At 42.9% G+C, this 72,089-nt stretch overlaps 1 protein-coding gene and 2 pseudogenes across 1 annotated transcript; 2 read left to right on the top strand and 1 right to left on the bottom strand.

Moving 5' to 3' along the window:
- Nucleotides 1–18,257: 18,257 nt before the first annotated feature.
- Nucleotides 18,258–18,976, bottom strand: LOC134757437 (COX assembly mitochondrial protein 2 homolog; annotated as a pseudogene).
- Nucleotides 18,977–19,983: 1,007 nt separating this feature from the next.
- LOC129527445 (E3 ubiquitin-protein ligase HERC2-like) lies at nt 19,984–32,006 on the top strand. Its single transcript, XM_055364683.1, has 7 exons — nt 19,984–21,078; nt 25,667–25,988; nt 26,138–26,267; nt 26,714–26,823; nt 27,338–27,509; nt 28,541–28,715; nt 31,897–32,006. The coding sequence occupies exons 3-6, from the start codon at nt 26,250–26,252 to the stop codon at nt 28,655–28,657; spliced, it is 417 nt and encodes a 138-aa protein (XP_055220658.1). The 5' UTR covers nt 19,984–21,078; nt 25,667–25,988; nt 26,138–26,249; the 3' UTR covers nt 28,658–28,715; nt 31,897–32,006.
- On the top strand, nt 30,768–67,555 carry LOC129527353 (putative HERC2-like protein 3; annotated as a pseudogene).
- Nucleotides 67,556–72,089: the final 4,534 nt, after the last annotated feature.

Genomic DNA, 72,089 nt, shown 5'->3' with positions numbered 1-72,089 from the left:
GTCACCTGGGAGTACTCCAAGGATGACCAAAAGAAATATTTTAGTTAGAAGACAATTTATAAGAAAAGTTTAGAGGCTTCCTAGAGAGGTCATAGCATACACAATTTTATTTCACCCTTTAGGACAAGCCCTATATGTATGTTCTGTGCACATCCCCTCCCGCACCCTCCTCAAAAAAAAAAAAAAAAAAAAAAGGTGAGATCTGATGTAAATAGATAACTGGATTATAGCTTGGTCCTTAAGGAATAGCTCAGAAACTTCAATATTCCTTCACCCCCTCTGCAAATCCTTCTGAATTGAGAATGGGAACCTTGGCAACAGAGGAGAGTCATGCACCTCCCTTTTCCATCTGTGACTCTGACATCTTCCTCCGGGTCAGCCATTATGCAAACTCTCACTTAATTTCTGGCAGTTTCCTGCATTCCAGACCTGTTTGTGAAGTAGGCAATATTTGTCCCTTTGAAAATCACCTGTGATAAATGTGGTATAGCCCATGGCCAGTGAAGATTTTCCTATGGGGAGACATATTCCTAAGTGTTAACATTAACGTTTCCAGATGTTTGAGTCAGACTCAATTGCCCTTTAATATTATAGATTGAAAACAACATTTGGTTGATCTTAGTATATCTGATTGAGGAAATATGAGACCCTTTTTAATTTAGATTTGCTCACCTAGCAAACTTACTTTGAAATTTCTTGGTCATATTATGTTTGCTTACGGCAAAGTTATCAGCAAAAAAGTCACAGTTATGCAGCAATTTATCTTTAAACACTAAATGACATCTATCATTTTTCAAAGAAAATAATGTCAGCAGTTAAAATCCTAACTGCTTGAGCACTGTTAGTTGACAATTATATTGCCCCATTGCTTAGAAATTAATTGACCTACTTTCAATAAGAAACATAAAAAGTAATATCACAGCAATTTTCTGGATTTATTTTATTGCAAAACCGATAAATGTTACAGTGTTGTTAAAAGTAATAGATTTAAAAAACATTTTATTTTCTTAAACCTAACAATTCAAATAACATAAAATAATATTACATTTCTATTAAGCATTCATTTTTATAGAGACCAAAACTTCTTTACAAAATGTCTTCATGTATAATATAAATTAGATTTTTAGATGTGAGAAAAGCAATAATCATAATCATTGCCTAAATCCACAAAATAAGTAGATATTCTATAATATGTATTTCAGTAATCACAATGTAGTGGATTCAGGCAGAGATGAGAGACACTCTGATTTTAGTAGAAAAAGACTGTGCTAAATTACCTCTTTGCTTTTTTTCACTCTGTTCCTAGGATACCAATATAATAAATAGTACCTTTAGAACTGTGATACACTGAGAAAAGTTCTAATTTAAATCTCAATAGATGATTACACAGGTAGTGTTTACACACACACACACACACACACACACACACACAATGACAGGAGTTTTTAAAGATATTAGTATCTTGGAATTTTTGTATTCTGAAAACTGTCCAAGCTTTTATCATTAAATCACTTGTTATGAAACACACTTTAGAAACACCTTTCCTATTTTTAATAGCCTATGATAGTCATACAGAATGAGTTAATCATAATTGATTGGTCAATTGCTAATTGCGAATTCTTTGACCATAGCACGTCAGCTGATTCTATGAACTTCTACAGACTCTTTCCCTTGGTTGGGGAATTGCCACAACACTCTAACTCCTTTCCCCACAACTCCATTACATGACATTGTCACCTCCCTAGGCTTATGATACTAATATTCCAGAGAGACGAACAGTTCTTGATTTTGAATAGCAATGCAGTACTGACCAAAACAGATTTAGTTTTGGTTCAGAAGGAAGCGCTGGATATGCCCTCAACAACTTTCCATGGTCATCTAATTCAGCAATTAGTTTGTCTGAGTAAATTCAATGGAAGGCTGCTTTCTCGAATGGGTAGTGTAATGCACTGACTTCCCTATTAGACATTTCATTTAAAAACATCAATTGTCTGCGTAAAACAACCATTTCCGTCAGTGTACATTCAACTGGAAAGGAAAGCTTGAGGACTTTTTTTTGAAAGTAGTGGGATTGGGGTTGGCCATTGGTAATTTCTTTTTGATTAAAGCGTATGTAATTGTTTTGTGTTGGATACAAATTTATTTATGCGGATGCCTCTGATCTTATATGTTATCATTTCCCATTAAGACCTGAGCTGTTTATCTGCTGGGTTTTCTGGTCATAAAATGTTGAAAGGACGTTAAAATGTAGAACTTTTATATTTTTTATTTAGGTGACTAGGATAAATTCTGGTAATTTATAGGTTAAAACTTAAATGTATTTCTGCTTAAAATATTTTGAAATATGGTTTATTTCACAAATGAGGTTCCAAACTATAACCAGCTCTCACTAAATTCATATTTATGTGTTTATGTATTTATTTATCTATTTTTGAGACAGAATCTCGCTCTGTCGCCCAGGCTGGAGTGCAGTGGCGTGATCTCGGCTCACTGCAAGCTCCGCCTCCCGTGTTCACGCCATTCTCCTGCCGCAACCTCCCGAGTAGCTGGGACTACGGGCGCCGGCCACCACGCCCAGCTAATTTTTTGTATTTTTAGTAGTTACGGGGTCTCACCGTGTTAGCCAGGATGGTCTCAATCTCCCAACCTCGTGATCCGCCCTCCTCGGCCTCCCAAAGTGCTGGGATTACAGGCTTGAGCCACGGCACCCGGCCAAAAGATCATTTTTAAATTATGCATCTGGGAATATATTATCAAACCAGGCCTGAAACTTATTAAAAAGATGGTAAAATCTAATTTAACTTCATTTAATACTCCTTTCCTCTTAGTCTTATCAAAGCAAATGAGCTTGGCTTTTAATTATGAAAATATAATTTTAATTTATAAGACATATAACAAAGCAAGATAGCTGCTAAATTCACTTTATCCTAGTAACTTCCTATTGTATACATTCATTTTTAATGTAATAAGAAATCCTTCCAAAATTTTTAAAAGAATCGCATTACCCAAGAAGAGGCTCAACATTTCTAGAAAATAAATATGTTCTTAAGACACTTAACAATTCTTGAAATGAAGACCTAATTCTTCAGGGTTTTAAAATATTTGATGTGCACTCTTTACATATATAGTTTAAATTTAATAATTACGCTTCTCAAAAAATAAGTGAAACATACCACAAACATATCAAAGCAAGTTATTCATACTTCTCATTTAAGTAACTGTATTGTCATAGCAAAATTATTTTGTATCATCAAAAAGCACAAAAGCCTTATTAGAATACTAATTTCAACATCTGTTTCACAGATTTGCTCATAATAGATTTTTTTCATGCTTCTGCATTAATTCATTGAAGGACAATGTTTTACCGATTCTTGAAAAACTATCATTATCTGCCCCACAGTGCTGGCTCATGCCTGTAATCCTAACACTTTGGGTGGCCAAGGCTGCCGTTTTGCTTGAGCCCAGGAGTTCAAGACCAGCCTGGGCAACATGGTGAAAACTCATCTCTACTAAAAAAAAAAAAAAAAGTAAAAAGTTAGCCGGGCAAGGTGGCGGGCACCTGTAGTCCTAGCAACTCAGGAGGCTGAGGTAGGAGGATCACCTGGGCCTGGGAGGTTAAGGTTTTGGTGAGCCATGATTATGCCACTGCATTCCAGCGTGGGTGACACAGTGAGACCTTGTATCAAAAATAATAATAATAATAATACAAAATAGAAAATAAAAATATCATTATCTGACATTTTAAAAAGTATATTTCCTAACCTATAAATATACTTTGTAGATTAACAAGAGAAAAATTTCAAGATATTGTAAATTTAAAACAAATCTTTATAATATCATTGTAATGTCTTTGACCAGTATCAATCTATCGTGAGACAAAAAATATTAAACATTCATTTATTCAATAAATGAATGAAAATCAAAATTACCTTGATCACTATATTTAAAATTTAAATGAAGCAGGAAAGTAAATCTTCCTAATTATCATATACTTAGCTGTTTAAAATCACTCTAATGACAAGTAATATGCTTTCAATCTTGAATTACACTTTTAAAATGCCTGTATTGTTTCATTCACTCATGCTTCCATTAGTTCAGTGAACAAATATTGATTACTTACCCACTATGTGCCAGGTATTATGATAGATTCAGGGAGTACAAAAATGATTAAATGAGGGGATCAGTTGGAGTGACTGTTTTCTAGAAACAATGCCTATTTCAGTTATGAACTAATCTGTTCTGAAGAAAATGGTGAGGGAAAGCTAAAAATAATATTTTCACTTCATTCAACAAATCTTATTGAGGTCTTATTATGAATCAGGGGCTCTCCTAGGTACGGGCATACAAAATTGATTAAGACCATGCTTGCTTGCAGAAAACAAACAGAAAAGCATCTCTATAATAAAAAGGAAAAAGAGGAATCCCCTTTGTAGGTTTCATAGTTTATACTGATATTTCTGATGTCGTCTCAGAGAATTAGTCACAATTATAGGAACTCAGAAGGCATTCCGTGGAGATGAACTAGAGACTAAACTAGCAGAGATTACTTAGTGAAATATTGTGATACCATTTAGTTCAATTAGAAAATAGTTATAATTCATTTTAGAAGATATTATGGCTTACACATAGTAGATGTGATGACTGAATAACAGGATTGTTGAACGATGGCACCTTGGTAGCCATTAGCCATTGCCACCATGATTCTGCATTAAAAAATCTATGCAAAACGGCCGGGCATGGTGGCTCACGCCTGTAATCCCAGCACTTTGGGAGGCTGAGACGGGCGGATCACGAGGTTGGGAGATTGAGACCATCCTGGCTAACACGGTGAGACCCCGTAACTACTAAAAATACAAAAAATTAGCTGGGCGTGCTGGCACGCGCCTGTAGTCCCAGCTACTCGGGAGGCTGAGGCAGGAGAATCGCTTGAACCTGGCAGGCTGAGCTTGCAGTAAGCTGAGATCGCGCAACTGCACTCCGGCCTGGGCGACAGAGTGAGACTCCGTCTCAAAAAAAAAAAAAAAGAAAAACTTTGGAGTATATTAATAAACATTGTGTTTTTTTTAAAAAAATTTAAATCTTTAATTTCCGTTTTCACGATTTTTCTTCTTGCTTCCAAAAGGAAAGGAGTGCGTAGCTCTGTTGCCTGTACATCGTCCACGGCCCCTGGGTCGGGGCGGGGTCCCCCGGGCCGCCCGGGGGTCCACATGCAGTCCCTGGGGGGCCGGCGCGGGGTGAGGTCCGGGGGCCGCCTTATTGCTGAGGTCCGGCCGGTTGGGGCCCCGGCGGCCGCTAGGCGCTCTGGCTGCGCAGCTCATGGGAGATGAAGCCGCGCAGGCGCTCCAGGTACTGGCTGTAGAGCTGGATGTCTTTGTGCCCGGCGCCCTCCACCCACAGCGGCTCTAGGGCGTTGGGGCAGCGCTGGTAGAGCGCCAGCCCGTGCGAGAAGTCCATCACCTCGTCTTTCGTGTCCTGGATGATGAGCACGGGCGGCGTGATCTTGGACACCTTCTGGATTCTGCGGGAGAGGCGTGGGGCGGGTGAGACCTCGCCTGGCCCGGGCCCCGCCCCGCTCCGCCCCCGCCCCCGCCCCAGCCTGCTCACTTGGGGAAGGCGTCGAAGCAGTAGGTCTTGGTGTCGGGAAGGCGACGCTCGGGTCCAAGGTGAGCGGCGAGTGCAGCACCACCGTGGCGGACTCGTAGCGCGAGGCCAGGTCCACGGTGGGCACCGTGCCGATGCTCTGCCAATACAGGATGATGCCGTCCGGGCTGATGCGGTACCTTTCGGCACCTGAGCAGAGTCAGCCTAGGCCTCCAAGGCGCGCGCACCCCTCCTGCCAGCGGGCGTCCCCGGGCCCAGCTCCGGATGCGACTCTCCAGTCTCCCCGCTCAGCCAAGTCAGTTGGTCAGGCCCAGGCTCCACACCAGTCTCAAGGGCCACCCCCAGCCCCCCAACACCGCAGCGGTGGGCGGAGCCAGAGGCCTGGTCCTGTTCCCTGCCACTATGGTTCACTGGCGTTTCCTAGCCAGGATCTGCTGGATCCTGGCTAGGGAGTCCCCCTCGGGCTAGGGTAGGGGAAGCCCTGGCACCTCTCCTCCTCTTGGTCACCCCTAGGCGCACACTGGGAACTGTGTGCCCTCCCACATCCTGAATGCTTCACGCCTTCCTGCCCAGGTTAGAAAGCCGTTCCTGGTGCACTGGCCGGGACAGGGTACACTCTTCCTCCCTGCAGCCCTTGCCTACCCCCTTGGCCATGAGGAATTCAGGCAGCTGTGTCCCCAGATGTCTCCACCCAATTTTGGACTCTCAGCTTCCCATGCCCAATGAGGTGCCAGCCTAACCCAGGTCAACATCGAGGATGGTGGCTGCGGGGGCAGCATCTCCTCCCACCAGCGCCTTCCCTTGGGAGTGGACAAGTCCTCTGCCACCTCAGCACCACCAGCTCCCACCCAGGGCGACCCCCACTCCCAGGTCACTGGTGTGTGGCCCCTGGCCCAGCTGATCCAGCACCAGTCCCAAGGCCTCCTCATGCCCAGTCCCAACCACGCGGGACCCACCTGCCACCCTGTCGATGCCGAGACCCCAGAACTCTCCTCCCACAAGCTCCAGGCTCTGATGCCAGGCAGATGCCCTCCTGCGAGGCAGGAGCATGGGCAGGTGTGCGTCCCGTCTGGCTGGCATTCGGACTCCACCAGCAGGGCTGTCACCCTCCCTGGCCTGGAATCCCAGCCTCCTGGCAGCACTCCACAGCTCACTGCTCACCCATGCCCCAAAGGATGCTGCCTGGCTTGTGCCTGTGGCTGCAGCTCTGCCTCAGCCTCCCTAGCCTGCTCCCTGGCAGCCAAGGCCAGTAGTGTGCTGAGCCAGCCCAGCCCTGTCACCTGCTCCAGGCAGGAGCCCCCAGCTGCCACCTAGATGTCACCACTCAGACAATCAAACAAGACACATCCTCCATAGAGGCCCTGAGCGCGATCTGGCCTCCCCCTCACGGCTCTGGGCCGAGGATCCTGCAGGACAAAGCGACAGCAGGACAGATGGTGGAGTAGACAGAGCTCAGAGCTGGCCATGGGGGGTGTGACTCTGCCAGTGCCCGGGGCAGTCGAGACAGGAGGGGGCCCAGGAAGCTGCATGAAGTGGTGCTTGGTTTCGGCGCCCCACACTGCCGGGAGGCCCCCAGAGCCAGGGTGGTGCCAGGGGACCCAGCTCCCACGCCCACAGCAGGGACTGCCTGGGATATCGCCAAGGCAACGAGGACCCCACCTCCCCAGGGCCTCTGACTTCTCAGAGCTGTGCCTGGCCCCTGCAGGAGCGGGTCAGACCACTGGGCTGGGCAGGGCAGGGCCAGGACCAGACAGCCCCAGCGGGTGGCGAGCAGGAAAGGCCTCCAGAGGCCCACGCGGGTCTTCTGGTCCAGAGCAGCACTGGCCCGGGCGGTGCTCAAACACCAGTGAAGGGCCCAGGCAAGCGCAGGGCTGGGGACCTGGATGATTAAGAGGGCTGGATCTGGAATCGAAGCTGGCTGAGACCTCAGGTGTGTGCTGGGGGTCTGCACCTGACCCTGCAGGCCCTGCCCCGGGATGGCTGAGCTCCTCAGCCACGGGGCCTCATGGGCCAGGCCTTGGGACCTAGATGCAGAGCCTCGCCTCACCTGGCACCAAGTGCGGCCTCGGCCCGTGGGCTCCCAGCCACACATGCACAGACCCCCTGACACCACCCACCCCCTCCCGCCGGGTGGCGTCCATGCCCCTGTGACAAGCTCAGCCCGTTCCTGTCCTCAGGCCAGGGGATCCCAGGGAGCCTGGCTCCACAGGCCAGGGTGTGGGGGGACCTCCTGGCCACACCTCAGCCATGTGGAGGTGGCACCCGCACGCCTGAGCTCACCTGTCCGGCTCTCTGGCAGCATGCGTCCACTGTGGCTCCCCTCCTGCAGGGCCGCCCACCTTCCTCCCAGGGAAGCCCGCCCCTCCCCCCGGCCCCTGGCCCCCGGCCTGGTCCCCTCTCGGGTGTGCCCAGGCTGAGCTGCCCCCGGGGTTGCCCTCACCTGGTGCACAGGGCCTGCCAGGCGGTGTTGATGTCGGCGTAGAGGTTTGTCTCGGAGGGCCTGCCCGAGCTGGCACCGTAGCCGGAGTAGTGGTAGGAGAAAATGTTGCAGTGGAGGCGGGAACACAGGCCAATGTAGAAGCTGCTCATCTGGCCCAGGTCCACCGCGTTGCCTTCCTTGTTCATGCACCTCTGGTCAGACGCAGTTCAGCTGATCTAGGCTGGGCTTGGCTAGCATTGGCTTGAAGCTGCAGCTGGTGTCCAGATCTGTTCTACGTATTTGTGATTCTCCTCAGCCCTCCCGGGTACTTGAAGCATGTTATTGTTATGGCAAAAGTCAGGAGTGCAACCTGCCTGTGCAAAAACATGCCAGGCTTCTGTTGCCTGAAATCCTCTAAGATACCCCTTTGGCTTAAGCAAAATCACACAGCAAGGATCAAAGTCAAGGAGTGGGGAATTATATCTGTCCCTTAGAGATGGAGATAGGAGAGAGTGTGAACAAATGCAGGAAAATGATCTCATCTACCAGAGTGTCCTTAAATATTTTAACATAATAAATTCAGTATTGTTTTTGTTTGATTGAATGAAGCTTTGCATGGACACAGTACAGTACAAAAGTACTATTTGAACTCTTTCTCCACATTCATAAAATTGCTAGTTTCTACCATGATTATATTTTTATGATCCATTTTTGTGTACAGATCTGAAAACTTTATACTAGAATTTATTAGCTGAGGAAAGGAACATCCACTGACATCATCATATACAAATATTTCTCAACATTTTAATGCTTGTGGTATTGTTAATGTTTCTGTGGAAAAAAAACACAAGTGATTTCTAAGTCAGTTATTGATTTATTCTAATGAATTATAAAAATCAGACTAAATTACTAATAGAGAAATTACATTTGAAATACTAGTCTGAGCTACAGATGAGATGGATTTTTGTGCTCATCATTTGTACTCTAGCTATGTTTGTTGAGATTGGGTTATTAAAACATAATTATAACATTATCAGCAGAAAAGCCTGTTGTGCTATAATTAAATCATCTAAACAATCATTTCTGTGGTCTTAATATCCTGGATTTCTCAATTCATTGTAGTACATAAGATTTCTCTTTAAATACTACTTACTGTCAGTAGCTTGCTTTTCTGTGAATGCTAGAAAATTTAGAATTCTGCATTAACATTTAACAAAATATATGCTATCCTAATATTGATGTATTATATTTATCTATACAACATGCAACAAGAGAGAAATACTGGATGAATCAGAATATTTGCAGCCTATGGCAATTATCTGTAGCAACATTTTTTTTTGTCTTCAGAAAAATATAGATGATTTTGGAAATGGATTAGTTCTAGTTTCAATCTAGGAAGAACTACTTATGGAAGTTTTGTGTACAGGATACTGATGTTTTCAAATATAATGCATTATTATTTTAGTTTAGTTTCTTTTACCACATACTTAGAAATTGTTCAAGTGAACAGGCTATTAAAACTAATGATATAGATAAATGGTATAGATAGGCATTGTAAACATCCCACTTTTCCCAAGCCATGGATTTTAACACTGGATTAAGGAGATGAAAATGGAGCCATTGGGAATGTGAATTCTTTGCTAATAATTATTTTTCTTCCTTTAAAAAGATTCTTCAAAAGGCAAGAATATGGAAGTATTTCAGGAGATACTCTTGAGGTATCTAAAATACATACTCTTCCTATCAAAATCAGTAAATAGATTGATGTAAGTAAGATAAAGTCAGGGCAACTGATTTTGCATGTGAGTGTACACACAGACACATATCCATGTATTCTCCATCTGTTCTCAGTTACTGAATTATTAGACCCAACTGACCACTTGACTGTGTTTAACCTGATAAACAGACTCTTAACAAGAACAATATTTAAAAAACTGGATTGTTCCTCCTACTTCTCAGCATGCATCAGCCACTCTCTTTCCCCATCCTATCTCCTGCCAAATGGTCTCTAAATATCTGTTCCACTTGGAGACACTATTGGATGTTGTTGTAAATGACTTTAATGAATATTCACTCTACCTGCTTTCATATTAATTCAGTTTTCATAGGATGGTCTCTATGGGATCAAGCAAAAGGACTTAGTGGAATATCTCTATCTGACTCCATAAAGTAAAGAATGTGGTGAGTTTAACAGAGTGCCCCTTCCTTTACTAAATGTGAATGATGTTTCAGTATAGGAGGCCAGAGTGAAAAGTCCTAACGTATGTTTGTTTGGGCAGCCAACAATTGGTCACATTGTACATTTCATGTTACAAAGGAGCCTCATGGTAGTATAAATGAGGGTCGGGAAAAGACACTTAACTGCTCAGGGCTTTAAAATGGAGCCAGAGCAAGAATTGTAGAAGTTGACAATATCAGGAAGGAAACCTCTGTAAGCAGGCACGCAGGGGACTCCAGAAATCTCTTCTTTGCCCCTACAACTCTGGACTTTCAGAAATGCACACCCCATTCTCCTGTATTAATACAAAATTCATGTTCACAACAACATCAAAAATCAATTTTAAAATAGTAAACCTAAGGTAGACGGAAAGACATTATAGCCTCAGCATGCCTGAGATCTGAGGAGCAAATCAGAAAGATGTTGAGTGTGAAGAGAAAGGGACATCGTGATAACCAATCATTTAAAATTTTTACTCCAGAGAAATGGCAATATTTCACAGATTGTTTCTCATCACCAATCTCACAAGTATAAGTATTTTTTGAAAATTTTCCTTTCAATTTTTTTCCTTGACAGTGAAGTCCAGAATAGGTTTGTTTAGATCTTGCTCTTTTCAGCCTCAATACTCCATAAGCACCTTGGCTTTTTTGATTATGACTGGATGGCATGTACTATTATTTTAATATTAAAGATTTAGTAAATAATTTTAAGTGTTATCCTTAAATAACTGTGGGCTTTATTCATTTACTGTACATATTTTGAAAACATTCATAAGAACTTAAGGATTTTAATTCAAATGGTCTCTAAAGTAGAAAATGCACTCACAGATTATGCGTATGTCTTTTAAGAAACAGAAACGTGCCATTTGTTTTTAAATTGAGTAGACTTTGTATCCTTTAGAATTTGGGCATTGTTTTCTTGCTATATTGTAGAGAACCTATCAACCATATCTTAATTTTCTTCTTGTGGTTTTCAAAATTAACATTGGCATCGGTCCACTAATTCCTTGTTTTCTATTTTTGGATGAGTGTGCATAATTACCTCCATCTTAATTTTCAACATAAATGTTTAGCAGAATCTTTCATGTTTCATCGCCATGTAAGCAGATGCGATTTTTATTCTTTTTCCTTTTCATTGAACAGTTACTTCATTTGAAATTTTTCACTTGATTTAACTTTTTTTTTTGGTGGTAGATACATCTGTTGCCACCTGTGTCTGGTTGGCATTTTAATGTGTTGCCTCGAAGCTGTAACCACAATAGTGGCACATTTTCCTGCTGTTCCTTTATTCTTTGTTTCATGTGTATCTATTTTCAAGAAATTGCACTGGTATACTATCATAGTTTTTTTTGTCTCTCAGATCTTCTATTGTAATTATTTATATTTATGCATTTGGAAATATTTCATGATTGTTACATAAAACAGCAGAGCTCTTTTAGAAAGTTTTCATGGTTTCCCAAATGTACATTCATATAGATTATTTAGTAGTTATTACATAATGATCTTTGGAGCAATAAATGCTGTTATATAAGAACAATTCCCAAATGTAATTTGAAAGTTATAAGGTAGGCTTTGACGGCCTAGAATTAATGTACCTTTATAATTCTAATGTGCATGCAAATTTAAGAAGACCACGGATTGAGGACTGGGTGCATAATTTTCAGGGCCCAGTAAAAAGTGAAAATGTAGAACCCTTTGATAAAAAATAACAAAGAATTTCAAGATGACCATAATAGGCCATGCACAAGGCCTTTCTAAATGGGTAGAGTGATCATGAAGCCATGGGCATTGTTTTGCTTTGTTTAATCTTACTGTTTGGTTGTAAAGCAGATCTTTAAATCAAGAGAAAAAAGAACACCAAAGAACATCTCAATCAAAATGTTTTAAACATTATAGAAGATTAGATCCATATAAATGAAAGGGATAAAGAAAAAGCACATATCCAACCTCAAATATAAAGCATGGAATTCTTATATGAACTCCATTATTGCACTTGATATTTCAGCTCTATTTTCATTTTTGAACAACTCTAGATATATCTATATATTTTAGTCTAAAATTTAATTTTTATAAATTCTAAGTTCTTCCCCAAATTCTACCTTAGATAAACAATTCAGAGATACCTGTGTTTCCTATTCTATTAGGTGGAACCATATGAAATTGTCAGTGTTCAGCCTTTTCTGTCCTACAGTAAAATGACAGTTTTGTGTTTCCACCTAACACATGGCAGCCCAATAAATATGTGACAGTCAGGACCATACAGCTACCACACTAAACAATACTAAATGCATACACATACCCTTTCCAAAACCCCGGCAGGTCTTCTTTTCCCCAAAAGAATCATTCCTTGACTCTTCACCCATTATTCATGTGAGAAATTTTCCAGGCCCGTCAACATGTCAGTTGAGTGACTGTAACAATTAGATCTATCGATTCTCCTCTCACAATTTGACATTCTTTATTGAAAAGCATGATCTAAATGTTGACTAATAGTCTGCATAGTGAAACATGTTTACTAGTTCCCATGACCTAAAACAGTGTAAACTATGATTCAAAAATTTCTTTTCTTAAAAACTTCTAAACAATATATCTGCCGGGATAAACTGGTGCAATTTCTATGTGAAACCTAAAGAATTTCAATGACACACTTTCATCCTTATTGCTGTTAAATAATCCCTTCAGTAGTGCCCCATCTTCTGTACTCCTTCATATGATTTTCTATCTTATTATTTTCCATCATTCTTTCTGTTAAAACTATAATAGTTTCTTTGGAGAAATTATAGATTTTCCCACTTCAGAGGCATTTCTGCATTGAGCTCTCATAAACCTCTCTAACATGGTGGGCAACAGACTCAATAACATTTGTGTATGAATTCAGTTGTGAATTACTTAAGGCTCATCTATAACATCAAAAAGCAACTTGGTAACAACAATTCTATTGAAGATTATATGATCTAAATATATATAACTTTAGGATGGCTTCAACTGAGACAAAAATAGTATCGATACAGTGTGGAGCAATGAATTTCTGAAATTTTTATCTGCTTAACATTTTTCAACAGCACAATTTATACAGAAGCCCAACATGAGACATTCTTGTTCACATGGAATTTCTCTGCCCGCTTGAGCCCTGTAGAAATACCACAGTGTTGGTAAACAGCAACAGCAACAAGAAGATACTAAGCTTGAATTCTCAGTGGCTCAACCACACCAAAGTTTGTGGGTTGCTCCCATAAAGTTCAATGTCAGTCAGAATAAACTCCTCTATCGTTAACCTATGACACACATTGCACGTAACCTTCAAAGTACTGGAAGTGGAAAAGGAGAGAACTTGGGAAGGAGGCAGGGGCTTTTCACTGCCTCAGCCCCAGAGTGATTCATGGCACTTCACCTCAGAGTCTCTTAGATCTTTCCACGTGATCCCAACATAACTGGATGTCTCTGAAATATCTGGGAGTGCATGAATATTCATTACATGTCTTAGTATTCATTACATGTCTGTTTACATACTCCATTTTGCTTTCTAAGATGCTCCCTGACTCTTCTCAGAAGCTTTACATAACATGCTATAAAACACTGATCTAATCAAAATATCACCCTATACCCTATAAATATGTACAATGATGTGTCAATTTAAAAATTAAAGCAAAAAATCCACTGATCTAAAGGGATGATTTCCTCATGCTTCAGGTAATTCTTCATGGAATATTAGTCTCCAATACCAAACTTTTCTTAAGAATTTGGCTGCAAAGAATCCAATAATGTATTTTCAGAAAGAGTTTGGAATGCCACAATCTTGTGCATCAACAAAAGAGTGTGTCCCTTTTTGACATTTGGGTCTCTGTGTGACTTCTGACAGAAAGGACAGGCTCAGAGGACACATGGGCATGTCCAAAATTTAATTTCTAAAAGGCTTCTGGATCTGCCCTAATGAAGACATGAGTCTAGAAAGTTTCTGACCTCCAGAGCACAGACAGTGCTTCTTCAGAGAAATTATAGATTTTCTCACTTCAGAGGCATTTCTGCATTGAGCTCTCATAAACCTAACATGGTGGGCAAGTTGGTATTTCAGTCCTTCACATTTAGCTCTGAGTTTAGTACTTGCTGGATTTTAAATTAAGTTTCTTTGACATGAAATGAAATCTTCAGCTGCCTGTTAGTTCCAAAGCAGGCCCTCAAGCTCAACACATTAAAAAATTAGTCGTTTCCTCAGAATCTTGTTCTTCCTTCAGAGTTTCCAATTTTTGTTACAGATACCACCTATCAGACAGTCATTTGGGCTTAACATATTAAAGTCTGTTCTGGGTCTTCCACATTCATTATTCTCTACGGTCAATCACATTCCAAGGATTGTTGCCTCCAATGCATGCCTTTTTCTCAGTTTTATTTTCTCCCATCAGAATCATGCACAGATTAGCTCTCAAGTGAGCTATTATAATGGCCTCCTAGCATCTAAACTCTCTTTTTCCAATTGATAGTTCTGCCAGAGTTGTCTTCTTAAAGCAGAGGTTAGACCGCATTTCTCTAAGTAAATTCCAACGACACCAAAATAGTGATTCTTAATAAGTATTACAAGTAGGGAAATGCAGATGGGAGAGTTTCCTTGGTAAATAAGTTCATAAAATCTAGGTTAAACAATGTTAAATGGGGTTTGCTTTTTGCTGTTGCTTTGTTAATGTGCATTTGAAATTTCTAAAGTGGCATTACATATCTATAATTTCCCTTATCTATTTGACGAAGGAATCTGGTTTGTTTAGAAGCATTTTTTCAGAACTTCTATAGGTCAACCTTTCAGAAATTCCTCATTATCAACAGTCAAATACAGATGTATTTTCTTTGGCTCTCGCAACAGGCTTAGAGGAATTTCTAGTCTGTTCTTGTGACGTTTCATTATATGCATCTTCTGCTTAGGCCTGTTAAACCTACTCAACGTGTGTATCTTCTGCTCCATGTCTTTATTCTTACTGTTGTCTTAACATGAAATCCTTGCAACCCAATTCATAGTTTTTGTTCTTTGGAAAAATCCAGATTATGTATCATCAATGCATATTTTTTCTCTATTGAGATTTTCCTGTTTTTATGTATCACAGCCAGAAGTAATCACTGCATAGAGTATTTCTGTAGAAAGATAGAAGAGTTCTATTTTAACACAATATTTACTATACACCCAGCAAAGGTCTACGTATTTATGGATACTATTTTATATATTCATCCCATCAATGCTATGAAGAAATATTAATAAACCCATTATATATGCTAAAAAGCAGCGACACATATATGCCACATGTGCAGGTTTTCTCAGGTATTATTAGCTAGGGAAGCTGTGTTGTAACAATCTTCAAAAACTTCCTTCTATTGTTTACATGCTATTCCACATCATTTTGTTTTCATTTCTTTTGTAGTATCTAATGTATTCTACTAAAAAAAGTACAGTAGTTGGAAAACTCTTGTGAAAAAACATATATTACATATATACTATTCTTCATGATGCTCAAAATTTTCATCATTAACATTTTGTATATATATGTGTGTGTGTGTGTGTGTGTGTGTATGTATGTGTGTTAGATATATAATTTAAAAGAAAACAATAAGTTGGTGGCTTATGGCAAATTGTTCCTTAAGTCCTGCATTTGAAACATACTGAGTGAATCAGCACATTTGATCACCTTTTAACTACAATAGATGATTATACATTAAAAATGCATTAACCATCCAAATACATCTTTTTTAATTATTTATTTATTTATTTATTTTTATTTATTTTGAGACGGAGTCTCATTCTGTTGCCCAGGCTGGAGTGCAGTGGCGTGATCTCGGCTCATTGCAAGCTCCGCCGTGACCTTGGACATATCCCTAATATTTTCAAGCCTCAGTTTCTCGTCTTTAAAATTAGAATAAAGATACCAAACTCCTGGGGTTTTGTGAGAGTAAAATGAGACGATGTTTGTAAGAGACTCAGTGCAGTGTCAGTATCTACCATGTGCTATGTACTCTGCGTTTTCTTTCTTTTTTTTTTTTTTTTTGAGACGAAGTCTCGCTCTGTCACCCAGGCTGGAGTGCAGTGGCGCTATCTCCGCTCACTGTAAGCTCCGCTTCCCGGGTTCACGCCATTCTCCTGCTTCAGCCTCCCGAGTAGCTGGGACTACAGGCACCCTCCACCACGCCCGGCTAATTTTTTTTTTTGTATTTTTAGTAGGGATGGGGTTTCGCCGCGTTAGCCAGGATGGTCTCGATCTCCTGACCTCATGATCCGCCCGTCTCGGCCTCCCAAAGTGCTAGGATTACAGGCGTGTGCCACCGCGCCCGGCCCTGCGTTTTCTACTGTGGATGCTACTGAATGTTTTTAGTATTTGCTGTATGTCAAGAGCTCTTCTAATTAAACTCTATGCGTAATGACTCACTTAAAGATTACTATTATTATCTCTATTGTAAGAAATGGACATTGGGGCACAAAGAGGCTTAGAAACTTGCTCAACATCACATACCTGGCTGAGCGCGGTGGCTCACACCTGTAATCCCAGGACTTTGGGAGGCCGAGGCAGGCGGATCATGAGGTCAGGAGATCGACACCATCCTGGCTAACACGGTGAAACCCCGTCTCTGTCTGTCTGTCTTTCTCTCATCTCACTCTGTCACCCAGGCTGGAATGCAGTGGCACAATCTCAGCTCACTGTAATGTCTGCCTCCTGGGTTCAAGCGATTCTTCTGCCTCAGCCTCCAGAGTAGCTTGGAGTACAGGCATGTGCCACCATGCCTGGCTAATTTTTGTATTTTTAGTAGAGATGGGGTTTCACCATGTTGGCCCAGCTGTTCTCAATCCCCTGACCTCTGGTGATCTGCCAGCGTTGGCCTCCCAAATTGCTAGGATTGCTGGTGTGAGCCACCACACCTGCCCTTTATTTCTTTATTTTCTATTGTTTGTTTGCAGTGATAGGATCCCCAATTCAGAAATCAAGTAAAGGAAGTATGCCTCCAAGAGGTATTGGAGTAGATAAACTAGATATTACAAAGCCTACAGATTCAGTCTATTAATTTTTAAAAATAAATTATTAAGATAATTTATAAACAATTTTGTGTGTGTGTGTGTGTGTGTGTGTGTGTGATGTAGTCTCGCTCTGTCGCCCAGGCTTGAGGGCAGTGGTGCAGTGGCCCGATCTTGGTTCACTGCAACCTCCCCCTACCGGGTTCAAGTGATTCCCCTGCCTCAGCTTCCTAAGTAGCTGGGATTACAGGCACCCGCCACCAGGCCCGGTTAATTTTGTATTTTTAGTAGAGAGGGTTTCATCATATTAGCCAGGATGGTCTCGATCGCCTGACCTCGTGATTCACCCACCTCGGCCTCCCAAAGTGCTGGGATTATAGGTGTGAGCCACCGCGCCCGGCCTATTTAAACAAGTTTTTAAAATAAATTATTTTATTTTAACTTATCATATTCCTTTATTCAGGGAGATAAGTTACTGAGATAACTGGTAGTAGGCAAAGAGAAGAAACAGGGTGAAGTCAGGTTTGTTGGTGGAGGAAAAATGATACTAAAGACTGCCCAACAAATATTCAGAATCCAGAAATGTTCGTATTTCTCCATGGTTCAATTTCTCATGGGTCACTTTTCATTACAAGGATTCTGGAGAGCAAATAAGACAGGATTCTCTCAGGTATCAACCCAGTCTTTTTTTTTTTTTTTTTTGAGACAGAGTCTCGCTCTCTGGCCCAGGCTGGAGTGCAGTGGCGCCATCTTGGCTTACTGCAACCTCTGCCTCCCGGGTTCAAGAGATTGTCCTGCTTCAGCCTCCCGAGTAGCTGGGATTACAGGCCCACGCCACCATGCCTGGCTAATTTTTGTATTTTTGGTAAAGACAGCGCTTCACCATATTGGTCAGGCTGGTCTCGAACTCCTGACCTCAGGTGATCCACCCGCCTCGGCCTCCCAGAGTGCTGGGATTACAGGCGTGAGCTACTGTGCCCGGGCCAACCCATAGTCTTTCGGTCTTCTCTCAGCCAAGGCATCCAGTGAAAATACAATTTATTTTTCAGATTCCTCTGGAGAATTGAAAAGTCTCTTTTGCGGCTGGACACGGCGGCTCACACCTGTAATCTCAGCACTTTGGGAGGCTGAGGTGGGCAGATCACAAGGTCAGGAGATCGAGACCATCCTGGCCATAGCCAACATGGTGAAATCCTGTCTCTACTAAAAATACAAAAATTAGCTGGGTGTGGTGGCACACACCTGTAGTCCCAGCTATGTGGGAGGCTGAGGCAGAAGAATTGCTTGAACCCAGGAGGCGGAGGTTGCAATGAGCCAAGATCGAGCCACTGCACTTGCTCTGGTCACAGAGCAAGACTCCGTCTCAAAAAAAAAAAAAAAAAAGTCTCTTGCATCAAATTGCCATGGTCTCTGCTCTTGGTCCTCTTTTCCATGTACTCATTCTTCAAGGATTTATTTTCTCATTGCCTGATCAAGATCATTGCAATGACCAAAAAATTTTCAGATGCTGTGATTTTTGTAATATTCCTTTAAAAAGTTAATCATGATGTTGCATTCTTCAGTGTGCAAGTGTGGAGATGTCAGGATGCCTCTTTAAGACAAGATGATGGCTCACAGCAGTGCCATACCACTCACAGCCACACCAGGAGAGCTGAAGGGGCAGTCACCAACGAAGATGCCTGACCCAGAAGTTGGCTGCCAGGGAGCCAAAAGCCAGGTCACTCCACAGGTGGCCAATGCCTGGGGGAGCCCTCCATTGCCCAAGCTTATTATTATTATTATTATTATTATTATTTTGAGACGGAGTCTGGCTCTGTCTCCCAGGCTGGAGTGCAGTAGCATGATCTTGGTTCACTGCAACCTCCACCTCCTGGGTTCAAGCAATTCTCCTGCCTCAGCCTCCCGAGTAGCTGGGACCACAGGCACGTGCCACCTCACCTGGCTAATTTTATTTTTTGAACAGACAGGGTATTGTTATGTTGTCCAGGCTGGTCTTGAACTCCTGGGCTCAAACGATCCTCCCACTTCAGCCTCCCAAAGTGCTGGGACTACAGGTGTGAGCCATACCTGGCCAGGTTCTACTTTTTAATATTTAAAATATTTGAAATAGGCCGGGCACGGCGGCTCACACCTGTAATCCCAGAACTTTGGTAGGCTGAGGCGGGCGGATCACCAGAGGTCAGCAGTTTGTGATGAAACTCCGTTCCTACTGAAAATACAAAAATTAGCCGGGTGGGTGGCAGATGCCTGTAATCCCAGCTACTCGGAAAGCTGAGGCACCTAAACCCGGGAGGTGAAGGTTGCAGTGAGCCGATATCATGCCACTGCAGTCCAACCTCCGCGACGCAATGAGACTGTCTCAAAAAAAAAAAAAAAAAAAAAAGATGGTGTCAGTGATTTCTACTACATCAGCTCTGGAAGCACTCCGTACCTGATTGCTCCACTTTTAGTGGTGCTAAGTTCAAATAATTCAGCTGGTGAGAAACTGACTCCCGTGGGAGTGCGGGCGTGCGTGCGTGCCGCGGAAATCCCGCCTTCCGGCGCCGGCGGTTGGCCCTGGCTGCAGTCGGTGAGCTCCAAGTAGGAAGATAAACGGGATTGCAGGAAGCGGGAGAGTCGGGAGGAGCAGGGAAGGGCTCCTCTTTCCCATTGGCTGTGCCCGCGGAGCCGCCTTGCGATTGGCGGTAAGCGCGGGTCGGTGGAGGGGGCGGCAGTCCCGCGCGGGTACGCCCCTCGGGTAGCGAGAGGTGTCGGGATCGCGGGCGCCGCCTAAGCCAGCGGCTGCTGGGAGGGTGTGTCCGCACGCCTGCGGGGCGAGGAGGCCGTGCCCTGCACCTCAGGTCCTGGCCTGGGGCACCGGGGCACCGGGGCGCCCGGCGTCGGAGGCGGTGCGGGGTTGGCGGGCCACAAGGGGTGGGGGCGCGGGGGCGTGGGGGGTTGCTGCCCGGACCGCCCGCGGCGCAGCCTCCTTCCTCTCTCTATCTCTAAGTGGTGGTGGCTGTGGGTTTTTCTGCAGGTGAGCCTTTTGAGTAATTTGTTTCACGCAGGCGCCCTGCTGTTGGGTAAAGCGGCAGATTCACGCTGCTGTCATTTGTGGTTCAAACGATGGGCTTCCTGGCAGGGCGCGGTGGCTCAAGCCTGTAATCCCAGCACTTTGGGAGGCCGAGGCGGGCGGATCACGAAGTCAGGAGATCGAGATCATCCTGGCTAACATGGTGAAACCCCGTCTCTACTGAAAATACAAAAAAAAAAAAAAAAAAAATTAGTCGGGCTGGTGGCGGGCGTCGGTACTCCAGGCTACTCGGGAGGCTGAGGCAGGAGAATGGCATGAACCCGGGAGGCGGAGCTTGCAGTGAACTGAGATCCCGCCACTGCACTCCAGCCTGGGCGACAGAGGGAGACTCCATCTCAAACAAAACAAAACAAAAAATGGGCTCCCTGTCGTGTGTGTGTACCTTTTGGATTTGAGGGCAGGGGCATGACATTGTGATTTGGCCTCCTGTGACAGTCCATTCTCAAGGTCTCGCCAGCGTGGTGCAGAAACCCGGCATACCCTGCCTATCTAGGAAGGAGGCTTTCCCTTCCCCACCTCCCTCTCCCTCCGTCTCTTCCCTCTATCTCTCTTTCCTCTTCACTCCCCTCCCCGAGCTCTTCTCTCCCATCTTTCTGTTCTTTTTTTCTGCATTAAACTTTTCGGGAGTGTCTTTGTAAAATATTAAAAAGCGTTAGGTCTTCAACATGTATGTTTAGTTGCAGGCCTGAGAACTGGGAGGAAGCTGGAGAAAAGATGCCCTCTGAATATTTGTGTTTGGCTGCCCAGGCTCGCCTTGACTCCAAATGGTTGAAAACAGATATACAGGTGGGGTTTGACATGTCTCTTTCTTGGTGTATTTCTGCTTCCATGTTTAAATTTCTCGTGTAAGTCTTTTTTTTTTTAGGGTATGTAAGGGGAAGTCAGTTGTTTCTTGCTATAGTAGAGGAGCAGGTTTGTTTCCTGTAACTTAAAATGTAACAGTCTTTATGGCTGTTTTTGTAGATCGTGCACGGCTGCCTTTTAATTAGTTTCTTGCAAGTGCACGAAACTTGAGATCTATGAATAGGCAAAATTTTTTTCCTATTTTTTATTACTGGTTAAGAAATCTGCCACACTCCCAACCATATGATGGTGACTGTTATTTGTTACTGATAGTTTTTGAGCTGTTTACTTAACTGTGCAGGGGAAAATTGGAGAAGTAAGTTGCAGTAATTATGGCCAATAGAAACTCACTCATTTTATGAGGTTTTGTGTTTGTGTTTTTGGAGAGACAAGAGTTAGTTCAGTCGAGGTGTTTGTTTTGTATTTGTATGCAATACAAGGTCTAAGGACAATTGTGTTGAAACTGAAGTCATGATGTTGGAATCTTAAGGGCTGAAGGTTCCAAATAAATGGTATATATAGAATTCTCTCTGACTCGAAATTGTCCCTTTCTGGACCTCCGGATGCTGAGGCTAAGAATGTCCATATGATAGGGCCTTCCATGACAGGAGTCAGCAACGTCTTTTTTTTTTTTTTCTTTCACGTATCTGTAATTCATTCTGTATATTGTAAAAAGTTTTAAGCTCTCTTCCTAGCCCTAGTATTTGTTAATAAATTAAAACATTTCCCAAAGTGTTTTTTTGTGAAACAATAATTCTAAAAGATGCTCTAAGAAAAGCTAAGAACATGGAAAAATCCAAAGTATATGTTTTATTTATTACATTTGATGAATTTGTTGTTTGCTTCTTTTTCCTCTCGAGAGGGAGCCTTGCTCTGTTGCTCAGGCTGGAGTGCAGTGGCATGATCTTGGCTCACTGCAACCTCCGCCTCCCGGGTTCAAGCAGTTCTCTGCCTTAGCCTCCTGAGTAGCTAGAATTACATGCACCCTCCACCACGCCCAGCTAATTTTTGTATTTTTAGTAGAGACGGAGTTTCGCCATATTGGCCAGGCTGGTCTTGAACTCATGACCTCATGATCCACCTGCCACGGCCTCCCAAAGTGTTAGGATTATAGGCGTGAGCCTCCGCACCCAGCCCACATTTGATGAATATTTTTGTCCTTTGTTCTTTTAAAAATTGTGGTTAGAAAGCAGAGCATAATTGTTCTTTATGTAGATCCCAACTGATTGGGGTTTTTAGGGAGATTTTTTGGCATTCAGTAAATGTTTTTATTTTCCATTATTAAGACTATGAATATTTTATTTTATTTTCTGAGACAGGGTCTTGCTCTGTTGCCCAGGCTGGAGTACTGTGGCATTATCTTGGCTCACTGCAACCTTTGCCTCCTGGGTTCAAGCAATTCTCCTGCCTCAGCCTCTCAAGCTGCTGGGATTACAGGTGGCTGCCATCATGCTGGGCCAATTTTTGTATTTTTAGTAGAGTTGGAGTTTCACCATGTTGGCCAAGCTTGTCTGAAACTTCTGACCTCAAGTGATCCGCCTACCTCAGCCTCCCAGCGTGCTGGGATTGTAGGTGAGAGCCACTGCACTGGCCCATTTTCACTTTTCATTAGCTGCTATTTCCCCCCATTTATTTCCTACCTTTCTGTGTATGATTTCTGAATTAAATGTATTTCATGTCTTAACCTTCTGAATTGTTTGTTCTCTCATTTTCCATGTTGTTAAGGAAAATAAGAGGCTAAGTGAGATGTATTAAATTTGCATATAGTTTCTCAGATCAGGATAAAGGCTCATCTGTTGCAGAACGGGACTCTGCTCTTGCTTCACCCAGGATGCGTTTCCTAGTTCCTTCCTAGAGTGGGGCCACGCCCTGCTCCAGCCTTCCAGACCCAGCTCCCTGCTCTGACATGATTCCACCAGACTGTATTCCAGCTGTCCTACCTGGACCTAGATATTTTCTTTGTTTTTTTTGTTTGTTTGTTTGTTTTTTGTTTTTGAGATGACGTTTTACTTGGCGGTCCAGGCTGGAGTGCAGTGGCGATCTTGGCTCACTGCAACCTCCGCCTTCCAGGTTTAAACAATTCTCCTGCCTCAGGCTCCCAAGTAGCTGGGATTACAGGTGCATGCCACCACACCTGGCTAATTTTTGCATTTTTAGTAGAGACGGGGTTTCACCATGTTGGCCAGGCTGGTCTCGAAATCCTGACCTTGTGATCTGCTCGCCTCGGCCTCCCAAAGTGCTGGGATTATAGGTGTGAGCCACTGCACCCAGCCAACTTTTTTTTTTATTAAAAAACTTATATGAAATTTATTTTATTGTGGTATCTAGTTCAGTAAATTTTGACCCTATAGATTCATTTAACCCCTGCCATCATCAGGATGGAGAAGTTTCATCACCCCAAAAGCTCCCTTAAGGTGCTGCTTTTTATCACATATCCCCTGGCCTCATACCCTGGCAACCACTGATCTGTTCTCCATCAGTATAGGGTATTCTTTTTGAGAATGTCATGTAAGTGGAACCATATTTTAAGTAACATTTTGAAACCATCTTCATTTACTCCTAGTTATATGTTTGAGATTTATTGTTGTTCTGTGTATTAATAGTTCTTTTTATTGATGAATGGTGTTTCATCATTTGGATGTACCACATTGTGTTTATCCATTCTGCTATTGTAGGACCTTGTGGTTGTTTCCGTTTTTCTTTCACAATTGTAATCCTGCTGTGAGCATTTCTGTACAGATTTTGTGTGAATATAGTTTCCATTTCCCTAGGATAAAGACCTAGTAGTGTGAAAATTGGGTCATGTGCTGAACTGTTTTCCGAAGTGGCTGTTCTAGTTTGCATTCCTGCTGGCAATCTGTCACGTTTCTGTTGCTCTGTGTCTTTGTTAGCACTTGGTGTTATCAGTGTTTTTTAGTTGAGCCATTCTAACACGTCTAGTGGGATCTCATTGTGGTTTAAATTTGCATTTCCATAATGGCTAACAATGCTGAATATCATGTTCTTTGCCACTCTTGTATCCTTTGTGAAGTTTCTGTTCAGATGTTTTGCACAGAAAAAGCTGTATCATGGAACCAGTAAAATAACCAAGGAGAGGTTGATTAAAGTTCTGTTTATAATCCTAGAAGATTCCTGCCTTAGGGATATGGGATGGCTGAACATAAGACACCAACACTGGACAGATGAAATAGCAGTTTATTAGCCATGCATGCTCACAGCCCTGGGGGTGGGGGACACCGCATGTCACACGGGGGCTGCACTTGGGAACAGAGTGAACCACGAGGGGCTGTGGGAGGCACATTTTGCAGTAAGAAGAGGGTGAAATGACCTTGCTTCCGTGGGAAGATGTGATTGGCTTGTTGGAATAACTCTGGACCGGCAGGGATGAGCAGGCTGGGGTCGGGTCTCCGCGATAAGGAGGGTTGTTTGGCTCTGGGATCTTATCCGTGGGAGCAGAGCTTGGAGGAGACCTTGTGGTTAGGCTATTTGAGGCCTTCTTGATTTTACTGACGTCAAGGCAGCACGTAATATTTAGTCTTAATTTCATGCCACACAAGACATTCTTCTGTAGCTACTTTCTGTGGCACTTTTCAAAAGGTTTTGTCCTTAGTGTTTAGCAGTTGATTATGATGTGCCTCATCATGGCTTCCTTTGGATTTATCTTGTTTGGGCTTTGCACAGATTCTTCAATCTGCCTAGGTTTATGTCGTTTGCTGAACCTAGGAAGTTTTCAGCTATTAGTTCTTTAGATTTTTTTTTCAGCATTGTACCTTTTCTCTCCTGTTATTAACCTGTGGGGTCTGTGCTAATTCTAGGTAGTTAGTTTCAGAATTGAATTGCATTGTGGGACACATAGCTGGGTGTCGCAAAGAACTGGAGAATTGCTTGGTGCAAAAGTCCATACATTTGGCGTCAGAAGTGTTGTAAACAGAGGAACTGTTTCCTTAGGGATTTTTAGATACTCATTATTTATAATCTGGATGGGATACCATGTCTTTCACCGATTGAGATACATTTTTCTAATTATGTTGTTTAGACGTTTAGTCATAGCCTTCTGTGATGGAACGTGTTTACACTTCAAGGTTAAGGTTAGTTCTCTCTTCTGTTCGCTTAATATGTCAGGAGTTTTATGACAGTTGTTTTTGACTGAAACGTTACATTGTCAGTGGCCTAAAGTCATTTTTCCCAGCTTTTCCTTTGTGTCCCAGTGCTCTTGAATTATGCTATCAGTGACAGCGTCCCTGCATAGCAGTGCTTGCCAGTTGGCAGTGGAGTAGGGCCTTGGAAAGAGTTAAAAGATTTTTGAATCATACTCCTTTTCTACACCCTCCCTTTTCCCATGGGTACGCAAGCATTGGGACTCAATGGATGGAAGCAATTCATGTGAAATTGAAGTAGGTAAATATCAAATACTAAGTTTCTCAGTTGTGAAATCTACTAGGAAGTTAATGAAATATCATTTTGGAAGATACGCTTTAAATAATTTGATATATTGGTTTCTTTTCTTTTCTTTTCTTTTCTTTTTTTTCAGATGGAGTCTTGCTCTGTTGCCCAGGCTAGAGTGCAGTGGTGCCATCTCGGCTTACTGCAAGCTCTGCCTCCCGGGTTCACACCATTGTCCTGCCTCAGCGTCCTGAGTACCTGGAACTATAGGTGTCCACCATCATACCTGGCCAATTTTTTGTATTTTCAGTAGAGACGGGGTTTCACTGTGTCAGCCAAGATGGTCTCCATCTTCTGACCTCGTGATCCATCGGCCTTGGCCTCTTAGAGTGCTGGGATTACAGGCATAAGCCACCACTCCCGGCCGATATATTGGTTTGTTTATGAAAATTATACTGGATCTGTTACAGGTATGATTGATATATTTTATTTTTGAGTTGTCAAACATTCAGTTAATGATGTGTGTTGTAACTTTTCGGGGAGGGACATTTGCAGAGACTGACTAATGGTATGGCATTCTGAAAAGCGGTTACAGATTAAAAAACTTTTAATTCTGCAGATGATAGTGTCAAACCAAGTGGAACAAAGAAAGAAGATCTGGATGACAAAGAGAAAAAAGATGAAACTCCTGCACCTGTATATAGGGCCAAGTCAATTCTGGAGAGCTGGGTATGGGAGTAAGCAACCAGGTAATCTTTGATCAGAGATAGAAATTAGTGTAGACATTTTGCCTCCAGATCCTCAGGTGGTTTTAGAAATTGGTTCTCTAATTCTGTAGGAGAAGGTTGATACTGGTATAGGCTTACACGTCATTGAAACTGGAAAAGGTAGCTAGATATTCTTCTACTCATGTTTTGGATAATGAGATATTTTATGCTTCACACACTTGGAGTATGTCATCTACTGTAATACAGTATCTGAATGAATACTTTAAATAAAATACATTTCTGTAAGTTAATTGTATACTTTAAAAATCTCTGAAAAATTTGAGTAGCAAGTCTCAGAAACTTGGTTCTAAATATTAAGAATATATCCTTCCTTGGGAGGGAGCATGTAGTAAACATGTTAGTGTGATTGTAAGCATACTGTCTTTCTGGAGGTCGCTGTGTTCCTGCATCCACTGTTTTCATTTCAGGGATGTTCACGGAACGCCAGGCACCAAAAGGCCAGAAGCATGCCCCTGCAGGACCAGCACTTGGCCCTGGCCATCCTGCTGGAGCTGGTTGTGCAGAGAGGCACGCTGAGGTGAGGGCTTGTGCAGACTGGGAAAGCTTTGGGGAAGCGCCTCTGTATCCAAATACCTGTTGCATTGTGTGCATTTCACTGAATCGTGTTTGACTGCAGCAGATGTGGTGCTCTGTAACCAGAGCACCATGTCCCAGAGCTCGCTCTCTCTTTACCTTTTCTTCACTTCCTTTTTTATGCTCAGTTTTCTAGCCTGGGAACTGTTCTTTTTTTTTTTTTCTTTCAGTTTTCCTCATTTAATTACTTTTATTCCATGAATTTAAGATCCTAGAACTTCCATGTGAATGTGCTCTTTGAGCTTCTTAACTGGTCTTTCCTATCAGCAGAAGGCGATGACTTGTGCTAAAATCTTAGTGTCAATTCAGTGATTTAATTACCACGGCTTTACTTTCATTTCCTTTCATATCCCAAGTATTGCTTCACCTCTATCTAGCTGTTTGCTTTTATTTTTGATCAACCATGAAAAAAAAAATTAATCTGTTTTTACTAGGAATAAATGTGTTTTCTCCTTTAGCCAAATGTTGTCTGCCATCCTGTTGTTGCTTCAGCTGTGGGACAGCAGGGCACAGGAAACTGACGATGAGCGTTCTGCCCAGGGCACCAGCACCTTGCCTTTGCCCTTGCTGCGAAGGTTCCAGAGCATCATTTGCAGTAAGGATACGCCCCCCTCCGAGGGCGACATGCACGTGAGTGTCATGATGGAACGTTGTGTTTAGGTGGTACTCAAGTCTAGTTATTTTTTACGCAAGACCAGTGTGTGTGTCCACGGCAGTGTTTTTGTCTGGCGTGTGTGTGTTTGGTGGTAACAGCAGCGAGTCAGATGAGACAGGTGTGGGAGGCCACTTGTTTGTGGAGAAGACTTGGATCAGTGAGCACCGACTTCCTTGTCAGCACAGAACCAAGCTTGAAACACGCACTTTTAAATCAATACTAGAAAAGAACAATGAAAATAGTGGCTTTCTTTGTTGGCCCTTCCTGTGTACTGGGCTCTGTGCAGGGCATGTCATCTGAGCTGTCACTCTGTTTAGTACCAGCTCCCCCCTTAACAGGTGTGGACAGGAGCTGGGGGAGGAGCAGGCATGTGGGGCCCTGGGCGTAAACCTGCAGGACTGCTGGTCTTTACAGGTCAAGTACAAGTTGAATTTTGCATCTTTTTGGGAAAGTCTTAGGCATTTCAATATCATGCTTTGGTTTAATTTTTCTATTATTTGTTAGTCTTTAAACTAATGATAATAGGGCTCTTCTGCCTTTAGAAGAATTAGAACTATGATTTAATTTGCAAATGAAAGTAGGTGTTCTCCAGAGTGGGCAATGTTTGGATTAAAATAAAGGTTTTGGTTTTAGATTTCAAGGCCAGCTTGAGATGCTGTTCTGGGTTCCCACAGAGGTGGTTCTGCCTTTCTCCAGGGGTCCTAGGCCTGTAGGGTGGTTTGGTCATGTTAGTAATCTGTGTGGATTCAACTTACCTGTGGTGTCATAAATGTATACATGCACAGTCAATGTTGTGTACATGTGTACAGCACGTTTAGACATTTATACAGTTTGTATGCTACATAAATATATAGATGTATAGTATAACTGTATCATCGACATTGTCATTTGATGGGTCAAATGAGTCAATACCAAAATATAAAGTCAATACCAAAATGTAAAGGCTAACTGTATTACTTTAATTTTTCCCACCATTTCTGAATGTTTGTTTACCTTTCCTTTCTAGCTTTTGTCTGGCCCTCTGAGCCCCAATGAGAGTTTCCTGAGGTACCTCACCCTCCACAAGACAACGAGCTTGCCATTGATCTGCAACAAACGGCGGTTGTTGTCATGGCCCATTTAGACCATCTGGCTACACCCTGTAGATGCCTCCGCCGTGTAGCTGTCCGACGTCTCATAAGGTGTGTGTGCAAGAACCGTGTTCTCCATGGGTTTTGTAGCTAGTACCACTTGTAGGTTCTCATCCTGGGCCCGTGTGGAGACTTGCTTTTTCTGGTATTGGTAGGGGGAGCTGGCCTGTGGTTTTTAAACGTGTTTGCAGTTGAAGGTGTTATCCGTGTTGAGAGTGAATGATGAGCAAGCTGAGGCGCACAGGCCTGGGGACCCAACCTGGGGGCCCAGGTTCCAGGTTCAGGTGGCACAGCCCCAGAGAGCTCCCCTTTATCCACAGCCCCAGGCCCTCCCACCTTCTACAGAGGGTTCCACAGCCTTCTTTATACTCTGAACGTGGGCTGTCTTAGTATGTAATGCTGGTTATAGTAGTGACAGTATAATTATATATTATATCTGTTATGTAATAGTAATGGTAATAGTAGTGATTTGCATGTGTGGAGCACCTGTAGGGTGCAGGCCCACTGAGGACCTCATGCACGCTGTTGTATCTCATTATGTCAATGAGAAAACTGCCTTTGGGAATGTTAGTGAACTTTGCCAGTGTATAACAGTAATCCTAGTTTTGAATCCAGATTTTTCTAACATTTTATTTCTAGTATGAAGAGTATTTATTTTGTTTTACAGTTGTTAAAAAAAAAAAAGGAATACAGTCACATGGTTCAAAAATCAAACCTAGGCAGAGACACACTGTCGCTTCCCCTGCCCACCCCTTCCACCCATTTTCCTACCTGCTCTCTCTGGCTTTTCAGTCTCCTCTGTAACCTCCTTGTTCTCTGGAATGAGTATGCTACTGGTAGCATGTTGCATTACTTGTGTTGCTTGTTTTTTTTTTTTACTAACCATATATACTGGAGTACTTTATCAGAGTGTCGCTCTTTGTTTTTATAAAGCAGCTTAGTCTTCAGTGTGTAGATATGTCTTTTATGTATCTTTCTTCAGTGAGTTTCTTACTGGTGGACACTTGGGCTTATTGCCACAGTGTTGCTATACAAATAGTGCTGAGGGTTGGTTGTGGTGGCTCATGCCTGTAATCCCAGCACTTTGGGAGGCCAGGGTAGGTGGATCACCTGAGGTTTGGAGTTTGAGATCAGCCTGGCCAACTTGGAGAAACCCCGTCTCTACTAAAAAATACAAAAGTTAGTGGGGCATGGTGGCACATGCCTGTAATCCCAGCTACTCGGGAGGCTGAGGCAGGAGAATCGCTTGAACCTGGGAGGCAGAGGTTGCAGTGAGCCGAGATTGCGCCGCTGCACCTTAGCCTGGGCAACAAGAGTGAAACTGTCTCAACCATAACAAAAAACGCAAATAGTGCTGCAAGGCCTGACCTGGAACATGTGTCCTCCATGTGTGCACGCGTGTGTGTCTGTGCACATGCACAGGTGGGGATGCACCTAGTGTGGGCTGGTTGTCACCAGATCGCTCCTGTACATCTTGATTTCTCTCACCACCAATAGGGATGCTGGTCTCCCAGCCTTGTGTGTGGGCTTTTGGGATTTTGCCTGCTAAAGCACAAAATGGTGACCCTGATATAGTTTGAGCATTTTAAAATATATTAGTATTTAAGGGCCATTTATACTACTTTTTAATGGGCTCTGTTGAAATGCAATGGAAATGGAAAAATAGCTTGTTCAGTTGCTTCATCATACCTGTTAAATGCGGTAATACGGCGTGGTAGGAGATGGGGTTTCACCATGTTAGCCAGGATGGTCTCGATCTCCTGACTTTGTGATCTGCCTGCCTCGGCCTCCAAAAGTGCTGGGATTACAGGCATGAGCCACTGCGCCCGGCCAATTGGATTATTTTAAAGCATAACTCTGTCTTTAAAACATTTTAAGGCATTTTACCTCTTAATGATAAGGATTTAAGAAAAACCCTACAATATCATTATCCTGTCTATAAGATTAACAGTGATTCCTTAATCTAACATGTAGTCCATGTTACATTTTCCTGGACTATCTCAAAAATGCCTTTTTTAGGTGGTAATTTTGAATTAGGACCTGAATATGTTCTGTGTATTGGCATTGGTTGACATATGCTTCTAGTCTCTTTCCCCAAACAACATGACTCCAGGCCCTCCTCTCCCTGTCTCTGATCATACCATTTTCTTTTTCAAAGAAGCAAGTTGGTTATTTTGGAGAACTTCACATTTTCTGAACTTGGTTGATTGCATTCTCTTATTCTAGACCAACTTGTTCTTCTGTTAGTTACATTAATCTGCTGGTTAGACCTAGAGGTTTGGTTGGATTTGAATTCAGTCTCGTTGGGGTGGTGTTATGTCTGGAGTCATGCTGCATGCTTTCTGTTGGCTCAGGAGGCCTGTAATGCCCAGTGGCTCCCCGCTTTAGTTCTGTGAAGCTAGACCAGGGAATTCATGTGTTGCGTGTCCTCTATAAAATCCCCTACCAACCTTGCCCTCTGTTGTCTGGTTAGCAGGAGGTACAATTTGTACAGGAAGGACATAATCTAAGCTTGACTTCTTGAACTGCCACCTCCCTTTAACTATTTTTCATAATATTGAGTTGGTATCCTAGCACTTGCATAGGTGACCACCACTCAGGTTTTCTTTTTTTGAGTATTTTTATGAACTAATAGACTTCTATTGATTTGGTGTTTCTTTTCTTTTTTAGCTTTTTCCCCCTAATATACACATTTAAAGGCGTAAATGCCCTCAAGCATGCATTTAGTTGTATGTCACCAATTTTGATCTGCAGTATTTTGATTATTAATTAAACTCATTTTCTAATTTTCATAGTCATTTTTTCTTAGAATTTTGGGTTACTTATAAGTGTATTTTGTAATTTTCAAATATGTGGATGAATATTTTCATTTTCTGTATATACAGAGTCATTTTTATTTTATTTTGAATGAACTTTTGAAAACCTATTTCTAATTTAACTGCATTGTAGTCAGCACACATGCTGTGTAACTTTATTTCTTTGAAATCTGTTGAGATTTGCTCTATGGCCTGGCATGGCCTGATTTGATATTCATGCTGCCTAGATTTTTTTTAAAGCATTCTATATTTAATAGAATTTGTATGTGTGGTATTAGTTTCAGAGCTAGGTATGTATTTCTCCCATTGTGATTGTGGATTTGTTTATTTCTGCTTGTAGTTCTTTCACAGAGTTTATTCTTTTCATTTTACCTGTTGATTGATCGATGGACTGATTCTGGTTTCTGTATACACAGAGTCATTTTTTACAGGTCAGAACTGTAGAAATAATGAGGAAGTGACACTTATACGCAAAGCTGATTTGGAGAACCATAATAAAGATGGAGGCTTCTGGACTGTGATTGATGAGAAAGTGTATGATATAAAGGACTTCCAGACACAGTCGTTAACAGGAAATAGTATTCTTAGTAAGATTACCCTTCTTATTTCCTGGTTAAAAGTTATAGCCTGTATCATTTTAAGCAGAGTATTTGGCTTATAAATGATTTCTTTAGTTTTGTGCCAGCCCCCGCATATTTTAATGTATCTGTGGCTTTGGTGTCTGTCTTATCAACAAATTCAGCACATTTGAAGAATTTCCTTTCATTATGCATTTTTTGTTTTAATACTTGGAACTCATTTCAAGTTCTGAGTCGGCCCAGGCAACCCTGGGAGACAGTGGGAGGTCATTATACTCTGGTAACCCTCACTTTTGAGTTAAGCGCCTAACTTATTTCCTACTCACTGTTTCTCCTACAGCTCTTCAGGCAAGCTGAATTGAACTCCTGTTGCTTTTTCCCTTTTTCTTTCAGCTCAGTTTGCAGGGGAAAACCCAGTGGTAGCTTTGGAAGCTGCTTTCGAGTTTGAAGTCACCCGGGAATCCATGCACGCATTTTGTGTTGGCCAATATTTGGAGGTGAGGCTGTATGCCTTGAGTGATGCAGAGGATGGCAGGGGACACCCTCTGTGTGTTTGTGATAGGAATATTTGGATCTAGAAGTACTGATATCTGGGTCTTTTGGGGGGCATTAGGGATAATATAAAGATCCTTTAGAAGTTTTGTCATAAATGAATTTACATTTATTCGTGTTAGGATCTGTGATGTACTGGTCTTGAAAGATTGTTTTTTAAATGATCAATTTGTGAGAAATATAGACAGTGTTCCACAAGAAAAGAGGCTAAACTTTGGTCTTATGTAGAAATTTGGAATGGCTTATTATCTTGAGGTATGTATTTTTTGGGAAGAACTATGTAGAAGTGTAATTCTTTGCAATAGAAATATGTCCTTCCTATGTATTCACGAACACATAGAATTTATATACTGGGATTAGCTTTCCAGCTATCCACAAGTAATAAAATGTATTAAATGCCATTAGGGCAGGGCTTAAAGCATTTTATGAAGGGGAGAATTAACTTTGCTGTAAATATCTTCTGTGACTGGAAAAGTTGAACTCTTGCTTTTTTCAGAGTTTGATTTTTGTTAGAATAAATTTCATTTCCTCTACCTGTGTGGTCACAGTCCACTAATACTTGTCATCGAATACTTGTCATAGTTTTGTTGCCCAGTGGGTTCTTTATGCATGTAACAATTCATTATACTTTCTGAAGCATGGTGTACAGTCACTTTGGAAACTGATTCCTAAGGAATATTCTAGCCAAATCATGTATCTGTGCTTTAGTTTTTCTACGTGTACGGTTGCTGCCAGCTTTATAGGGCATGTGGGTTTATGTGGTATCTGCTGTTACTTGGGAACAGCAGCATCAACTCATTACAGGATGGAGGGGCAGAACACCCAGGGCACCCCTGGGCTCACATGGTGATACAGCTGCAGGACAGAGCTGTCCTTTTGGTTTTATGTTTTTAATTAATTCTGTTTCCTCAGATTGATGATGAAGTTTATTTTTCCAGCCTGACCAAGAAGTTGTCACCATACCAGATCTGGGAAGTCTCTCTTCACCTCTGATAGACACAGAGAGGAATCTGGGCCTGCTTCTCAGATTACACACTTCCTATTTAGCAATGAGCACACCGCTGTCTCCTGTCGAGATTGAATGTGCCAGTAAGAAAATCTTTGCTTTTTGCTGATTAGCAGATTATTTTTTTTGAACTGTAAGTGCCATTAAGAGTGGGAGAGGGCCAGGCACAGTGGTTCATGCCTGTAATCCCAGCACTTTGGGAGGTTGAGGCATGTGGATTGCTTGAGGTCAAGAGTTTGAGACCAGCCTGGGCAACATGGCAAAACCCCGTCTCTACAGAAAACACAAAAATTAGCCAGGCATGGTGGCATGTACTTGTAGTCCCAGATACTCAGGAGCCTGAGGTAGGAGGATCGCTTGAGCCTGGGAGGTTGAGGTTGCAGTGAGTCATGATCATACCACTGCACTCCAGCCTGGGTGACAGAGCAAGACTCTCTCTTTAAAAAAGTAGGAGATGGCCAGGCGGTGGCTCATGCCTGTAATCCCAGCACTTTGGGAGGCTGAGGCGGGTGGATCACCTGAGGTCAGGAGTTCGAGACCAGCCTGGCCAATGTGGTGAAACCCCATGTCTACTAAAAATGCAAAAATTAGCTGGGCGTGGTGACGGGTGCTTGTAATCCCGGTTACTCGGGAGGCTGAGGTAGGAGAATTGCTTGAACCCAGGAGACAGAGGTTGCAGTGAGCCAAGATCGCACCACTGTGCTCCAGTCTGGGTGACAAGAGCGAGACTCCGTCTCAAAAAAAAAGAGGAGGATTCAACACAGTTGATGATGATACAAAAGATAATAATAAGGATAGTGAGACTCAATCAGGTAGAAACAGCTGTGAGTGGCTGTCATTTGCCCTCATGGTCTGTTGCTGCAGAGGAAGCTAAAAAGTGTGCAGGAGTGTCTACCCGTCTACCCTGTGGTGGTCTCACGTATTGCAGCCTCTGCCTGAAAGGCCCAGCATGGCTTTTGTCTCCCTGCATGCCCAGAAATTGCACAGAATGTGGATCAGCTGTTCTCTCAGGGAACAGCGTTCTATTTGAGGACTGCGTTTTTACCAGACCAGGCTCAAGTCAGTTATATTTCAGGATGGCAGCCTTTGTAACCACCTAAAATAATAAGCTTCTTCCTGTCTCCTAAGATGGGTTTACATTTTCCTTCATGTAGTCGTGCATTTCCCATCTATCTGTCCGTCCGTGTGAGCAGCTTCTGTTGAGCAGTTGCCTGGTGCCGTTACCATGCGAGGTGTTCAGGATGCAGTGATGGATAGGACACGCCTCTGCTTTCTGGTGCCGTTACCATGCGAGGTGTTCAGGATGCAGTGATGGATAGGACACACCTCTGCTTTCAGCTGCTGCTTGTTGATGAGCCAGCATTCTAAGCAGGTCACGTTACAAGGTGGTGAATGGTGAAATGGAGACGTTCATACGTGGTTCTGGGAGAAGAAAGGCTTCATTCACACTGGCAGCAGTCCTGAAATTGCGTGAGGGAGCACTCTGGGCAGAAAACACAGGAGTGTCAAGGGCAATGCTCAGAGGAGCAGGGCTTTCCTGCTGCTTGTGAGAGTGGGTGTGGGAGAGGCTTGCAGGAAAGGAGGATCTTGGTGTCCACACAGCCCCCCGTTGGGTGGACCTTTGTGCAGTGCTGGGTGCTGGACTGCCTGTGGTGCCCTCTGAGGTGTCTGCTTCCCTCCCTCCTCCTCAAGGCTCATTGCTTGCCAGAAGATGGGCTTTGTTTAAATTGACAAGGAGGGCAGGGCTGGCGAGCTCCAGAGCAGAGGGTGCCATGAGCCCTGGCAGGTGGGTCCGAGCCACAGGAGGATCAGAGGCTTATCTTGGAGCAGTAAGGAGGGGCTGTCCTGTGCTTAAAGAAAGGGGGCCAGAGAGAGTTGGCATTGGATTAGTGTTTCAGAAGAACGAATGTGGTGGGTTGGGGAATGCTCCTGAGTGCTCTAAAATCTAAATGTCCAGTAAAAGAACACTAAGTGCATCCCCGCTTTGATTGCTTGGATTTGGAGCAGTATTTGATAACACAGATAGTTAATAGAGATCTGTAGTGGTGCACATCCTAATTTTGTGTGTATGTGCCGCTCCCTCAAGTGACCATAAGCAGTTGTAATTAACATTTGCACTGGCTGATCCCATGCCTTGCACCATGCACAGGTCTCCTTTCCAGTCCATCGGCCCTCCCGTCTCCAAGGATCTATCCTTCATTAAAGATTGTGTGTTTGTTAAATATTTTCTCCTTTTCATTCCTTTATAAGTGCTCTAGGAATACATAGCCTACCCTGAGGATGTAATTCTTTGTAGAAACCCTTCAGATGTGCTGTTCCCTGCCTGGATACTCAGCGTCTGGGTCTTATTCCTCATCTTAGCTCAGTTGTTGCTTCCACAAGTCCCTTACTGACCCTCAGAATAGCGGTGGTCTGTCTTCCAGTCTCCCTGGTATCCCCATAGTCATCCGTTGCACAGTTTTGGACTTGAAATCCTGTGATTAGTTGTGTCATCGGTGCCCTTTGCTGCCTTCCTTGTTAGAATGTGCAACTCAGTCTTCACACAGTATCTGTGGAACCAGGCAACTGCAGGCAGAGCACAGGTATCCAGAGAATGTTGGACTGGAACTACAAACCTGAGTTCTGATGCCGTGCCTGAGGTGTGTGGAATCACCAGAAAGTGTATTCACGTAGATAGAGGAATTACAAGTCAACCTGTGTAAACATGTTAGGTGGAGCTCTTTCATATGAATGATGCTGAATTTTACCTTCTAAATTGAGTGTTCAGTTGAGCATCTTTTTTTTTTTTTTAGTATTTATTTTGAGTTGTGCACTTGTGTTTCTCTTTCATGTTTGCGTGTGCATTTTCTGGAATGGCTTCAGTCATCCATCTTCTCTGGAGGCTGCAGACCAGCCAGATCCACTACAGCTACAACGAGGAGAAAGATGAGGACCACTGTGGCTCCCAGTGGGCACACCTGCCAGCAAATCGCGACTGCTCCCACAGACGGGCCCTGGGGGACCATTCTCAGGTATTTCTGCAAGCCATTGCAGACAATAACATTCAGGATCACAACGTGAAGGTGAGCTAGGCCTGCCCCCACTGCCACCTCAGTGCTCTGTTTATCTGAGGACTTTGACATAGGAATACTTATGTGCTCTTTGGTTAACATAGCACAGACTTTGTTTCATGTATTATTTGGAGGGTTTTGAGGTGAGAACCTGATTGTGTTAACATGCTAGCAAGGCTTCAGAAGCATTACTGATTGCAAGTGCATCAGAAGCTGTGGCATGTTTAAGATTTGTGAAGACTCACTGGCCGGCCCTGAAGTTACCTCCAGCTGTTTCTGTTGCAGGACTTTTTGTGTCAAATAGAAAGGTACTGTAGGCAGTGCCATTTGACCACACCGATCATGTCTCCCCCCGAGCACCCCGTGGAAGAGGTCGGTCGCTTGCTGTTATGTTGCTTCTTAAAACATGAAGATTTAGGTAAGGAGCTCAATATCTGTGTACTTTAGCTAGACTGCAGATTCCTCGACTAACATGTGGTACATATTCATTCCTTCCCTGTCCTTCTTTTAAATGTCATTTTGCAGGTCATGTGGCACTATCTTTAGTTCATGCAGGTGCACTTGATATTGAGCAAATAAAGCACAGAACATTGCCTAAGTCAGTGGTGGATGTTTGTAGAGTTGTCTACCAAGCAAAATGTTTGCTCATTAAGATGATATATTTTAATTCTTTTTATTCTGTGCTTTGCAGACAGTTGCAGAAATATTTGTTGTTAAAGTTGTCTCTTCCTGGTTAGCTTTGCAGACTCATCAAGAACAGGGCCGTTCTTACAAGGAGGTCTGCACTCCTGTCATCGAACGTTTGAGATTCCTCTTTAATGAATTGAGACCTGCTGTTTGTAATGACCTCTCTATAATCTCTGAGTTTAAATTGTTAAGTTCTTTGCCCCATTGGAGGAGGATAGCTCAGAAGATAATTCGGGAACGGAGGAAAAAGAGAAATAAGAATGTAAAAGGACAGAAGATACTATTAAAGCATGTGCTTCACCCTGCCTCGCTGGACCTGTGATTTCAGAGTGAAGTTTCTCTACTGTTGATTCCATGTGACATTTCTACCTGCTGCCATCATTTTTATGTATAGTTATGATTAAATACGGAAATCTCGCTTATTTTTTCAACCGATCAGACAATGAGGCAGTTTAGGAATTGAGTGTGGTATGATTTGATTACTAGTAAATTGATGTTGAAAACGTAAATAATCTTTGCTAAATTGATGGGAACAAGGATGTATTTTTATTTTATTAGTTATCCTGGTAATGAGATATAATGGGAACATTTAAACTTATTGCCATACTTCTAAAGAAATGTTTTTTGTTTGGAAATACTGAGTATTCTGATACATGGAGAATTATAAAGGGAAGCTGAAAGAGTTACTGACATTTTCCTGGAAGTAGCTGTGTAAGAGTACAGAAAAGTCTTTTTGCATTAAATCCAAATTTGAATAAAAATGCTTAGAAATTATAAAATAGTTTAGAATTTAGTCACTTGTGATTATAAATAAACTACAGAAATTTCTGATTATATCCTTTTTTTTTTCTTTGAGACGGGGTCTTGCTCTGTCGCCAGGCTGGAGTGCAGTGGTACAATCTCAGCTCACTGCAACCTCCGCCTCCCAGGTTCAAACGATTCCCCTGCCTCAGCCTTCCAAGTAGCTGGGATTACAGGCATGCACCACCATGCCTGACTAATTTTTGTATTTTAGTAGAGACGGAGTTTCACCATGTTGGCCAGGATGATCTTGATCTCCTGACCTTGTTATCTGCCTGCCTCGGCCTCCCAAAGTGCTGGGATTACAGGCATGAGCCACCCCGCCTGGCCTCTGATCATGTTCTTATGACTTATACTGATTTACTCACAAACCTGCTTATTGAACAGTATTAATTACTCAGTTTCTGATGGGCATTTTGAACAATAAGCTTATGAAAGACTAGAGCGTTTTAGAAGCCATCCTAATTTGATTGTTCCTGAACAAACCCTACACCATAACAGCCTGTCGGAATCCGATGGGTGCTCTGGATCAGGAAGTCACAGCAGTCACACTGCTGCAATTCCTTTAACCCAGGCATGCAGGAACTCAGCCCGGGCCCAGGAGACAGGCCTACCTCAGCATGAGGGAGAGAGACTCCACCATTTGCCATTTCATATCCGTGGGTTCTGAGCCCACACTGTCACTTTTAGAGTTTCTTGTGGGTTTATAGATTTATTGTGTGTTGTTTCAAGCTGGTTTTCTTTTTTTTTTGGAAATTAAGTAACTTAAAAAGATTAAGTGATTAATATTCCTGTTGCTGTGTCAGGGATCGCCAAGCCTTCTCTCAGGCTTGATGATTCACCAAAAGGACTCAGAAGAGCTGTTATACTCACAGCTGTGTTTTTTTTTTTTTTTTAACCGCAAAAAGGATACAGATTAAAATTAGCAAAGGGAAGGGTGCATGGAGGGAAGTCCAGAGGAAACTAGGCACAAGCTTTGGTGTCTCTCCCTAGTGGCGTCACGTGGATGTGCTTAGCTCTCCTAGCAACAGTGGGTCACATCATGTGTGCAGAATTGTTAACCAGGCCAGCGCACCTGAACCTCGAGTCTAGAGATTTTGTTGGGGGCCAGTCACATATGCAGGCAGTGCCCATGTGACTGACCTCAACTACTTACACTCCAGTGCCCCAGTGCAAAAACAAGTGGTCCCTCGCAAGTCACATCATTAGCATAAATTGCCTGGCCAGACCACTGCCACAAGGTCCTGGGTGTCAGGTATACCAAAAAACTTATCAGGCAGGATGTTCCAAGGCCTCAGAGCTCAGCTCCTAGAAGAAGAAGGACCCATCCTGAAGGGACAGACCTTCCTTGGGAATTTGCAGTGTTTGAGCAACCCCGGCCTGCTATGTTAGCTCTTTACTGCCCAGGTGTATTATCATGTTGCTTATTTTTTATATTATATGCTGAGGAGATTTAGACCAAAAATTTTAAAAGAGATAAAATATAGGGAGGAAATTCCACATATCACAATGAATTCAATTAATTCAGTTACACACTAACAGAACCACTGAACTGGACCATGGTGGACAAGCCAGGAACTGTGGGCCAAATTCCACCTCTTGCTTGCTTTGTGTTGCCCGTGGACTAAGACCTTTTTTTTTTTTTTGCAGTTTGAAATTGTTTTTTAAAAATTAAAAGAAGTATATTATTTTTGACACATGAAAATTACATGAAGCTAAAATTGTAGCACCATAAAGTTTTACGGGAGCACAGCCACACCTGTTGCTTTATCTGCGGTTACTTTTTGTGCTACAGCAGCAGAGTTGAGTATTTCCAACAGACTGTGTGGCCTGAAAGACTCAAATGTTGACTCTCTGGCACTTGAGGAAGAGCTTGCTGGCTGCTGGGCTTCCCCTGCTTTGGGGCTTCTCCCCTTGTCGCACTCTCACTTTGTCATTTTGTTCTGCCATGGTGATAATTTCACTCTTGTTGTTTGAGCATTGCAATTTATAATGTTGTTCAGATGTTTATTTGAATGAAATATTTGTCTTTCATGTAAATCTAAGTATTTCCTAATTCAAAATTAATATTTAAGTGTATGATTTTTTATAGTGAATGATGTTTTAAAACACAGTTCCTAAGAAGCCAGAATCTATGGCTGATGAAGAAAAAATTGGAAACGAAGAGAGTGATTTAGAAGAAGCCTGCATTTTGCCTCATAGTCCAATAAATGTGGACAAGAGACCCATTGCAATTAAATCACCCAAGGTGCAGTGTTTTCTGTGATTCTGAGGTTAGCTGAATAGAATCATACCATGTAGCAAAGGAATCCACAGTCTTCTACCTCTGTACCTGAGCATCCGGAGGGAGGGACGGGCGGTTGTTAGAAATACGGCCCCAGTGATGCTTCATGAACTTGACTTATGATGTCCTGGCCAGAGCTGTAGCTGGAGAAGGGTTTCCTTTTATTTTTGGTACTAGATTGTATCATTAATTATTCACCATTCATTCCTTAAATATATTCTTTGTTCCAGAAACAGTGCTGGGCCCTGTGGCTATTAATATGAACCACAACTTAACTTCGTATGCCAAGCTAGCCTGTTCCAACATATATTAGTATAGAGATAAGTTCACTTATATTTATAGCATAGTTTTAAAACCATGTATTAATTACTAAATTTAACATATTTTAACCAATTTAAACCTATGAGCATTATTTATATTTTACTTGAATAACTTTTAGAGCACAGTTTAATATTAAATAGGGTAGACTAATGATGAAAATTGTTTTCCTTTGTTAGGACAAATGGCAGCCACTGTTGAGTACTGTTACAGGGGTTCACAAATACAAGTGGTTGAAGCAGAATGTTCAGGATCTTTATCCGCAGCCTCCACTCCTCAGTACAATTGCTGAATTTGTCCTTAAAGAAGAGCCAGTGGATGTGGAAAAAATGAGATAGTGCCTACTAAAACAGATAACATTTGATGAGAAATGCTTCTCTGCAGTGGGTAATATACATAACACTTAACTGTATATGCATTGATATTTTGCAGTTGGAGAGAGCAGAGGTTCGCCTGGAAGGGATAGATACAATTTTGAAATTGTATCTGGCGAGCCAGAATTTCTTACTTCCATCTGTGCAGTAAGCGATGTTTTGTGGATGGCAAAGACTTATTCCTGAAGGAATCGATATAGGGTAAAACGTTAGCATATTTTTTTCTTAACTAAGGAAGCTATGGCAACAGAATGTTGTTCTGTAACAGTTAGAAGTCTGGCAGTGTCCCGAGTCAAATTCTTTATCTTTATTTGAAAGGGAACCTCTTACTGATTGTTTAAAGGATGTTGGTTTGATCCCACCTTTTAATCGGATGCTGCTGGAAGTCACCTTTGGCAAGCTGTATGCTTGGACTGTTCAGAACATTCGAAATGTTCTGATGGATGCCAGTGCCAAATTTAAAGAGCTTGGTGAGTCAACAATTGCATCAATGTTATTTTATAGTTTGCCTTTAATTATGTGTTGTGGAAACTTGCAAATGCCAATTTTTGCTTTTGAGAAGACTTTAATAAGTTTGTACTTTGTACTTGTATAATCTATGCTGCTGTCAGCTTTCTCAGATTTTAAACAAAACTTTAAAATTTAGCAGGAGATACAATGTTGAAGTACTCTAGTATAACATTTTTACATTTTGACATTTATATGTGTATCACCACATATCCTAAGTGTCTGTGTCCTATATTAATATTTATTTCCTGGATAGTCTGAGCATCTACAGAGAGTTGATTGGATTGGTTTTGTGGAGGAAAAGTGAGACATAACTTTTATATTTGAAATGGAAGGAACGGAATAGGGCACCAGTGTATTCAGAGAGCAACATGCTAAGTCCTGTAGACAGATGGAACGACCTGTGCATAGAATACAGGGGGTAGGCCCATCGTGCAGCATGACAGAGCTGCCCACTCTGTGGAAACCACTGAAAAATAGTCAGATGTTTAGAGTAATTGCCCGTGCTTTCTGTGTTACTTTTATTCTTGTATCCATGCACAAGAAATGTCAGTGGGTGTCAATGCTTATTAGTCAGATGTTTAAAGTAATAGCCCGTGCTTTCTGCATTATGTTTATTCTTGTATCCATCACAAGAAATGTAAGTGGGTGTCAATGCTTATTAGGTATCCAGCCAGTTCCCCTGCAGACCATCACCAGTGAGAACCCATTGGGACCGAGCCTGGGGAGCATCCCGCAAGCCCGCTTCCTCCTGATGATGCTCAGCATGCTCACCCTGCAGCACAGCGCAAACAACCTCGACCTCCTGCTCAATTCTGGCACGCTGGCCCTCACTCAGACGGCACTGCGCCTGATTGGTAGGTCTGCACCGGCTTGAGAGCCTTTGGGAAAACGTCAAGATTTTGCTTTGATTTCTTTTTTTTTTTTAAAGCTTTTTGTAAATTATGGTAAGACACAAATAGCAGAAAGTGTAGCATTTTAACGTCGCAATTCAGCGGTATTAAATACATTCACAATTTTCTAGAGTCATCACCACTGTCTGGTTGTAGAACTTTTTCATCACTATAAATGCACCCCATTTAGCCATCAGTCCTGACTCCCCTGCTTTCCAGCCCCTGGTAGTCACAAATCTGCTTTCTCTGTCTATGGATTTGCATATCCTGGACATTTCATATAAATGGAATCATACCATTTGTGGCCTTTGTGTCTGGGTTATTTCATTTGGTATATATCAGTACTTTATTTTTATGGCTGAAAAAGATTTCCATTGTATGAATATATAACATTTTGTTTATTCATTTATCTGTTGATGGACATTTGGGTTGGTTTTGCCTTTTGACTTTTGTGAATAGTGCTGCTAGCAACATTTATATACAAATACTTGTTTGAACACTTGTTTCTAGTTCTTTTGATTATACACCTAGGACTGGAATTACAGGGTCATATGGTACAACTATGTGTAACTTACTAAGAAACTACCAAACTTTTCCACAGTGCCATATCATTTTTACATTCCCACCACCAGGGGGCAGGATTCCAGGGTCCCAGTTTCTCTACTTCCCTGCCAACACTATTTTTTGTGGTTTTCTTTTTTTTTTTTTTTTTTGGAGTAAGGCCATCCTAGTGGGTGTGAAGTGCTATCTCACTGTGATTTTGATTAGCATTTCACTAATGATGAATGACATTGAGCTTCTTTACATGTTTGTGCTTGTTGGCCATTTGTATATCTTCTTCGGAGAAGTGTCTATTCAAGTCCCTTTCTCTTTATTTTTTATTTTATTTTTTTGAGATGGAATCTCACTCTGTCACTCAGGCTGGAGCGCAGTGGCACAATCTCGGCTCACTGCAACCTCCGCCTCCCGGGTTCAAGTGCTTCTCGTGCCTCAGCCACCCGAGTAGCTGGGATTACAGTCACACACCACCACACCTGGCTAATTTTTGTATTTTTAGTAGAGATGGGGCTTCGCCATGTTGGCCAGGCTGGTCTGGAACTCATGACCTCAGGTGATCTGCCTGCCTTGGCCTCCCAAAGTGCTGGGATAACAGGCGTGAGCCACTGCGCCCAGCCCCTTTCTCCTTTTTAAATAGGGTTATTTGTCGTCATCTTGTTGTTGTACCGGTAAATGCACTATGTAAGTGTACCAAACATTTAAAGAAGAATTAACACCAGTCCTCAGACTCTTTAAAAATTTTGTGTATACTACACCTTCACAGATCTGTAGACCTTTATCAGATATATCATTTGTGGGTATTTTCTCCTGTTCTCTGGATTGTATTTCCTTTCATAGAGAAGTTTTTTATTTTGATGAAGTTCAGTTTATCTGTTTCTCTTTTGTCGTCTATGCTTTTGATATCATATCCAAAAAGCCATTTCCAAATACAAGACTGATGAAGATTATCCTCATCTCATGTTTTCTTCCGTAAGTTTTATAGTTTTAGCTCTTATATTTAGATCTTTGGTCCATTTTTAGGTAATTTCTTTTACACAGTGTGTGGTAAGAGTCCAGCCTTTTCCTTTTGATTATCTGATTGTTTCAATACCACTTGTTGAGGACTATTCTTTCCCTGAAGTTCTCGGTACCCTTGGCAAAGATCAGTTGGCTGTAGATATTTAGGTTTATTTCTGGACTCTCAATTACATTATTACATTCTATATGTTGATAATTATGCAGGTACCACACTGTTTTGAACATTGTAGTTTTGTACTGTTTTAAAATTGAGAAGTGTGTCTTCTTTCTCAAGATTATTTTGGCTGCTTTGGTTCCGTTGAATTTTCATATGAACTTCAAGGCTGGCTTTTCCATATCTGCAAAAAAGACCATTGTGATTTTTGCTAGGGATTGAATCTGTAGATTGTTCTGGGGAATAGTGCCATCTTAACAATGTTAACATCCATTCTCTGAATGTGGAATGTCTTTCCATTTATTTCCATCCTCTTTAATTTCTTTCAGCAACATTTTATTGTTTTACAGTTATCAGGGTAATAATGGCCTCATAGAATGAACTAGGTAGTGTTTCCATATATTCTATTTTTAGAAGAGTTTGAGGATTGGTGTCAATTCTGCTTTAAATGTTTGGTAGAGTTAACCAGCTAAGCTTTTCTTTGTTGAAAGATTTTTTTTTTTTTTTGAGGCGGAGTATCACTCTGTTGCCCAGGCTGGACTGCAGTGGCACGATCTTGGCTCACTACAAGCTCCGCCTCCCAGGTTCACGCCATTCTCCTGCCTCAGCCTCCTGAGTAGCTGGGACTACAGGCGCCTGCCACCACGCCTGGCTAATTTTTTGTATTTTTAGTAGAGACAGGGTTTCACCATGTTGGCCAGGATGGTCTCGATCTCCTGACCTCGTGATCCACCCGCCTTGGCCTCCCAAAGTGCTGGGATTACAGGCATGAGCCACCGCGCCCGGCCTGAAAGATTTTTAATTACCGATTCAATCTCTTTACTTGTTATGGGTCTATTCAGATTTTCTATTTCTTCTTGAGTCAGGTTGGGTAATTTATGTTTCTAGGAATGTGTCCATTTTATCTAAGCTATTTTATTTGTTGGCATACAGTTGTTCACAGTGTTCTTTTATAATCTTTTTAATTTTTATGTTGCTAGTACTGTCTCCACTTACATTTCTGATGTTAGTTATTTGCATCTTTTCTCTTTTTTTCTTTTTTTTTTTTTTTTTGAGACGGAGTCTCACTCTGTTGCCAGGCCGGAGTGCAGTGGCACAGTCTCGGCTTACTGCAACCTCCGCCTCCCAGGTTCAAGTGATTCTCCTGCCTCAACCTCCCGAGTAGCTGGAACTACAGGCGCCCGCCACCATGCCCAGCTAATTTTTTTGTATTTTTAGTGGAGATAGGGTTTCACCATGTTGACCAGGATGGTCTCGATCTCTTGACCTCGTGATCCGCCCACCTCAGCTTCCCAAAGTGCTGGGATTACAGGCGTGAGCCACCTTGCCTGGCCTCTTTTTTTCTTAATTTGCCAAAAGTTTATCAGATTTTTTGTTCTTGCCAGAAACCGAACTTTTGGTTTTGTAGATTATTTTTCTATTCCCTATTTAATTTATGGCTGCTCTAATCTCTATCGTTTCCTTCTTTCTGCTTTGTATTTTTTTGTTTTTGTTTTTGTCTTTGTTTTGAGACAGGGTCTTACTTTGTCCCTCAGGCCGAAGTACAGTGGCACAGTCATGGCTCACTGCAGCCTCAACATCCTTGGCTCAAGTTATCCACCTGCCTCAACCTCCCAAAGTGCTGGGATTACAGGTGTGAGGCACCACACCTGGCCTAACTTTGGTTTTTATTGTGTTCTTATTTTTTTAGTTCTTCCAGATGTAGAGTTATTGATTTGAGATCCTCTTCTGTGAATGCAGACTTTTATAGTATAATTGCCCGTCTTAGCCCTGCTTTTGGCGCAGCACAGAAGTTTTGGTATGTTGTGTTTTCATTCATCTCATAGTATTTTCTAATCTCCCTTGTGATTTCTTCTTTGACCCACTGATTGTTTACCGTGTGTTGTTTAATTTTCATATACTTGTGAATTTTCCACTTTTCCTTTTTTTATTAATTTCTCATCATTTCATTTTGGTTGGAGAAGGTAATTTGTATGATTTTAGTCTGTTTAAATTTGAGACTTTGTGGCCTAACATATGGTCTGGTCAGTCTAAGAGAGTGTTCTGTGGTATACTTGAGAATAATGTTTATTCTGCTCTTTTTGGTGAAATGTTCTGTATATGTCTATTAGATGTGATTGGTTTATGGTGGTGTTCTTTGGCTAAAACTGAGATGCTGCAGGGCCAGTTGTCAAAGTCACAGTGAAAAAGCAAGGTTTTCCCAAGCTCTTTTAATCACATCAGTCTTAGAGTTCACATTAATACATTCAAAAATACGTATCAGGCCAGGCTGTAATCCTAGCACTTTGGGAGGCTGAGGCGGGTGGATTGCTTGAGCTCAGGAGTTTGAGACCAACTTGGGCAACATAGCGAAACCCTGTCTCTATAAAAAATATGAAAATTAGCTGGGCATAGTGGTGTGTGCCTGTGGTCACAGCTACCTGGGAGGCTGAGGTGGGAGGATTGCTTGAGCCAGGGAAGCAGAGGTTGCAGTGAGCGGAGATCAAGCCACTGCACTCCAGCCTGGGCTCCAGCCTGGGCTACAGAGTGAAATCCTGTCTTGGGGGCGGGGGGAATCTTTCTGTATGTCTGTCTGTCAGTCTGTCTGTCTCTCTCTCTCTCTCTCTCTATATATATATGTATATAATTATTTTTAAATTTATATATTATATTTATATGTTGTATTATGTTAAATATATATTTTAATATGTGTATTACAGCTGAAAAGAATCATCTAGTAAGAGTTATATCTGATTTCTTGAGGCCTCATTAGCAACCAAAAGTTGCATTTAAAAATTACAGAAGCATATCCCCATCGAGAAATGGCCTTTTTGTGTTGTCTGCTTTTTCCCCAGAGGTTCCAATAAGTAAAAATCACAGCACAAATCATTAAGTATGGGGACTTGTTCTGTTGATAGTATTCATGTGTTTAAATTTCATCTGGCCCACTGGCTGCAAAAAGCAAGGAAGTTGTGTCTCATGAATATCCGTCTATATTTGCAGCTTGCCCTGATCAGGGTATCCTTCTTATCATTTAAGAAATTATAAGCATATAATATTTTATACCAGCTTAATGTGTACATCCACATGTAACAGCCACAAAACATAAAGCTATGTAAAATAAAAAATTTCCCCCAGTTTTGGTTGCAAATTTATTCAAGCCCTTAGCAATAAATTCAGTCTTTACAGAGTTAACAGTATAGCTGCCCAGGGGATCCTGGGAGATCCACCTGGAATGCAACTCCTGTCCCTTCCTTGGGGCCCCTTCCTGGGAGCCCTAAAGTAGCGGCTAGGCTAAAGGAAAGGCTGTTTCCCCCGCTAGTTTATCTAAAGTTTTGCTCCAGCCCTGGGAATTGAATATCCTTTTTTGCTCTCTTGGAAGAGAGAGAAACACAAACTTTTTACATTTTTTGGTTCACCCAAGCCCACCTTTGGGACCGTTTGGATCTTTTTCCCTCCCACCTGGAGGAGAAAACTAAAATCAAGGGAGTTACCAGAACCGCACTCCTACCCGCTCTCAGTTTAGCAAGTGAGAAAAGGGGGGTTAAAAATCTAGCCTACTCTCCTAGGGTTAGCTCTCCTATTTTCAAATCCATTGGTAAGTTTTACTTCTCTCAGGTGACAGCAGCTCAGCTTCTGTTTCATGCTATGGATGACTCTGTAGCCACCCAGGGCACCAATTGTCAGGGGTCTCCAGGTTTGATGGTTGGCCAGGAGGACTCACAAGACTCAGCATGTAGTTGTACTCAGGGTTATAGTTTATTACAGTGAAGGGACACAGAGCAAAATCATGAAAAAGGACGTGTGTAAAGTCCAGAGGAAAGCAGGTACAAGCTTCCACAGGATCCACACAGGACGAGCATAACTGCCCCGGCACCGAGCCATGTCAAGTGCTGTCTGCCGGGAAGCTGGGTAGAGACTCCAGGCCAGGGTTTCCATCAGGGCTGACCACATGGGCACCCCCTGCCTGGTGCATACCAAGTTCCAGAACAAGGAAAGCAGGTTTCAGCACAGACCACGTTGTTTGTACAGTCAATTCAGGCACAGTGAACCACAACTACCACCTAGGGAATTGGGGAGCCCTCCTGAAATCCAGACTCCAGCCGAGGGCTAGCCTGCAGCAATCCTGTCTGAGGTTGTATCTCGGGCCAGCTGTTAGCTGTCTTCTGCACAGAACCATGATTAAAGTTTGTCAGTTTCCCACTGTTAGATATTTAGGTAGTTATCTTTGTTTTTCTATTAATAAAAAATGTGATGAGTATCTTTCTAACTCAGTTATTTTGCTTTTTACGGGGGAGTAATTCCTAGAAGTAGAGAAAGTAGCTTTACTGAGCATTTTAATATCTTTTATATCTTCCTAGGATATTTATGTATTTTGTCCTTCCGTTTATCTTCTTTTTATCATATATCAGTAAAATATTCATAGTATTATATTGATAAACATATAGTATGGATTCTTCAAAATTATGATCTTCATTAGTATTTTTTAAATGTTTTGTGTGTATTAAAGGGACATTGTAGCTACTTGTTGGCTCAGCTATTGTTTTTGATGCTCTGTCAGGCCCCAGTTGTGACAATGTTGAGGAAGATATGAATGCTTCTGCTCAAGGTGCTTCTGCCACAGTTTTGGAAGCAACAAGGAAGGAAACGGCTCCTGTGCATCTCCCTGTTTCAGGGCCAGAACTGGCTGCCACGATGAAGATTGGAACGAGGGTCATGAGAGGTGTGGACTGGAAACGGGGCGATCAGGTACTCAGAGATTTGATGTGAACACATTAGCCACACATTAGTTATCTTCTGCACAGGTCTGTATGATATTGGTGGGTGGAAATTGGAATAATCCAGGATGTGTCAGTTGATAGATGACACAGGTGTTGGTTCCCGAGCTGCTGAAGGGAGTGAACACAAATAGGGAATCATAAGTAGGGCATCTGAGCAGAATCAAGTCTGGAAAGAGAGGCAGCTCTTTTCAGGAAACTCACTGGCATGAGGCTCAGTTTGATGGGTCACTGGAACAAGAGTGAGAATGAGCAAGAGAGTAAATCTCATTCTGAAAGTTGGTGTAGTGAAGGCTCTGAGGCAGGAAGCCCAGATTCTGCCCCTGTGAGCTGATGGCCACGTGCTGCGAAGCGCCCTGAACCCAGTAGTTAGGGATATGCTTCATGGGCCTGTGGCCATGTCTCCATTTTCCCTCATTGCAGGTCTCTTCTAAATCGCTGCCAGGTGCCCCCAGGTGGAAGTCACTTACCACAGCCCTAGCTAAGTTAGGGCAGTGTTCACCTTCCCATGGTCTGTCTAGCTTTTCTCAGCCACGCTGGTAAGCCCCGGCTTTGTCACAGTCATCTTAGAAATAGCAGTGTCTGGAGACAGCAGCATCCATCCTAGAAACAGCTTTCTCCTACAGAAGTGAGAGACAGAGCTTCCCCCTGGGGCCCGGAGGAAACTGAAGAAAAGGGAATGTGCAGGTGCTGGTACTTGTTTCAGGTTTCTGCTCTTGCAATGCTGGTGAGGGATTGAGGGGTCAGGACTTGCTGCAAAGCCCTGTCTGTGCATTAACTCAGAGGATCCTCATTGAGATGAGATTTCCCCTACTTCCTTGGTAAAGCAGCATGAGCACGTTATTTTATGCCATTTAATTTAAAATGATACAAGCACACATTTTGTAGGAGGGGTGAAATCTGTGTCTGGGGACAGCCCCTGACAGACAGGGTGGCATATGGCGACATCTGTGTGGCAGGTCTGGTGGGAGCCATGGAAGGACCAGGGCAGAGCACGCACCCTCCTAACTGAGGTCTGGTGGGAGCCATGGAAGGACAAGGGCAGGGCACGCACCCTCCTAACTGAGGTCTGGTGGGAGCCATGGAAGGACCAGGGCAGGGCACACACCCTCCTAACTGAGGTCTGGTGGGAGCCATGGAAGGACCAGGGCAGGGCACGCACCCTCCTAACTGAGGTCTGGTGGGAGCCATGGAAGGACCAGGGCAGGGCACGCACCCGCCTAACTGAGGTCTGCTGGGAGCCGTGGAAGGACCAGGGCAAGGCACGCACCCTCCTAACTGATCTCTACTTTGGCTTTGTCAGGATGGGCCTCCTCCAGGCCTAGGCCGAGTGATTGGTGAGCTGGGAGAGGACGGGTGGATAAGAGTCCAGTGGGGCACGGGCAGCACCAACTCCTACAGGATGGGGAAAGAAGGAAAATACAACCTCAAGCTGGCAGAGCTGCCGGCCGCTGCACAGCCCTCAGCAGAGGATTCGGACACAGAGGACGACTCTGGTGGGTGACTCAGGAAGGCCTTTAGTCCAAGGCAGCTCACAAACTGTCCAGGTGCTGGCTGCCACCACTGCCATGTGGGCCTTAGAATGGGATGTCAGGATGCACCTGCAGCTGGCACTCTGTCCTCGGAACCTGCAATTTAAATAAGCTCCCAGGCACCTCCGATGCAGGTGCATGGAGTGGCTGTGGGATCCGGCGATCTGTCTGGAACTGACTTTCTGCATTTTCCTCTCACGTGTGCACCTGCCCCTCTTTGAGAATGTGGTGGCCAGGCCAGGGCAGCTGCACCACCAGTGAGTCTCATGTGGTTGGTGCTGAGCCTGCATCTGAGCGAGTGAGCCGAGGCCTGGTGGAATTGCCCTGCGGTCTCGGTCCATTGCCTCCTCCTCCAGTGAGAGCCCCCGCCTGAGCACACCCAACCTGCCACCTGCCTTTACCTTTCCTCTGCGGTCCCTGACTCTGAACTCTTCAAGTAATGTGGAGTTAGTCAGCACTTTATTGCTTCTAGGGAAGCAGAGGTGAGAATTTAGGGGTGGACCAAGAAAGCTAGATCCTATCTGTGGAGATCCAGGTTGTGGGAGGAGGTTTCATGACATTTCTTAGCTGTTCCTAAAAGACATGCGAAGCTTCACATGGCTGGGCTTGGTAAGACCATCCAAGAGGCTGGGGCTGCCAATATAATTTGTTATTTTGATTATTTTTTTTTAGAAGCTGAACAAACTGAAAGGAACATTCACCCCACTACAATGATGTTTACCAGCACTATTAACTTACTGCAGACTCTTTGTCTGCCTGCCAGAGTTCATGCTGAGATCATGCAGAGCGAAGCCACCAAGACTTTATGCGGACTGCTGCAAATATTAGTGGAAAGCGGAACGACGGACAAGACACACATGGAATGAGAGATTGAGGGCCCAGGGAGTCAGCGCTGGGGGCTGCACACTTGTCGTGTCCGGGTGCGCATGTGGGTGGGTATGGATGTGTGTGGATTCATTTCCTGTGGCTGCTGTAACAAAGTACTACAAACTTGGGGGCTTACGCAGTAGAAATTCTCATGATTCTGGTGGTTGGAAGACTGAGATCAAGGGTGGTTCCTTCTGGGGCTGTGAGGGAGAAGCTGCTTCAGGGCTCTGCCCCAGCTTCTGGAGTTTGCTGGCCTCTTTAGCGTTCCTCGGCTTGTAGAGGGGTCACCCTGATCTCTGCCATCATCTTCACATGGCATTCTCCCTGTGTGTGAGTCACCTCCAAATCTCCCCTTTTCATAAGGACATCATTCAACCTCATCAAACTGATTACATCTGCAGCGGCCCTATTTCCAAACAAGGTCACCTGCCGAGGTATGGTAGGGGTTAGGGCTTCAACATACGAATTTTGCAATTCTGAATTCAACCCATAACACTGGCTTCAAACAACAAATTTGTTCTCTCAGAGTTCTGGAGACCAGAAGTCCCAAATCCAGGTGCGGGCAGGGCCATGCTCCCTCCACAGGCTCTAGGGGAAGGTCCTTCCTTACCTTATCCAGCTTCTGGGAGCTCCAGGCTTCCCTGGTGTGGGGACCCATTGTGCCAGTCTCTGCCTGCGTCTTCACATGGCCCCTGCCCCTGTGTTCTGCATGTCTTTTTCTGTCTCTGAAAGGACTCTTTCATTGAGCTTCTTTGACTCTAATCCAACATGATGTCACCTAAATTCTTACCTACAGAGACCTCATTAAATAAGATCATATTCTGAGTTCTGAATGTATGTGAAGTTGGGGGACAGGCACAGTTTAATCCATAAAGTGTTTGTGTGTGTGGAGAATAAGTATGAGAAATGTGAGCTGAGGGAGTGGGGTGAGTGTGCATGCGACTGAGAGTGAGCACATGTGAGTGTGGGTGGGTATGTGGGTGTGCTCCAGTGTGTGTGAGAACATGCGTGTATTAGTGGTGTGCTGGAGCATCCGCACATATTGGTGAGAGTGTGTTAGCGGTCGATGGGCAAGTGGCTGAGCGTTTGTGTTGCAAGTGTGACAGTGTGTTTGTAGCATGTGGTTGTGTGGGTGTATGTATGCATGCATTTATGTGAGTGGTGTGTATGTCCGTGACAGCATGTGAGTGGGCAGGTGACTACAGTCAGGTGAAGTGGGAGTGAAAGCGTCAGTGCATTGAGCCAGTGTGTGTGTGAGGGTGAGCACGAGGGAGGCATGAGTGTGAGTGTGAGGGGATTACTGGGTGTGCCAATGAGATGAAGTGTAAGTCAGTGAGGCTTGAGTGTGAGGAAGTATGGGTGGCAGCACAAGTGTAAGTGTGCGATTGTGAGCATTTGTGTAAATGTGCATGAGTGCCTTGTATCAGTGTGAGCACGAGTGACGTTATTGTGAAGGCGTGTGAGCGAATGTGAGCATTTTGCTTGTGTCAGTGGGAGGTAACAGTAGGTGTGAGTGTAAAGTGAGAAAGTGGGTGTAGGTGTGAGTGTAAAGTGAGAAAGTGGGTAAAGGTGTGAGTGGGTGAGGAATCGGTTGTGACTAGTGTTGAGTGTGAGTGCATATGTTTTTTTATGCATTGGGAGGGGTAAATGTATGTGAGAGTGCATAGGAGTGTGTGTCAGATTGCATCTTAGGTTGTGTGTGCATACGTGTGACTGGGATTGTGTGTGTGTTAGTGATTGTGACAGTGGTGTGAGTGCACCTGTGTGAGGGTGGGTGTGTGAGTGCCCATGAGTGTGTCTGAATAACTTAGTATGGGTGTGAGTGTGAGGATGCATGTGAGGGTGTGAGAATGTGTGTGTGTGAGCGCATGTGAGTGTGCTGAAGGAAGGCAGGTGTCCTCAAAAGCTTGGATAGCTGAGGGCGGGGGAGGAGGGCGGGGGAGGAGGGCGGGGGGGAGGTGGGAGGCGGGAGGCGAAAGCAGGTCCTGTGGGGCTGTGGGCGGGGTCCCTTAGGGGGGCCCAGCCTCCAAGCCTCAGCCTCCATTCAGGGAGTAGTGGAGTCCTGGAGCCAGGCGGAGCAGAGGTGGGCCCACTGGTGCCAGAATCCAATGGTGTAAACCTAGTGAAAAACTCAATTTTGTTAATGCAGATGTATTAAACTTAGATTGGAAACTGTCTCTACTAAAAATGCAAAAAAAGTATTTAAGTGGTGCAGATTAAATACAAGCAAGATTGTGGAGATATTTACAACACGAAATTAAAAATATAGTAGATACACTGTTGCAAATTACTGCTATTTGAATTATAGATCATTTTCTTATTGCCTAGAAACAATACATAGCTAAAATTCCCTAACTACTTTTACTACACATACTTAGAAGGTTTTAAAAATACCTGTAGTCTCAGCTATTCGGCAGGGCAAGGCAGGAGAATCACTTGAAGGAGTTTTAGACCAGCCCGGGCAACATAGTGAGGGCAGGGCCCATCTCTAAAAAAAAAAAAAAGAAAGAAAAGAAAAAAATGCAGAGATGTTTCTTGAACTACCTTAAAAGCCTTCTTGCACTTCTCACTTTGAATTAGTTTGAATTAATGTACAAACTGCAATATATTTTAAAGGAGCTTATTGTAGAAAATAAAATAAGTTGATAAAAAAATAAGGATTTATCTTTAGGGATTTGTCTTTAGGGACTTGTTACCAAGCATGTCTATTTTCCCTCCCGCAGCTTCTCCAAACAGGCTGGTGTACAGGGAGCAACACCGGAGCTGGTGCATGCTGGGGTTTTTGCGGAGCATCGCTCTCACGCCGCAGGTGTGCGGCGCCCTCAGCTCCCCGCAGTGGATCACGCTGCTCATGAAGGTCATGGAAGGGCACGCACCCTTCACCGCCGCCTCGCTGCAGAGGCAGGTAATGTGCTGCCAGGCAAAACCAGTTCCCTGAGAGAGGCATCCATGTACTGAAGTTCCCTGCCCTTAGAGTCAGGGGCCTTTATTCAGTAAGGAGTGCAGAAAGGGTCTAGAAGTAACAGTGTAGATTTTCTGGAGGCAAGGGGCAGTGGTCCTTGATAATTGGTAAGTTGCTAACCTTTAGTTTACCTGCTTTTAAGTGGTAAATCCTGCAACTACTCGATCATCTGCTTCACAGAATTTGTAGCATAATTGTCTTAAGAATTAAACTAAAAATAATTCTTTTTTAATTAAACACATGCATCTGTAATGTTGCTTTTTTCTAAAGTCCCTGACAATCCTAATCACTAATCAACTTGAGTGTAATTACCTGGCTGTAAAATAACGATTCTCAAAATTTTCACATGATTATTTGCATTATGAGAACAGAAAATAAAGAGAGGCTGGGCGCAGTGGCTCATGCCTGTAATCCCAGCATTTTGGGAGGCCGAGGCAGGTGGATCACGAGGTCAGGAGTTTGAGACCAGCCTGGCCAACATAGTGAAATCCTGTCTCTACTAAAAATCCAAGGAAAATGAGCCGGGCTTGGTGGTGGGTGCCTGTAATCCCAGCTACTCAGAAAGCTAAGGCAAGGAGAATCGCTTGAACCTGGGAGGTGGAGGTTGTAGTGAGCCGAGACCGTGCCACTGCACTCCAGCCCGGGCGACAGTGCGAGACTCTGTCTCAAAAAAAAAAAGAAAAAAAGAAAAAAAATAACAATCTGTAGTTTCTTAATCAGATTTTTAATGCTTGTCGGTTTAAATTTTCTCTTATCAGATCTTAGCTGTGCATTTGTTGCAAGCAGTCCTTCCGTCATGGGACAAGACCGAAAGGGTGAGGGACATGAAATGCCTGGTGGAGAAGCTGTTTGGCTTCTTGGGGAGCTTGCTCACTACCTGCTCCTCTGACGTGCCGTTACTCAGAGGTGGGTGGCCGTCTCTCTTCCCTGTGCCCTGGTGAAGAGTGGCACAGTGCCGTCACTCAGAGGTGGGTGGCCGTCTCCCTTCCCCATGCCCTGGTGAAGAGCGGCACAGTGCCATCACTCAGAGGTGGGTGGCTGTCTCCCTTCCCTGTGCCCTGGTGAATTGCGGCACAGTGCCATCACTCAGAGGTCGGTTGCCGTCTCCCTTCCCTGTGTCCTGGTGAAGAGCAGTGCAGCAGCTTCTCCCCTTGTTTCCTCCTCAGAGTCCATGCCGAGGTGGCGCAGGGTGCACCCACAGGCCTCGCTGACTGCCACCCATAGCAGCACATTGGTGGAGGAGGTGGTGGCACTGCTGTGCACACTGCACTCCCTGACTCAGTGGAATGGGCTCATCAACAAGTACATCAACTCCCAGCTCCGCTCCATCACCCACAGCTTTGCGGGAAGGCCTTCTGAAGGGGTGAGTTTGTGTTCTCAGAATTAATTTAGTTGAACAGTAAACTTGTAGGGATTGGGCAGCTCCGTGAGTGTCCCTGGTCGAGCTCACTGTTTGGTCTGCACTAGGCCCAGTTAGAGGACTACTTCCCCGACTCCGAGAACCCTGAAGTGGGGGGCCTCATGGCGGTCCTGGCTGTGATTGGAGGCATCGATGGTCGCCTGTGCCTGGGCGGCCAAATTGTGCATGATGAGTTTGGAGAAGGCACCGTGACTGGCATCACCCCGAAGGGCAAAATCACCGTGCAGTTCTCTGACATGCGGACGTGTCACATTTGCCCATTGAATTAGCTGAAACCAGTAGGTGAACTTGTGCTCAGTTACTGTATGATAAGGGAAATTGGCTTTACACTAGGACCCAGCACCAACATTAGCACTTGAAAGAACTCGATTCTGGTACTTCAAGTTTGCCTTCCAGGAAGCTGTGTGAGCTTGCGCTTCTGTGGTGAGCAGGGCCTGTCTCACAGGGCACCTAAAGCAGTGGTTCCTGTGGTTTTCAGCCTCAGAGACACGAAGAGGGCTTTAGCAACCTAGAAGGTACCATGCGTCTATGAGGTAGTTCTAATTATTTTAAAATGTGAATTTATGAAGTTTACTTTTTATTGAACAACTCCAGTTTTTAAAAAACTTTTTTTTTAAGTTTTTTTTTTCTTTTATTATTATACTTTAAGTTTTAGGGTACATGTGCACATTGTGCAGGTTAGTTACATATGTATACATGTGTCATGCTGGTGCGCTGCACCCACTAACTTGTCATCTAGCATTAGGTATATCTCCCAGTGCTATCCCTCCCCACGCCCCCCACCCCACAACAGTCCCCAGAGTGTGACGTTCCCCTTCCTGTGTCCATGTGATCTCATTGTTCAATTCCCACCTATGAGTGAGAATATGCGGCGTTTGGTTTTTTGTTCTTGCGATAGTTTACTGAGAATGATGATTTCCAATTTCATCCATGTCCCTACAAAGGACATGAACTCATCATTTTTTATGGCTGCATAGTATTCCATGGTGTGTATGTGCCACATTTTCTTAATCCAGTCTATCATTGTTGGACATTTGGGTTGGTTCCAAGTCTTTGCTATTGTGAATAGTGCCGCAATAAACATACGTGTGCATGTGTCTTTATAGCAGCATGATTTATAGTCCTTTGGGTATATACCCAGTAATGGGATGGCTGGGTCAAATGGTATTTCTAGTTCTAGATCCCTGAGGAATCGCCACACTGACTTCCACAATGGTTGAACTAGTTTACAGTCCCACCAACAGTGTAAAAATGTTGCTATTTCTCCACATCCTCTCCAGCACCTGTTGTTTCCTGACTTTTTAATGATTGCCATTCTAACTGGTGTGAGATGGTATCTCATTGTGGTTTTGATTTGCATTTCTCTGATGGCCAGTGATGATGAGCATTTTTTCATGTGTGTTTTGGCTGCATAAATGTCTTCTTTTGAGAAGTGTCTGTTCATGTCCTTCGCCCACTTTTTGATGGGGTTGTTTTTTTCTTGTAAATTTGTTTGAGTTCATTGTAGATTCTGGATATTAGCCCTTTGTCAGATGAGTAGGTTGTGAAAATTTTCTCCCATTTTGTAGGTTTCCTGTTCACTCTGATGGTAGTTTCTTTTGCTGTGCAGAAGCTCTTTAGTTTAATTAGATCCCATTTGTCAATTTTGTCTTTTGTTGCCATTGCTTTTGGTGTTTTAGACATGAAGTCCTTGCCCATGCCTATGTCCTGTATGGTAATGCCTAGGTTTTCTTCTAGGGTTTTTATGGTTTTAGGTCTAACATTTAAGTCTTTAATCCATCTTGAATTGATTTTTGTATAAGGTGTAAGGAAGGGATTCAGTTTCAGCTTTCTACATATGGCTAGCCAATTTTCCCACCACCATCTATTAAATAGGGAATCCTTTCCCCGTTGCTTGTTTTTCTCAGGTTTGTCAAAGATCAGATAGTTGTAGATATGCAGCATTATTTCTGAGGGCTCTGTTCTGTTCCATTGATCTATATCTCTGTTTTGGTACCAGTACCATGCTGTTTTGGTTACTGTAGCCTTGTAGTATAGTTTGAAGTCAGGTAGTGTGATGCCTCCAGCTTTGTTCTTTTGGCTTAGGATTGACTTGGTGATGCGGGCTCTTTTTTGGTTCCATATGAACTTTAAAGTAGTTTTTCCCAATTCTGTGAAGAAAGGCATTGGTAGCTTGATGGGGATGGCATTGAATCTGTAAATTACCTTGGGCAGTATGGCAATTTTCATGATATTGATTCTTCCTACCCATGAGCATGGAATGTTCTTCCATTTGTTTGTATCCTCTTTTATTTCCTTGAGCAGTGGTTTGTAGTTCTCCTTGAAGAGGTCCTTCACATCCCTTGTAAGTTGGATTCCTAGGTATTTTATTCTCTTAGAAGCGATTGTGAGTGGGAGTTCACTCATGATTTGGCTCTCTGTTTGTCTGTTGTTGGTGTATAAGAATGCTTGCGATTTTTGTACATTGATTTTGTATCCTGAGACTTTGCTGAAGTTGCTTACCAGCTTAAGGAGATTTTGGGCTGAGAAAATGGGGTTTTCTAGATATACAATCATGTCATCTGCAAACAGGGACAATTTGACTTCCTCTTTTCCTAATTGAATACCCTTTATTTCCTTCTCCTGCCTAATTGCCCTGGCCAGAACTTCCAACACTATGTTGAATAGGAGTGGTGAGAGAGGGTATCCTTGTCTTGTGCCAGGTTTCAAAGAGAATGCTTCCAGTTTTTGCCCATTCAGTGTGATATTGGCTGTGGGTTTGTCATAGATAGCTCTTATTATTTTGAAATACGTCCCATCAATACCTAATTTATTGAGAGTTTTTAGCATGAAAGGTTGCTGAATTTTGTCAAAGGCCTTTTCTGCATCTATTGAAATAATCATGTGGTATTTGTCTTTGGCTCTGTTTATATGCTGGATTACATTTATTGATTTGCGTATATTGAACCAGCCTTGCATCCCAGGGATGAAGCCCACTTGATCATGGTGGATAAGCTTTTTGATGTGCTGCTGGATTCGTTTTGCCAGTATTTTATTAAGGATTTTTGCATCAGTGTTCATGAAGGATATTGGTCTAAAATTCTCTTCTTTGGTTGTGTCACTGCCCGGCTTTGGTATTAGAATGATGCTGGCCTCATAAAATGAGTTAGGGAGGATTCCCTCTTTTTCTATTGATTGGAATAGTTTCAGGAGGAATGGTACCAGTTCCTCCTTGAACGTCTGGTAGAATCCGTCTGGTCCTGGACTCTTTTTGGTTGGTAAGCTATTGATTATTGCCAAAATTTCAGATCCTGTTATTGGTCTATTCAGAGATTCAACTTCTTCCTGGTTTAGTCTTGGGAGAGTGTATGTGTCGAGAATTTATCCATTTCTTCTAGATTTTCTAGTTTATTTGCGTAGAGGTGTTTGTAGTATTCTCTGATGGTAGTTTGTATTTCTGTGGGATCGGTGGTGATATCCCCTTTATCATTTTTTATTGCATCTATTTGATTCTTCTCTCTTTTCTTCTTTATTAGTCTTGCTAGCAGTCTATCTATTTTGTTGATCTTTTCAAAAAACCAGCTCCTGGATTCATTAATTTTTTGAAGGGTGTTTTGTGTCTCTATATCCTTCAGTTCTGCTCTGATTTTAGTTATTTCTTGCCTTCTGCTAGCTTTTGAATGTGTTTGCTCTTGCTTTTCTAGTTCATTTAATTGTGATGTTAGGGTGTCAATTTTGGATCTTTCCTGCTTTCTCTTGTGGGCATTTAGTGCTATAAATTTCCCTCTACACACTGCTTTGAATGCGTCCCAGAGATTCTGGTATGTTGTGTCTTTGTTCTCATTGGTTTCAAAGAACATCTTTATTTCTGCCTTCATTTCGTTATGTACCCAGTAGTCATTCAGGAGTAGGTTATTCAGTTTCCATGTAGTTGAGCGGTTTTGAGTGATATTCTTAATCCTGAGTTCTAGTTTGATTGCACTGTGGTCTGAGAGATAGTTTGCTATGATTTCTGTTCTTTTACATTTGCTGAGGAGAGCTTTCCTTCCAAGTATGTGGTCAATTTTGGAATACGTGTGGTGTGGTGCTGAAAACAATGTATATTCTGTTGATTTGGGGTGGAGAGTTCTGTAGATGTCTATTAGGTCTGCTTGGTGCAGAACTGAGTTCAATTCCTGGGTATCCTTGTTGACTTTCTGTCTCGTTGATCTGTCTAATGTTGACAGTGGGGTGTTAAAGTCTCCCAATATTAATGTGTGGGAGTCTAAGTCTCTTTGTAGGTCACTCAGGACTTGCTTTATGAATCTGGGTGCTCCTGTGTTGGGTGCATATATGTTTAGGATAGTTAGCTCTTCTTGTTGAATTGATCCCTTTACCACTATGTAATGGCCTTCTTTGTCTCTTTTGATCTTTGTTTGTTTAAAGTCTGTTTTATCAGAGACTAGGATTGCAACCCCTGCCTTTTTTTGTTTTCCATTTGCTTGGTAGATCTTCCTCCATCCTTTTATTTTGAGCCTATGTGTGTCTCTGCACGTGAGATGGGTTTCCTGAATACGGCAGAGTGATGGGTCTTGACTCTTTATCCAATTTGCCAGTCTGTGTCTTTTAATTGGAGCATTTAGTCCATTTACATTTAAAGTTAATATTGTTATGTGTGAATTTGATCCTGTCATTATGGTGTTAGCTGGTTATTTTGCTCGTTAGTTGATGCAGTTTCTTCCTAGTCTCGATGGTCTTTACATTTTGGCATGATTTTGCAGTGGCTGCTACTGGTTGTTCCTTTCCATGTTTAGCACTTCCTTCAGGAGCTCTTGTAGGGCAGGCCGGGTGGTGACAAAATCTCAGCATTTGCTTGTCTGTAAAGTATTTTATTTCTCCTTCACTTATGAAGCTTAGTTTGGCTGGATATGAAATTCTGGGTTGAAAATTCTTTTCTTTAAGAACGTTGAATATTGGCCCCCGCTCTCTTCTGGCTGGTAGGGTTTCTGCTGAGAGATCCGTTGTTAGTCTGATGGGCTTCCCTTTGAGGGTAATCTGACCTTTCTCTCTGGCTGCCCTTAACGTTTTTTCCTTCATTTCAACTTTGGTGACTCTGACAATTATGTGTCTTGGAGTTGCTCTTCTGGAGGAGTATCTTTGTGGCGTTCTCTGTATTTCCTGAATCTGAACGTTGGCCGGCCTTGCTAGATTGGGGAAGTTCTCCTGGATAATATCCTGCAGAGTGTTTTCCAACTTGGTTCCATTCTCCCCATCACTTTCAGGTACACCAATCAGATGTAGATTTGGTCTTTTCACATAGTCCCATATTTCTTGGAGGCTTTGCTCATTTCTTTTTATTCTTTTTTCTCTAAACTTCCCTTCTCGCTTCATTTCATTCATTTCATCTTTCATCGCTGATACCCTTTCTTCCAGTTGATCGCATCGGCTCCTGAGGCTTCTGCATTCTTCACATAGTTCTCGAGCCTTGGTTTTCAGCTCCATCAGCTCCTTTAAGCACTTCTCTGTATTGGTTATCCTAGTTATACATTCTTCTAAATTTTTTTCAAAGTTTTCAACTTCTTTGCCTTTGGTTTGAATGTCCTCCCGTAGCTCAGAGTAATTTGATGGTCTGATGCCTTCTTCTCTCAACTCGTCAAAGTCATTCTCCGTCCAGCTTTGTTCCGTTGCTGGTGAGGAACTGCATTCCTTTGGAGGAGGAGAGGCGCTCTGCTTTTTAGAGTTTCCAGTTTTTCTGTTCTGTTTTTTCCCCATCTTTGTGGTTTTATCTACTTTTGGTCTTTGATGATGGTGATGTACAGATGTGATTTGGTGTGGATGTCCTTTCTGTTTGTTAGTTTTCCTTCTAACAGACAGGACCCTCAGCTGCAGGTCTGTTGGAGTACCCTGCCATGTGAGGTGTCAGTGTGCCCCTGTTTGGGGGTGCCTCCCAGTTAGGCTGCTCGGGGGTCAGGGGTCAGGCACCCACTTGAGGAGGCAGTCTGCCCCTTCTCAGATCTCCAGCTGCATGCTGGGAGAACCACTGCTCTCTTCAAAACTGTCAGACAGGGACATTTAAGTCTGCAGAGGTTACTGCTGTCTTTTTGTTTGTCTGTGCCCTGCCCCCAGAGGTGGAGCCTACAGAGGCAGGCAGGCCTCCTTGAGCTGTGGTGGGCTCCACCCAGTTGGAGCTTTCTGGCTGCTTTGTTTACCTAAGCAAGCCTGGGCAATGGTGGGCGCCCCTCCCGCAGCCTCGCTGCTGCCTTGCAGTTTGATCTCAGACTGCTGTGCTAGCAATCAATGAGACTCTGTGGTCATAGGACCCTCCGAGCCAGGTGCGGGATATAATCTTGTGGTGTGCCGTTTTTTAAGCCTGTCGGAAAAGCGCAGTATTGGGGTGGGAGTGGCCTGATTTTCCGGGTGCGGTCCGTCACCCCTTTCTTTGACTAGGAAAGGGAACTCTCTGACCCCTTGCACTTCCCGAGTGAGTCAATGCCTCGCCCTGCTTCGGCTCGCACACGGTGCGCGCACCCACTGACCTGCGCCCACTGTCTGGCACTCCCTAGTGAGATGAACCCGGTACCTCAGATGGAAATGCAGAAATCACCCATCTTCTGCGTCGCTCACGCTGGGAGCTGTAGACCGGAGCTGTTCCTATTCGGCCATCTTGGCTCCTCCCCCCTTAAAAAAACTTAAACATGTTTAAACACATTTAAATAAACAGCCTTTCTTCATGTAGAAAATGCTCAGTTGTTTTGAGTGACGTGACTTAATGTAGCAGCTACTGTCATCTTAACCTATGAATCAAGGATGCACAGGGAGAAGGAGTCATTTACATTATTTTCATGTAGCCCAAGTGCAATCTTACTATATATTCTTTTCCTTTTTTTTTGAGATGGAATCTTGCTCTTGTCACCCAGGCTGGAGTGCAATTGCACGATCTTGTCGGCCCTCTGCAACCTTTGCCTCCCGGGTTCAAGCGATTCTCCTGCCTCAGCCTCCTGAGTAGCTGGGATTACGGTGTGTGCCACCACGCCTGGCTAATTTTGTATTTTTAGTAGAGATGGGGTTTCACTATGTTGGCCGGGCTGGTCTCAAACTCCTGACCTCAGGTGATCCACCCGCCTCGGCCTCCCAAAGTGCTGGGATTACAGTTGTGAGCCACCTTGCCCGGACTGACTATATTTTCTGTAAAGTACTCTTTTTTATTATTATAGAAATATGTACATGTTGTGGAAAACTTGACGTATATAGAAAATACCTGAGAAGATAGTAACCACCACACTGATGTAATTATTGTTGACAGGTTTGTAAAGACAAATTAACATAGATTATACTTATTATATGTGTAAGTCTCTATCTTGCCTTTAATGTCATTTTAAAAAATGATTATTTTCAGCTATAAAAAGGCTTAGGGGTATGTGTGGCATTTCAGGATTAAGCCCATGGTTTTGATGACTTTCAGAAAGTTTCATTTGTTAGTCATATTGGCCACACGCTGACAGCTTCTGTGTCCTCTCCAGCTCCCTGCCGTGGCCTTTAATGTGAACAACCTGCCCTTCACAGAGCCCATGCTGTCTGTCTGGGCTCAGTTGGTGAACCTCGCTGGAAGCAAGTTAGAAAAGCACAAAATAAATAAATCAACTAAACAGGCCTTTGCAGGTCAGTACATGGTGCTTCTTGATGAAATAGCTGCCGTCTTAAACTTGTGTTGTTTGTACAGTGTTCTTTTATGAGTGAGTTCATGGATGTGCTAAAGTCCTGGGGTTCACGTGGGCTCACCATTTGTTGAGTTGCAGTAGGGAATATAACCCTGTATTCATGGTAACGAGTGTTTTCGAGTCAGCCTTTGTCGCCATGTTCAGAGCCACACTTGAAGAACCCCATGGCTCACACCCTCTTCTCAGTGTCACCCTTTATCCCAGAAGAGAAGTCTGTGTTCACCTCTTCCCTCCTCCCCTACATCCCAGGGCCTTGTGGCCCAGTCACCCTGTTGGACCATGGCTCACGGTCTGTTCCCTGCTGAATCCAGGGGCCTCTGTCCCGGAAGCACGTGGCTTGCCTGTGGCATTCAGGGTGGCTGAGACTGTAGCCTTGCTTGGCTTTGCCTTCCTTTGGGTCTAGAATGCAGCTCTTCTGAGTTTCTTTCCATGTTTCTAGGGAGCTCTTCTCTCTGCTCGTTCTTTATGTCCTGGAAGTCCATGTGGCTTCACCCATAACTATGGCGTATTCTGCCCACTCTTCTTGAGTTTTCTCTCCTCTTGCTTCCACAGACCTACGTTTTCTCCCCTCTTGCTCCCACAGACCTATGATTGCTGCTTCAGCATTTATGATGTAAGCACTTTCAACTCTGGCTCTCCCATTCACATCTCTGGTTGGAGGTGCAGTGCATGCAAATCACAACATGTCCGAAATTCAGCTGGCTTTCTCTAGTAGCTGCCGTTTCCCATCGTGGTGAATGAACCTGTCTGCTAGTTAGTCCAGCCAGTGCCCATGCGACACCTGCGGCCCTCCTTCCTTCCCACCCCATGCTCTCTGTGCTGCTTCTGCGGCCTCTGCTATCAGATAAGCCTTGGGCATTGCTGCAATCTTCATCAATTAAAGAGCTAGTGGGGCTGACAGATTCTCTCAGAGGAGTCTTAGAAGAAGAGTGAAAGCGGCTGAAACTTCAGCAACTTGGGGAACATTTGATCATATTAGTAATAGCTAACATGGTTCTAACTGTGTTAAACACATTGAATCCTGTGTCCTATCAAGTTAGGTGCTTGGAGAGCAGGGAAGGAAGACCCAGGAGGCAGAAGGTGCTTACCCAGAAGAACCGAGTGTAACACTGGGAAAGGTGAGCCCTTCGTCACGGACAGTGTGTGTAGTCGGCAGATTCCTGAAGGGCAGAGTGTTATTCATCGCCATGTGGTGGAGGCTTGCTGCTGGCAAGGAGGGAGTCTGAGCAGGGCATGCCCTTCTCACTGAGTCTTTCCTTCCGCAGGACAAGTGGACCTGGACCTGCGTGCGAAGAAATGTGCGAAGGTGATGTTGGCAAAGTCATCAAGCTGGACAGAGATGGATTGCATGATCTCAATGTGCAGTGTGACTGGCAGCATAAAGGGGGCACCTACTGGGTTAGGTACATTCATGTGGAACTTACAGGTGAGCACATTCTTTGTTTAGTACTTTTGCTTTTTCTTAGAGACAGAATTCCCATAAATGAATACTGATTATAATGATTTGTTATTGAAATCTGTAGGCTATCCTCCACCCAATTCTTCTTCTCACATCAAGATTGGTGATAAAGTGCGGGTCAAAGCCTCTGTCACCACATCAAAATACAAATGGGGGCTGTGACTCATCAGAGTGTGGGGGTTGTGAAAGGTAATATTATATGAGTAATAAAATTCCTGATGTTAACTTTTCATTAATGCATGTGTACATAGTATTTCTTTTTGTTCAAGCACACAGAAAAGAAAACAAGCGTGAAGAAAGAGATAGCATGTTCCTTTGCTCATCAGTGCCTTCTACCAAAGGCCACAGAGGAACTTACCTGCAGTGAAACAATCAGATTTATTAATATTAACTCATTGCAGTGCAGGAGAACACACACCTTGGGGAATGGGTGTCTCCATCAGAGGCAGTGCGCGAGGACTAAGGAAGTTTATGTTGGGTATTTGCGGGAGGGGTTGAGAAAGCAGGGGTAATTCTAAGACAGGATGTCTTAATAAATTTACCTAGCAGGCAGAAAGAATGGAGCCATGCTAACGTCATGATTGGTAAGGAAGCAGTCATTCATATCACCAGGATAGGGGACTCTGTGGTTGTTTGTGGTTTGGATTAGACTTGACTTTAATCACACGTGGTTAAGGAGGGGTTTTGGTTGTACCCTGATTCATCAGTCACAGAGTGGCCTTATCTGATTGTTCGTGTTCTGTAAACTTGTCCTGTCAGTTGTTCTGTGAAATGGCCTAACATTGACATTAACAGGCCAGCTCCTGACTGTCAGGACTGCTTTTTCTTTCTCCTCCCATGACCAGGCTGGAGTGCAGTGGCGCCATCTCAGCTCACTGCAACCTCCGCCCCCGGGTTTAAACAATTCTCCGGTCTCAGCCTCCAGAGTAGCTGGGATTACAGGTGCCCACCACCGTGCCTGGCTAATTTTTGTATTTTTAGTAGAGATGGGGTTTCACCATGTTGGCCAGGCTGGTCTCGAACTCCTTACCTATTGATCTGCCCACCTCGGCCTCCCAAAGAGTTGGAATTACAGGTGTGAGCCACCACACCTGGCTCTGTTTTTCATGCTGTATAAAAATTTAGGACTGAATTTAAGAAATGGAAATGTGCTAATGATGGGAATTAGGAACTGGAAACAATTCTCAGATTATATTTAATATGATACTATTGAGATTCCAAATCAAATCCGTGGCACGCTTTGAAAGGTATACTATGTCTGTTTTAACAGTTGCATGAGAAATAAGTATGTGTATAGTTTTATAAACTCTTGATGCCATAAAGAGATTGTTTGTTTGTTTGTTTGAACCTTGTGGAAGCCTCTCTTTTCATCAAATCACTTAGAAAATGGCTACAGTTGGTGGTGGTTCCCCAGTGGTGAGAGGTTCCTAGAGCTTCTCATGTTACATAAGAACAAATGGATTATTTAATATTTTACTTTAACATTTTTCTTTGCTTAAGAGATTGTTAAAATATTTGCAAATCAAAACGACAAATTTTAGAAATAAGAATTTGGTTTCTTTGTTTTGAGTGACACGTTGCTCTTATCAAAGGACAAAAGAAGTCTTCACGTTATTAATGTGGTTTTTATTCCCTGAGATTCCAAAGGTATTATATGGAATTGTTGACTTGGTGTAATTAAAAACCAAAATGTCCTATTTTAAACCTAATGCAAAAATAAGGAATGTAGTTTACAATGAACCTCCATGTGCTCATTACCTGGCTTTAACGATTGTCACTTCACAGCCAAAATTATTCATGCTCCTTTCTTGTGATTATTTTGAAACCAGGCACTGACATCATGTATTATTTCATCCATAAGTATTTTAGTACCTATCTCTGAAAGATAGACTCTGTAAAAAACAAATAACTACAATGTAGTATGACATGGCTAGGTGCAGTTTTAAGTTCAGGTTTTTATTGGTGAAGAGGAAGATGGATCAGGTGATTTCTGTTCTGTCCTAGCTTTCAGTGCCAATGGAAAAGATATCATTGACAACTTTCACCAGCAGTCTCACTGTACTGGGTTGCTATCAGAAATGGTGTTGGTGCCCAGTATTCATCCTGGGGTTACGTGAGTTATTTTTATGATTGCTAGATTTGCTTTGGGACGAATGGTTTTCTGTTGAATTAAGTTTAATAAATGACCTTTCTTACCTCAGTTGCTATTTTACAAGTAGGTGTGATGGATGTCAGATATTTCCTATCAATGGATCCAGATTCAAATGCAGAAACTGTGATGACTTTGATTTTTGTGAAACGTGTTTCAAGACCAGAAAACACAATACCAGGCATACATTTGGCAGAATAAATGAACCAGGTATGGCAGAATGTTTATATTCTCTCTTCCACCAAATATTAATGAAATACTTATTGTGGACCACAGTGTATTGGAATTTGTTATTTTAAGGTTCTATGTATATGGTAATTCTGTAGAGTGAGTAGAGTGAAATGGAAGTGATGGTCCTACCCGCTGATGACTGGCTGGCTTTTTAAAACAGGATGGGGTGTTGGGGAAGAATTAGAATAATTAGGCTTGTTTGCTTGTTTTTCCATAAAGAAACATTAAAAAAATCTCAAGAAACTAGTAAGTGTTTAGTTGCTTGGCATGTGGAATTGGTTAGATGGAGAGTGAGTTTTTTAATTTATATACATTTTATTATATTTTTCATTGTGGCAAAATATATATAACTTAAAATTAGCCACTTAATCATTTTCTAAGTTTATAATTCAGGGTATTAAGTACCTTAAGTACAGTGTTGCACAACCATCACAACTGTCTCTTACCAAAACTTTTCACCACTCCGATCAGAAACTCTGTACCCTTTAAGCAATTTAACTGCCCTACTTCCCCTTGCCCCAACCCTGGTAACCTTGAATCTAACTTTGGTCTCTATGAATATGACCACTCCAGACACCTCATCTAGATGGAACCATGCAAGATTTATCCTTTTGTGTTTAGCATAATGTCTTCAAGCTTCATCCGTATTGTAGCATGTGTCAGAACGTCATCCTTTTTAATGGCTGAATAATATTCCACTGTATACATATATCACTTTTTTCTTTGTAAGACAGAGTCTCACTCTGTCACCCAGGCTGGAGTGCAGTGGCGTGATCTTGTTTCACTGCAACCTCCGCCTCCTAGGTTCAAGCAATTCTCCTGTCTCAGCCTCCTGAGTAGCTGGGATTACAGGCCTGTGCCACCATGCTCAGCTAACTTTTGTATTTTTTTAATTATTATTTTTTTGTGACAGAGTCTTACTCTGTCTATAAGGAGTGTATATGTTATATACATTTTTAGTTTTAGTAGTTACTGAAGATACTATCACATCTATTTTTGACTCATTTAAATCTATTATTATTTAGTATATTCTCCTCCTAAACAATGCAAAGACCTTAGTTCTCTTTAACATCATTTATCTTCATTCTGATTTATATGTTCTTAACATATTTTAATTTTTTTTTTTTTTTTTTTGAGACGGAGTCTCATTCTGTCGCTCAGGCTGGAGTGCAGTGGCATGATCCTGTCTCACTGCAACGGACACCTCCCAGGCTCCAGCGATTCTCCTGCATCAGCCTCCTGAGTAGCTGGGATTACAGGCTCCGGCAACCACGCCTGGCCAATTTTTGTATTTTTAGTAGAGGTGAGATTTCACCATGTTGGCCAGGCTGCTCTTGAACTCCTGACCTCAGGCGATCCACCCACCTCAGTCTCCCAAAGTCCTGGGGTTATGTGCATGAGCCACTGCATCTAGCCAAAATTTTATACATTTTATACAAATACATATCTAATAGAACTATCGAAGACATTCTTTCATGCACACAGAAAATATTCGTAAAATCCAGTCATATGCTAAGTGGGGCATATGCTCAAACACAAGTTTCAAAAAATGTCAAAGGATCGGCCAGGCGCAGTGGCTCCTGCCTGTTTTTGTCTTTTTTTTTTTTTTGAGATGGAGTCTCGCTCTGTCGCCCAGGCTGGAGTGCAGTGGCATGTGATCTCAGCTCACTGCAAGCTCCGCCTCCTGGGTTCACGCCATTCTCCCACCTCAGCTTCCCGAGTAGCTGGGACTACAGGTGCCTGCCACCACATCTGGCTAATTTTTTGTGTTTTTAGTAGAGACGGGGTTTCACCGTGTTAGCCAGGATGGTCTCGATCTCCTGACCTCGTGATGCATGCCTGTAATCCCAGCACTTTGGGAGGCTGAGGCAGGTGGATACAAGAAAGTATTTTAAAGATTTACATATTATATATATCTTTAATAATTTAATTCTGATCTTTTGTTAAAACATTTTGGATATATTAGGTTAGGTTATTAAAATCAATTTCACTCATTTTTCATTTTTTGTGTTGCTGCTAGAAAATTTTAATCGACACGTGTGGCTCACATTTTACTTCTATTGCACATTGCTGCAGTAGAGAATTGCCTGCTTTCAAAGCTCAGGCTGCCTCAAAAGCCAAGAGACCACAAAGATTGTAAAATCTAAAATTTACAATAATTGTCATTGGTCAGGCACGGTGGCTCATGCCTGTAATCCCAGCACTTTGGGAGGCCAAGGTGGGTGGATCACTTGAGCTCAGGATTTTGAAACCAGCCTGGCCAACATGGCAAAATCATGTCTCTACTAAAAATACAAAAATTAGCCAGGCAAAGTGGTGGGCACCTGTAATCCCAGCTACTTGGGAGGCTGAGGCAGAAGAATTGCTTGAATCTGGGATCAGAGGTTGCAGTGAGCTGACATCGCAGCACTGTACTCCAGCCTGGGTGACAGAGAGACTCTGTCTCAAAAAAAAAATAAAAATAATTATCATTATATTGTTTTCGTTTTGAATAATACACACACACTCACACACTCCACCCTCCCACCCCCCAACACACACACAGAATGAGGGAGAGAAAGAGAAAGAGGATCTCACTCTGTCACCCAGGCTGGAGTGCACTGGCCTGATCTCAGCTCACTGCAGACTCTATTTCCTAGGCTTAAATGACCCTCCAACCTAAGTCTCCCAAGTAGCTAGGACCACAGACACACCACACCATGCCTGGCATATGTATAAATATATATATATATATGTATTTTTTTTTTTTTGTAGAAAACCTGGGGGTGGGGTGCTCACACTATGTTGCCCCGGCTGGTCTTGAACTCCTGGTTTCAAGATCTCCTCTCACCTCAGCCTACCGAAGTGTTGGGATTACACACACACACGTATGTGTATATATATATACATATATATGTATATATATAATTTATAAACAAAATATATATACGTGTATATATAATTTATAAACATATATACATATATGTATATATATAATTTATAAACAAATATATATACATATATGTATATATATAATTTATTAACAAAAATAACCTTATATACAGGGTTAAATGCAAGTGTTTCACAGAGCGGGCTGGGCTTCAGCATAAGGAGGAAGTCCTCCCTGGAAAGGGCTGCAACTAGGAACGTTTCACTCTGTCTTCATTTGGCTACAAGTTGGTTCACATTCTGTCACTCAGAACCAGAAGGGGCAGTGCCTGAATCCTATTATCCAATCACTGGTTCTGGGGGAAAAACTGTCTTAAAACTATTATTTTCATGCTTAGTCATGCTAATTTTTAGTGAGAAACTTAAAATTAGTTAACATAACAAGACTTTTAAGATTTTAAATTACTAAATAAAAAATTAAAATGATGACATAGGTACTTCCTTTAATGCTTTTTGGAAGGGTTTCAAGTATCTATGTTATATATTGAAACCTACTGTTTCCGTAAGCCCTACCCTTAAGTCAAAACAACCTTGATGTTATTGTTAACAAATACTTAGCGTAAATCCTACACTTAGGCAAATTTATATGGTGATTTCCATTGTCCTACACATTCCTTTCATGTGATAAGTGTCTGGGTTTAGGGGGTAACACTGCAGGGATCCACCATCTTCAGCCATCTGTGATATAGCTTCTATTCATAAGTCCCTCTTAAATGTTTCTTTCTGAGAAACTTGATCTGTCAGCCTCTATCTTCAACCTCTCAACTCCCTTGGCCTTTAAAGGTAGGTTTACATATACTTACTCATTACAAAACAAGGTTATATATATGGTCTCTCAGTTTCTAGTGGAACAGGAATTAAAAGAAATTAAAGAATGTGTCAGCAAAAACTCAGCTGTATATAAGAAAACCCAATTCCCCCTGAGGAAGAGAAAGAGTTGGAGTCCTTTAAAAATTAACTGCTTGTTTTTCTGCCTGTGGCTAGTGAGCCTTATCTCTCCCTTTCCCAGGCATTGTGAACACCCTGTTTCTCTAGCTGTGCAGCTTGCAAGATCACTAGACAGATAAACTCAAGTCGTAAAACATGTTTTTCCTTGAAAAGTAATGTGATGTCATGCATGTCTCAGTTGAACAACTGTCTTTGTTTCTCACTTCTGTAATATGCTTCCCCCTGCACAGATCTCCCTGCACCCCACAAAATGCTTAAAAGGTAACCCGACTCTTTGTTCAGGGCTCAGTCCTTTGGATGTTAATCCGACAGAGTCAGTGCACCTAAATAATAATATATATCCTCCTCAACCCCTCGGTCTCTCTGATTCCTTATCAGTCCCGCTATACTAGAACATTGTTATATGGTTCATGACTGCAATGTGTAGCAAATGTAGTTTTGTACGTGAATAGTATACTTTATATAGTATATTTTATATAGCTACTTTGTATTACACATCACTAAAATACATGTTCAGTAAGTGCTCACTTAACGTCATTGATAGATTCTTGGCAACTGTGACTTTAAGTAAAACAGTGTACTATATAATAAAACCAATTTTACCGTCGGTTAATTCATATAAACAAGAGATCATTCCCTATGATATATAGCATTTTGTTTCACTTAAAGTCAGTTTCCACGAACCTATCAACAAAGTGAGAACATACTGTAATTAGCATTATAGTATATAGTACATTACAGCGTTACACTATTGTAGCATGTTGTTGTAGTCCTAGCAGTTGGCAACATAATATGTTTCAGTTTTCCCCAAGATCACAGAATTATTCAGACCAACCAATAACAGCTTCCTTTGGGAACCAGGAGCATCTCACCCTCTTAATACTACAAAGCCTTCTCCTGA

The sequence above is a fragment of the Gorilla gorilla genome, chromosome 18 (genome assembly GCF_029281585.2).
Source record: "Gorilla gorilla gorilla isolate KB3781 chromosome 18, NHGRI_mGorGor1-v2.1_pri, whole genome shotgun sequence".
Classification (NCBI taxonomy): Eukaryota; Metazoa; Chordata; class Mammalia; order Primates; family Hominidae; genus Gorilla; species Gorilla gorilla.
The sequence above is the reverse complement of the archived record's forward strand: the minus strand, read 5'-3'. Positions and strand labels throughout refer to the sequence as shown.

Excerpts from the sequence above, each read along its gene's own strand:
- LOC129527445 (XM_055364683.1), top strand. Across the intron at positions 26,824-27,337 it reads GTGCAGAGAGGCACGCTGAG|CCAAATGTTGTCTGCCATCC; the intron begins GTGAGGGCTTGT and ends TTTCTCCTTTAG. Across the intron at positions 27,510-28,540 it reads CCTCCGAGGGCGACATGCAC|CTTTTGTCTGGCCCTCTGAG; the intron begins GTGAGTGTCATG and ends TTTCCTTTCTAG.